Source organism: Rhinoderma darwinii, chromosome 4 (assembly GCF_050947455.1).
Source record: "Rhinoderma darwinii isolate aRhiDar2 chromosome 4, aRhiDar2.hap1, whole genome shotgun sequence".
Classification (NCBI taxonomy): domain Eukaryota; kingdom Metazoa; phylum Chordata; class Amphibia; order Anura; family Rhinodermatidae; genus Rhinoderma; species Rhinoderma darwinii.
Genome location: NC_134690.1, coordinates 10,017,767 through 10,089,855, shown reverse-complemented (window position 1 = coordinate 10,089,855; position 72,089 = coordinate 10,017,767).

The window sequence follows — 72,089 nt, the reverse complement described above, 5'->3', positions numbered from 1 at the left end:
GGGCAGTGTGTGGTATTATCTACAGTGGACAGTGTGTGGTAATATCTACAGAGGACAGTGTGTGGTATTATCTACAGAGGGCAGTGTGTGGTATTATCTACAGGGAGCAGTGTGTGCTATTATCTACAGGGAGCAGTGTGTGGTATTATCTACAGAGGGCAGTGTGTGGTAATATCTGCAGGGAGCAGTGTGTGGTAATATCTACAGGGAGCAGTGTGTGGTAATATCTACAGGGAGCAGTGTGTGGCACTATCTACAGAGGGCAATGTGTGGCATTAACTACAGGGAGCAGTGAGTGGCATTATCTACAGAGGGCAGTGTGTGGTAATATCTACAGAGGACAGTGTGTGGCATTATATACAGGGAGAAGTCTGTGGCATTATCTACAGAGGACAGTGTGTGGTATTATCTACAGAGGACCGTGTGTGGCATTATCTACAGGGAGCAGTAAGTGGCATTATCTACAGGGGGCAGTGTGTGGCATTATCTACAGAGGGCAGTGTGTAGCATTATCTACATAGGGCAGTGTGTGTCATTATCTACAGATGGCTGTGTGTGGCATTATCCACAGGGGGCAGTGTGTGGTAATATCTACAGTGGGTAGTGTGTGGCATTATCTACCGAGGGAAGTGTGTGGCATTATCTACAGGGAGCAGTGTGTGGCATTATCTACAGAGGACAGTGTGTGGCATTATTTACAGAGAGCAGTGTGTGGCATTATCTACAGAGGGCAGTGTGTGGTATTATCTACAGAGGGCAGTGTGTGGCAATATCTACAGAGGGCAGTGTGTGGCATTATCTACAGAGGGCAGTGTGTGGCATTATCTACAGAGGGCAGTGTGTGGCATTATCTACAGGGAGAAGTCTGTGGCCTTATCTACAGAGGGTAGTGTGTGGCATTATCTACAGGGAGCAGTGTGTGGCATTATCTACAGAGGACAGTGTGTGGCATTATCTACAGAGGACAGTGTGTGGCATTATCTACAGGGAGCAGTGTGTGGCATTATCTACAGGGAGCAGTGTGTGGCATTATCTACAGAGGGCAGTGTGTGGTATTATCTACAGTGGACAGTGTGTGGTAATATCTACAGAGGACAGTGTGTGGTATTATCTACAGAGGGCAGTGTGTGGTATTATCTACAGGGAGCAGTGTGTGCTATTATCTACAGGGAGCAGTGTGTGGTATTATCTACAGAGGGCAGTGTGTGGTAATATCTGCAGGGAGCAGTGTGTGGTAATATCTACAGGGAGCAGTGTGTGGCACTATCTACAGAGGGCAATGTGTGGCATTAACTACAGGGAGCAGTGAGTGGCATTATCTACAGAGGGCAGTGTGTGGTAATATCTACAGAGGACAGTGTGTGGCATTATATACAGGGAGAAGTCTGTGGCATTATCTACAGAGGACCGTGTGTGGCATTATCTACAGGGAGCAGTAAGTGGCATTATCTACAGGGGGCAGTGTGTGGCATTATCTACTGAGGGCAGTGTGTAGCATTATCTACATAGGGCAGTGTGTGTCATTATCTACAGATGGCTGTGTGTGGCATTATCCACAGGGGGCAGTGTGTGGTAATATCTACAGTGGGTAGTGTGTGGCATTATCTACCGAGGGAAGTGTGTGGCATTATGTACAGGGAGCAGTGTGTGGCATTATCTACAGAGGACAGTGTGTGGCATTATTTACAGAGAGCAGTGTGTGGCATTATCTACAGAGGGCAGTGTGTGGTATTATCTACAGAGGACAGTGTGTGGTATTATCTACAGAGGGCAGTGTGTGTCATTATCTACAGAGGGCAGTGTGTGTCATTATCTACAGAGGACAGTGTGTGTCATTATATACAGAGGGCAGTGTGTGGTATTATCTACAGAGGGCAGTGTGTGGCATTATCTACAGAGGGCAGTGTGTAGCATTATCTACATAGGGCAGTGTGTGGTATTATCTACAGAGGACAGTGTGTGGTATTATCTACAGAGGGCAGTGTGTGTCATTATCTACAGAGGGCAGTGTGTGTCATTATCTACAGAGGGCAGTGTGTGGCATTATCTACAGAGGGTAGTGTGTGGCATTATCTACAGGGAGCAGTGTGTGGTATTATCTACAGAGGACAGTGTGTGTCATTATATACAGAGGGCAGTGTGTGGTATTATCTACAGAGGGCAGTGTGTGTCATTATCTACAGATGGCTGTGTGTGGCATTATCCACAGGGGGCAGTGTGTGGTAATATCTACAGAGGGCAGTGTGTGGCATTAACTACAGAGGGCAGTGTGTGGCATTATTTACAGCAGGCACTGTGGCATTATCTACAGAGGACAGTGTGTGGTATAATCTACAGGGAGCAGTGTGTGGCATTATCTACAGGGAGCAGTGTGTGGCATTATTTACAGCAGGCACTGTGGCATTATCTACAGAGGACAGTGTGTGGTATTATCTACAGGGAGCAGTGTGTGGTATTATCTACAGGGAGCAGTGTGTGGCATTATCTACAGGGAGCAGTGTGTGTGGTATTATCTACAGGGAGCAGTGTGTGGTAATATCTACAGGGTGCAGTGTGTGGTAATATCTACAGGGGGCAGTGTGTGGTAATATCTACAGGGAGCAGTGTGTGGTAATATATACAGGGAGCAGTGTGTGGTAATATCTACAGGGAGCAGTGTGTGGTATTATCTACAGGGAGCAGTGTGTGGTAATATCTACAGGGAGCAGTGTGTGACATTATCTACAGGGAGAAGTCTGTGGCATTATCTACAGAGGACCGTGTGTGGCATTATCTACAGGGGGCAGTGTGTGGCATTATCTACAGAGGACAGTGTGTGGCATTATCTAAAGGGAGAAGTCTGTGGCATTATCTACAAAGGACAGTGTCTGGTATTATCTACAGAGGACAGTGTGTGGCATTATCTACAGAGGGCAGTGTGTGGCAATATCTACAGAGGGCAGTGTGTGGCATTATCTACAGAGGGCAGTGTGTGGCATTATCTATAGAGGGCAGTGTGTGGCATTATCTACAGAGGGCAGTGTATGGCATTATCTATAGAGGGCAGTGTATGGTTATTATCTACAGAGGGCAGTGTGTGGCATTATCTACAGAGGGCAGTGTGTGGCATTATCTACAGAGGGCAGTGTGTGGCATTATCTACAGAGGTCAGTGTGTGGCAATATCTACAGAGGGCAGTGTGTGGCATTATCTACAGGGAGCAGTAAGTGGCATTATCTACAGAGGGCAGTGTGTGGCATTATCTACAGAGGGCAGTGTGTGGCATTATCTACAGGGAGCAGTGTGTGGCATTATCTACAGGGAGCAGTGTGTGGTAATATCTACAGGGAGCAGTGTGTGGCATTATCTACAGAGGGCAGTGTGTGGTATTATCTACAGTGGACAGTGTGTGTCATTATCTACAGATGGCAGTGTGTGGCATTATCCACAGGGGGCAGTGTGTGGCATTAACTACCGAGGGCACTGTGGCATTATCTACAGAGGACAGTGTGTGGTATTATCTACAGAGGGCAGTGTGTGACATTATCTACAGAGGGCATTGTGTGTCATTATCTACAGAGGGCAGTGTGTAGCATTATCTACAGAGGGCAGTGTATGGCATTATCTACAGAGGACAGTGTGAGGCATTATCTACAGAGGGCAGTGTGTAGCATTATCTACAGAGGGCAGTGTATGGCATTATCTACAGAGGACAGTGTGTGGTAATATCTACAGAGGACAGTGTGTGGCATTATCTACAGAGGGCAGTGTGTGGCACTATCTACAGAGGGCAGTGTGTGGCATTATCTACAGATGGAAGTGTGTGGTAATATCTACAGGGAGCAGTGTGTGGTAATATCTACAGAGGGCAGTGTGTGTGGCATTATCTACAGAGGGCTGTGTATGGCATTATCTACAGAGGGCACTGTGTGGCATTATCTACAGAGGACGGTGTGTGTCATTATCTACAGAGGGCAGTGTGTGGCATTATCTACAGAGGGCAGTGTGTGGCATTATCTACAGAGGGCAGTGTGTGGTTTTATCTACAGTGGGCAGTGTGTGTGGCATTTTCTACAGAGGACAGTGTGAGGCATTATCTACCGAGGGCAGTGTATGGCATTATCTACAGAGGGCAGTGTGTAGTATTATCTACAGAGGACAGTGTGTGGTATTATCTACCGAGGGCAGTGTATGGCATTATCTACAGAGGACTGTGTGGCATTATATACATAGGACAGTGTGTGGCATTATATACAGAGGACAGTGTGTGGCATTATCTACAGAGGACATTGTGTGGCATTATATACAGAGGACAGTGTGTGGCATTATCTACAGGGGGCAGTGTGTGGTAATATCTACAGGGAGCAGTGTGTGTGGCATTATCTACAGGAAGCAGCGTGTGGTAATATATACAGGGAGCAGTGTGTGGTAATATCTACAGGGAGCAGTGTGTGGTAATATCTACAGAGGACAGTGTGTGGTATTATATACAGAGGACAGTGTGTGGCATTATCTACAGGGAGAAGTCTGTGGCATTATCTACAGGGAGCAGTGTGTGGCATTATCTACAGAGGACCGTGTGTGGCATTATCTACAGAGGGCAGTGTGTGGCATTATCTACAGGGGGCAGTGTGTGGCCTTATCTACAGAGGACAGTGTGTGGCATTATCTAAAGGGAGAAGTCTGTGGCATTATCTACATAGGACAGTGTCTGGTATTATCTGCAGAGGACAGTGTGTGGCATTATCTACAGAGGGCAGTGTGTGGCATTATCTACAGAGGGCAGTGTGTGGCATTATCTACAGAGGGCAGTGTGTGGCATTATCTACAGAGGGCAGTGTGTGGCAATATCTACAGAGGGCAGTGTGTGGCATTATCTACAGAGGGCAGTGTGTGGCATTATCTACAGGGAGAAGTCTGTGGCCTTATCTACAGAGGGTAGTGTGTGGCATTATCTACAGGGAGCAGTGTGTGGCATTATCTACAGAGGACAGTGTGTGGCATTATCTACAGAGGACAGTGTGTGGCATTATATACAGAGGACTGTGTGTGGCATTATTTACAGGGAGCAATGTGTGGCATTATCTACAGGGAGCAGTGTGTGGCATTATCTACAGAGGACAGTGTGTGGCATTATATACAGAGGACTGTGTGTGGCATTATTTACAGGGAGCAATGTGTGGCATTATCTACAGGGAGCAGTGTGTGGCATTATCTACAGAGGGCAGTGTGTGGTATTATCTACAGTGGACAGTGTGTGGTAATATCTACAGAGGACAGTGTGTGGTATTATCTACAGAGGGCAGTGTGTGGCAATATCTGCAGGGAGCAGTGTGTGGTAATATCTACAGGGAGCAGTGTGTGGTAATATCTACAGGGAGCAGTGTGTGTGGCATTAACTACAGGGAGCAGTGAGTGGCATTATCTACAGAGGGCAGTGTGTGGTAATATCTACAGAGGACAGTGTGTGGCATTATATACAGGGAGAAGTCTGTGGCATTATCTACAGAGGACAGTGTGTGGTATTATCTACAGAGGACCGTGTGTGGCATTATCTACAGGGAGCAGTAAGTGGCATTATCTACAGGGGGCAGTGTGTGGCATTATCTACAGAGGGCAGTGTGTGGCATTATCTACAGAGGGCAGTGTGTGGCAATATCTACAGAGGGCAGTGTGTGTGGCATTATCTACAGGGAGCAGTAAGTGGCATTATCTACAGAGGGCAGTGTGTGGCATTATCTACAGAGGGCAGTGTGTGGCATTATCTACAGAAAGAAGTCTGTGGCCTTATCTACAGAGGGTAGTGTGTGGCATTATCTACCGAGGGAAGTGTGTGGCATTATCTACAGGGAGCAGTGTGTGGCATTATCTACAGAGGACAGTGTGTGGCATTATTTACAGAGAGCAGTGTGTGGCATTATCTACAGAGGGCAGTGTGTGGTATTATCTACAGAGGACAGTGTGTGGTATTATCTACAGTGGACAGTGTGTGTCATTATCTACAGAGGGCAGTGTGTGGCATTATCTATAGAGGGCAGTGTGCGGTATTATCTACAGAGGACAGTGTGTGTCATTATATACAGAGGGCAGTGTGTGGTATTATCTACAGAGGGCAGTGTGTGGCATTATCTACAGAGGGCAGTGTGTAGCATTATCTACATAGGGCAGTGTGTGTCATTATCTACAGAGGGCAGTGTGTGGCATTAACTACAGAGGGCAGTGTGTGGCATTATTTACAGCAGGCACTGTGGCATTATCTACAGAGGACAGTGTGTGGTATTATCTACAGGGAGCAGTGTGTGGCATTATCTACAGGGAGCAGCGTGTGGTATTATCTACAGGGAGCAGTGTGTGGTAATATCTACAGGGAGCAATGTGTGGTAATATCTACAGGGAGCAGTGTGTGGTAATATCTACAGGGAGCAGTGTGTGGTAATATCTACAGGGAGCAGCGTGTGGTATTATCTACAGGGAGCTGTGTGTGGTAATATCTACAGGGGGCAGTGTGTGGTAATATCTACAGGGAGCAGTGTGTGGTAATATCTACAGGGAGCAGTGTGTGGTATTATCTACAGGGGGCAGTGTGTGGTAATATCTACAGGGAGCAGTGTGTGGTAATATCTACAGGGAGCAGTGTGTGGTAATATCTACAGGGAGCAGTGTGTGGTATTATCTACAGGGAGCAGTGTGTGGTATTATATACAGAGGACAGTGTGTGACATTATCTACAGGGAGAAGTCTGTGGCATTATCTACAGAGGACCGTGTGTGGCATTATCTACAGGGGGCAGTGTGTGGCATTATCTACAGAGGACAGTGTGTGGCATTATCTAAAGGGAGAAGTGTGTGGCATTATCTACAAAGGACAGAGTCTGGTATTATCTACAGAGGACAGTGTGTGGCATTATCTACAGAGGGCAGTGTGTGGTAATATCTACAGAGGGCAGTGTGTGGCATTATCTACAGAGGGCAGTGTGTGGCATTATCTATAGACGGCAGTGTGTGGCATTATCTACAGAGGGCAGTGTATGGCATTATCAATAGAGGGCAGTGTATGGTTATTATCTACAGAGGGCAGTGTGTGGCATTATCTACAGAGGGCAGTGTGTGCCATTATCTACAGGGAGCAGTGTGTGGCATTATCTACAGAGGGCAGTGTGTGGTATTATCTACTGTGGACAGTGTGTGGCATTATCCACAGGGGGCAGTGTGTGGCATTAACTACCGAGGGCACTGTGGCATTATCTACAGAGGACAGTGTGTGGTATTATCTACAGAGGGCAGTGTGTGACAGTATCTACAGAGGGCATTGTGTGTCATTATCTACAGAGGGCAGTGTGTAGCATTATCTACAGAGGGCAGTGTATGGCATTATCTACAGAGGACAGTGTGAGGCAATATCTACAGGGAGCAGTGTGTGGTAATATTTACAGAGTGCTGTGTATGGCATTATCTACAGATGGCAGTGTGTGGTAATATCTACAGAGAGCAGTGTGTGGTAATATCTACAGGGAGCAGTGTGTGGTAATATCTACAGAGGGCAGTGTGTGTGGCATTATCTACAGAGGGCAGTGTGTGGCATTATCTACAGAGGGCAGTAGTGTGGCACTATCTACAGAGTACAGTGTGAGGCATTATCTACAGAGGGCTGTGTATGGCATTATCTACAGAGGGAAGTGTGTGGCATTATCTACAGAGGGCACTGTGTTGCATTATCTACAGAGGACGGTGTGTGTCATTATCTACAGAGGGCAGTGTGTGGCACTATCTACAGAGGGCAGTATGTGGCATTTTCTACAGAGGGCAGTGTGTGGCATTATCTACAGAGGGCAGTGTGTGGTTTTATCTACAGTGGGAAGTGTGTGTGGCATTTTCTACAGAGGACAGTGTGAGGCATTATCTACCGAGGGCAGTGTATGGCATTATCTACAGAGGGCAGTGTGTAGTATTATCTACAGAGGACAGTGTGTGATATTATCTACCGAGGGCAGTGTATGGCATTATCTACAGAGGGCAGTGTGTAGTATTATCTACAGAGGACAGTGTGTGGTAATATCTACAGAGGGCAGTGTGTGGTAATATCTACAGGGAGCAGTGTGTGGCATTATCTACAGGGAGCAGTGTGTGGTAATATCTACAGGGAACAGTGTGTGGTAAAATCTACAGAGGGCAGTGTCTGTGGCATTATCTGCAGAGGGCAGTGTGTGGAATTATCAACAGTGGACAGTGTGTGGCATTATCTACAGAGGGCAGTGTGTGGCATTATCTACAGAGGACAGTGTGTGGCATTATCTACAGAGGGCAGTGTGTGGCATTATCTACAGGGAGAAGTCTGTGGAATTATCTACAGAGGACAGTGTGTGGCATTATCTACAGAGGGCAGTGTGTGGCATTATCTACAGAGGGCAGTGTGTGGCATTATATACAGAGGACAGTGTGTGGCATTATCTAAAGGGAGACGTCTGTGGCATTATCTACAGAGGACAGTGTGTGGCATTATCTACAGAGGACAGTGTGTGGCATTATCTACAGAGGGCAGTGTGTGGCATTATCTACAGAGGACAGTGTGTGGCATTATCTACAGAGGACAGTGTGTGGTAATATCTACAGGGAGCAGTGTGTGTGTGGTATTATCTACAGGGAGCAGTGTGTGGCATTATCTACAGGGAGCAGTGTGTGTGGTATTATCTACAGGGAGCAGTGTGTGGCATTATCTACAGGGAGAAGTCTGTGGCATTATCCACAGAGGACAGTGTGTGGCATTATCTACAGGGGGCAGTGTGTGGTAATATCTACAGGGGGCAGTGTGTGTGGTATTATCTACAGGGAGCAGCGTGTGGTAATATCTACAGAGAGCAGTGTGTGGTAATATCTACAGGGAGCAGTGTGTGGCATTATCTACAGGGAGCAGTGTGTGGTAATATCTACAGGGAGCAGTGTGTGGCATTATCTACAGGGAGCAGTGTGTGGTAATATCTACAGGGAGCAGTGTGTGTGGTAATATCTACAGGGAGCAGTGTGTGTGGTAATATCTACAGGGAGCAGTGTGTGTGGTAATATCTACAGGGAGCAGTGTGTGGTAATATCTACAGGGAGCAGTGTGTGGTAATATCTACAGGGAGCAGTGTGTGGCATTATCTACAGGGAGCAGTGTGTGGTAATATCTACAGGGAGCAGTGTGTGGCATTATCTACAGGGAGCAGTGTGTGGTAATATCTACAGGGAGCAGTGTGTGTGGTAATATCTACAGGGAGCAGTGTGTGTGGTGATATCTACAGGGAGCAGTGTGTGTGGTAATATCTACAGGGAGCAGTGTGTGGTAATATCTACAGGGGGCTGTGTGTGGTATTATCTACAGGGAGCAGTGTGTGGTAATATCTACAGGGAGCAGTGTGTGGCATTATCTACAGAGGACAGTGTGAGGCATTATCTAAAGGGAGAAGTCTGTGGCATTATCTACAGAGGGCAGTGTGTGGCATTATATACAGAGGGCAGTGTGTGGCATTATCTACAGAGAGCAGTGTGTGTCATTATCTACAGAGGACAGTGTGTGGCATTATCTACAGAGGGCAGTGTGTGGCATTATCTACAGAGGGCAGTGTGTGGCATTATCTACAGAGGACAGTGTGTGGCATTATCTACAGAGGGCAGTGTGTGGCATTATCTACAGAGGACAGTGTGTGGTAATATCTACAGGGAGCAGTGTGTGGTAATATCTAAAGGGAAAAGTCTGTGGCATTATCTACAGAGGACAGTGTGTGGTATTATCTACATGGGGAAGTCTGTGGCATTATCTACAGAGGACAGTGTGTTGCCTTATCTACAGAGGACAGTGTATGGCATTATCTACAGAGGGCAGTGTGTGGTAATATATACAGGGAGCAGTGTGTGGTAATATCTACAGAGGGCAGTGTGTGGTATTATCTACAGGGGGCAGTGTGTGGCATTATCTACAGAGAACAGTGTGTGGCATTATCTAAAGGGAGAAGTCTGTGGCATTATCTACAGGGGGCAGTGTGTGGCATTATCTACAGGGAGCAGTGTGTGGTATTATCTACAGAGGACAGTGTGTGGCATTATCTACAGAGGGCAGTGTGTGGCAATATCTGCAGAGGGTAGTGTATGGCATTATCTACAGGGAGCAGTGAGTGGCATTATCTACAGAGGACAGTGTGTGGTAATATCTCCAGGGGGCAGTGTGTGGTAATATCTACAGGGGCAGTGTGTGGTAATATCTACAGGGAGCAGTGTGTGGTATTATCTACAGAGGGCAGTGTGTGGTATTATCTACAGAGGGCAGTGTGTGGTAATATATACAGGGAGCAGTGTGTGGTAATATCTACAGAGGGCAGTGTGTGGCATTATCTACAGGGGGCAGTGTGTGGCATTATCTACAGAGAACAGTGTGTGGCATTATCTAAAGGGAGAAGTCTGTGGCATTATCTACAGGGGGCAGTGTGTGGCATTATCTACAGGGGGCAGTGTGTGGCATTATCTACAGAGAACAGTGTGTGGCATTATCTAAAGGGAGAAGTCTGTGGCATTATCTACAGGGGGCAGTGTGTGGCATTATCTACAGGGAGAAGTATGTGGCATTTTCTACAGAGGACAGTATGTGGTATTATCTACAGAGGGCAGTGTGTGGCATTATCTACAGAGGGCAGTGTGTGGCATTATCTACAGAGGGCAGTGTGTGGTATTATCTACAGGGGGCAGTGTGTGGCATTATCTACAGAGAACAGTGTGTGGCATTATCTAAAGGGAGAAGTCTGTGGCATTATCTACAGGGGGCAGTGTGTGGCATTATCTACAGGGAGCAGTGTGTGGTATTATCTACAGAGGACAGTGTGTGGCATTATCTACAGAGGGCAGTGTGTGGCAATATCTGCAGAGGGTAGTGTATGGCATTATCTACAGGGAGCAGTGAGTGGCATTATCTACAGAGGACAGTGTGTGGTAATATCTCCAGGGGGCAGTGTGTGGTAATATCTACAGGGGCAGTGTGTGGTAATATCTACAGGGAGCAGTGTGTGGTATTATCTACAGAGGGCAGTGTGTGGTATTATCTACAGAGGGCAGTGTGTGGTAATATATACAGGGAGCAGTGTGTGGTAATATCTACAGAGGGCAGTGTGTGGCATTATCTACAGGGGGCAGTGTGTGGCATTATCTACAGAGAACAGTGTGTGGCATTATCTAAAGGGAGAAGTCTGTGGCATTATCTACAGGGGGCAGTGTGTGGCATTATCTACAGGGGGCAGTGTGTGGCATTATCTACAGAGAACAGTGTGTGGCATTATCTAAAGGGAGAAGTCTGTGGCATTATCTACAGGGGGCAGTGTGTGGCATTATCTACAGGGAGAAGTATGTGGCATTTTCTACAGAGGACAGTATGTGGTATTATCTACAGAGGGCAGTGTGTGGCATTATCTACAGAGGGCAGTGTGTGGCATTATCTACAGAGGGCAGTGTGTGGCATTATCTACAGGGGGCAGTGTGTGGAATTATCTACAGAGGGCAGTGTGTGGCATTATCTACAGAAGGCAGTTTGTGGCATTATCTACAGAGGACAGTGTGTGGCATTATCTAAAGGGAGAAGTCTGTGGACTTATCTACAGGGAGCAATGTGTGGTAATATCTACAGGGAGCAGTGTGTGGCATTATCTAAAGGGAGAAGTCTGTGGCATTATCTACAGAGGACAGTGTGTGGTAATATCTACAGGGAGCAGTGTGTGGCATTATCTAAAGGGAGTAGTCTGTGGCATTATCTACAGAGGGCAGTGTGTGGTAATATCTACAGGGAGCAGTGTGTGTGGTAATATCTATAGGGAGCAGTGTGTGGTAATATCTACAGGGAGCAGTGTGTGGCATTATCTACAGGGAGAAGTCTGTGGCATTATCTACAGAGGACAGTGTGTGGCATTATTTACAGAGGAGAGTGTGTGGCATTATCTAAAGGGAGAAGTCTGTGGCATTATCTACAGAGGACAGTGTGTGGTATTATCTACTGAGGACAGTGTGTGGCATTGTCTACAGAGAGCAGTGTGTGGCATTATCTACAGAGGGCAGTGTGTGGCATTATATACAGAGGACAGTGTGTGGCATTATCTACAGAGAGCAGTGTGTGGCATTATCTACAGAGGGCAGTGTGTGGCATTATCTACAGAGGGCAGTGTGTGGCATTATCTACAGAGGGCAGTGTGTGGCATTATCTACAGAGGGCAGTGTGTGGCATTATCTAAAGGGAGAAGTCTGTGGCATTATCTACAGAGGACAGTGTGTGGTATTATCTGCAGAGAACAGTGTGTGGCATTATCTACAGAGGGCAGTGTGTGGTATTATCTACAGAGGGCAGTGTGTGGCAATATACACAGAGGGCAGTGTGTGGCATTATCTACAGGGAGCAGTGAGTGGCATTATCTACAGAGGGCAGAGTGTGGTAATATCTACAGAGGACAGTGTGTGGCATTATCTACAGGGGGCAGTGTGTGGCAAAATCTACAGAAGGCAGTGTGTGGCATTATCTACGGGGATCAGTGTGCGACATTATCTACAGAGGATAGTATGTGGTATTATCTAGAGAGGACAGTGTGTGGCATTATCTACAGAGGACAGTGTGTGGCATTATCTACAGGGGGCAGTGTGTGGCACTATCTACAGAAGGCAGTTTGTGGCATTATCTACGGGGATCAGTGTGCGGCATTATCTACAGAGGGCAGTGTGTGGCATTATCTACAGAGGGCAGTGTGTGGCATTATCTACAGAGGACAGTGTGTGGCATTATCTACAGGGAGAAGTATGTGGTATTATCTAGAGAGTACAGTGTGTGGCATTATCTACAGAGGGCAGTGTGTGGTATTATCTACAGAGGGCAGTGTGTGGCATTATCTACAGAGGACAGTGTGTGGCATTATCTACAGAGGACAGTGTGTGGTAATATCGACAGGGAGCAGTGTGTGTGTGGTATTATCTACAGGGAGCAGTGTGTGGCATTATCTACAGGGAGCAGTGTGTGTGGTATTATCTACAGGGAGCAGTGTGTGGCATTATCTACAGGGAGAAGTCTGTGGCATTATCTACAGAGGACAGTGTGTGGCATTATCTACAGGGGGCAGTGTGTGGTAATATCTACAGGGAGCAGTGTGTGTGTGGTATTATCTACAGGGAGCAGCGTGTGGTAATATCTACAGAGAGCAGTGTGTGGTAATATCTACAGGGAGCAGTGTGTGGCATTATCTACAGGGAGCAGTGTGTGGTAATATCTACAGGGAGCAGTGTGTGGCATTATCTACAGGGAGCAGTGTGTGGTAATATCTACAGGGAGCAGTGTGTGTGGTAATATCTACAGGGAGCAGTGTGTGTGGTAATATCTACAGGGAGCAGTGTGTGTGGTAATATCTACAGGGAGCAGTGTGTGGTAATATCTACAGGGAGCAGTGTGTGGTAATATCTACAGGGAGCAGTGTGTGGCATTATCTACAGGGAGCAGTGTGTGGTAATATCTACAGGGAGCAGTGTGTGTTAATATCTACAGGGGGCAGTGTGTGGTAATATATACAGGGAGCAGTGTGTGTGTGGTATTATCTACAGGGAGCAGTGTGTGGTAATATCTACAGGGGGCAGTGTGTGTGGTAATATCTACAGAGGGCAGTGTGTGGCATTATCTACAGGGAGCAGTGTGTGGTAATATCTACAGGGAGCAGTGTGTGTGGTAATATCTACAGGGAGCAGTGTGTGTGGTAATATCTACAGGGAGCAGTGTGTGTGGTAATATCTACAGGGAGCAGTGTGTGGTAATATCTACAGGGGGCTGTGTGTGGCATTATCTACAGAGGACAGTGTGTGGCATTATCTAAAGGGAGAAGTCTGTGGCATTATCTACAGAGGGCAGTGTGTGGCATTATATACAGAGGGCAGTGTGTGGCATTATCTACAGAGAGCAGTGTGTGTCATTATCTACAGAGGACAGTGTGTGGCATTATCTACAGAGGGCAGCGTGTGGCATTATCTACAGAGGGCAGTGTGTGGCATTGTCTACAGAGAGCAGTGTGTGGCATTATCTACAGAGGGCAGTGTGTGGCATTATATACAGAGGACAGTGTGTGGCATTATCTACAGAGAGCAGTGTGTGGCATTATCTACAGAGGGCAGTGTGTGGCATTATCTACAGAGGGCAGTGTGTGGCATTATCTACAGAGGGCAGTGTGTGGCATTATCTACAGAGGGCAGTGTGTGGCATTATCTAAAGGGAGAAGTGTGTGGCATTATCTACAGGGAGCAGCGTGTGGTAATATCTACAGAGAGCAGTGTGTGGTAATATCTACAGGGAGCAGTGTGTGGTATTATCTACAGGGAGCAGTGTGCGGTAATATCTACAGGGAGCAGTGTGTGGTAATATCTACAGGGAGCAGTGTGTGGTAATATCTACAGGGAGCAGTGTGTGGCATTATCTACAGGGAGCAGTGTGTGGCATTATCTACAGGGAGCAGTGTGTGGTAATATCTACAGGGAGCAGTGTGTGTGGTAATATCTACAGGGAGCAGTGTGTGGTAATATCTACAGGGAGCAGTGTGTGTGGTAATATCTACAGGGAGCAGTGTGTGGTAATATCTACAGGGAGCAGTGTGTGGTAATATCTACAGGGAGCAGTGTGTGGCATTATCTACAGGGAGCAGTGTGTGGTAATATCTACAGGGAGCAGTGTGTGTTAATATCTACAGGGGGCAGTGTGTGGTAATATATACAGGGAGCAGTGTGTGTGTGGTATTATCTAGAGGGAGCAGTGTGTGGTAATATCTACAGGGGGCAGTGTGTGTGGTAATATCTACAGAGGGTAGTGTGTGGCATTATCTACAGGGAGCAGTGTGTGGTAATATCTACAGGGAGCAGTGTGTGTGGTAATATCTACAGGGAGCAGTGTGTGTGGTAATATCTACAGGGAGCAGTGTGTGTGGTAATATCTACAGGGAGCAGTGTGTGGTAATATCTACAGGGGGCTGTGTGTGGCATTATCTACAGAGGACAGTGTGTGGCATTATCTAAAGGGAGAAGTCTGTGGCATTATCTACAGAGGGCAGTGTGTGGCATTATATACAGAGGGCAGTGTGTGGCATTATCTACAGAGAGCAGTGTGTGTCATTATCTACAGAGGACAGTGTGTGGCATTATCTACAGAGGGCAGTGTGTGGCATTATCTACAGAGGGCAGTGTGTGGCATTATCTACAGAGGACAGTGTGTGGCATTATCTACAGAGGGCAGTGTGTGGCATTATCTACAGAGGACAGTGTGTGGTAATATCTACAGGGAGCAGTGTGTGGTAATATCTAAAGGGAAAAGTCTGTGGCATTATCTACAGAGGACAGTGTGTGGTATTATCTACATGGAGAAGTCTGTGGCATTATCTACAGAGGACAGTGTGTTGCCTTATCTACAGAGGACAGTGTATGGCAATATCTACAGAGGGTAGTGTATGGCATTATCTACAGGGAGCAGTGAGTGGCATTATCTACAGAGGACAGTGTGTGGTAATATCTCCAGGGGGCAGTGTGTGGTAATATCTACAGGGGCAGTGTGTGGTAATATCTACAGGGAGCAGTGTGTGGTATTATCTACAGAGGGCAGTGTGTGGTATTATCTACAGAGGGCAGTGTGTGGTAATATATACAGGGAGCAGTGTGTGGTAATATCTACAGAGGGCAGTGTGTGGCATTATCTACAGGGGGCAGTGTGTGGCATTATCTACAGAGAACAGTGTGTGGCATTATCTAAAGGGAGAAGTCTGTGGCATTATCTACAGGGGGCAGTGTGTGGCATTATCTACAGGGAGAAGTATGTGGCATTTTCTACAGAGGACAGTATGTGGTATTTACAGAGGGCAGTGTGTGGCATTATCTACAGAGGGCAGTGTGTGGCATTATCTACAGAGGGCAGTGTGTGGCATTATCTACAGAGGGCAGTGTGTGGAATTATCTACAGAGGGCAGTGTGTGGCATTATCTACAGAGGACAGTGTGTGGCATTATCTAAAGGGAGAAGTCTGTGGCATTATCTACAGAGGGCAGTGTGTGGTAATATCTACAGGGAGCAGTGTGTGTGGTAATATCTACAGGGAGCAGTGTGTGGTAATATCTACAGGGAGCAGTGTGTGGTAATATCTACAGGGAGCAGTGCGTGGCATTATCTACAGGGAGCAGTGTGTGGTAATATCTACAGGGAGCAGTGTGTGTTAATATCTACAGGGGGCAGTGTGTGGTAATATATACAGGGAGCAGTGTGTGTGTGGTATTATCTACAGGGAGCAGTGTGTGGTAATATCTACAGGGGGCAGTGTGTGTGGTAATATCTACAGAGGGCAGTGTGTGGCATTATCTACAGGGAGCAGTGTGTGGTAATATCTACAGGGAGCAGTGTGTGTGGTAATATCTACAGGGAGCAGTGTGTGTGGTAATATCTACAGGGAGCAGTGTGTGTGGTAATATCTACAGGGAGCAGTGTGTGGTAATATCTACAGGGGGCTGTGTGTGGCATTATCTACAGAGGACAGTGTGTGGCATTATCTAAAGGGAGAAGTCTGTGGCATTATCTACAGAGGGCAGTGTGTGGCATTATATACAGAGGGCAGTGTGTGGCATTATCTACAGAGAGCAGTGTGTGTCATTATCTACAGAGGACAGTGTGTGGCATTATCTACAGAGGGCAGCGTGTGGCATTATCTACAGAGGGCAGTGTGTGGCATTGTCTACAGAGAGCAGTGTGTGGCATTATCTACAGAGGGCAGTGTGTGGCATTATATACAGAGGACAGTGTGTGGCATTATCTACAGAGAGCAGTGTGTGGCATTATCTACAGAGGGCAGTGTGTGGCATTATCTACAGAGGGCAGTGTGTGGCATTATCTACAGAGGGCAGTGTGTGGCATTATCTACAGAGGGCAGTGTGTGACATTATCTAAAGGGAGAAGTCTGTGGCATTATCTACAGAGGACAGTGTGTGGTATTATCTGCAGAGAACAGTGTGTGGCATTATCTACAGAGGGCAGTGTGTGGTATTATCTACAGAGGGCAGTGTGTGGCAATATACACAGAGGGCAGTGTGTGGCATTATCTACAGGGAGCAGTGAGTGGCATTATCTACAGAGGGCAGTGTGTGGTAATATCTACAGAGGACAGTGTGTGGCATTATCTACAGGGGGCAGTGTGTGGCAAAATCTACAGAAGGCAGTGTGTGGCATTATCTACGGGGATCAGTGTGCGACATTATCTACAGAGGATAGTATGTGGTATTATCTAGAGAGGACAGTGTGTGGCATTATCTACAGAGGACAGTGTGTGGCATTATCTACAGGGAGCAGTGTGTGGCATTATCTACAGAGGGCAGTGTGTGGCATTATCTACAGAGGACAGTGTGTGGCATTATCTACAGGGAGAAGTATGTGGTATTATCTAGAGAGTACAGTGTGTGGCATTATCTACAGAGGGCAGTGTGTGACAGTATCTACAGAGGGCATTGTGTGTCATTATCTACAGAGGGCAGTGTGTAGCATTATCTACAGAGGGCAGTGTATGGCATTATCTACAGAGGACAGTGTGAGGCAATATCTACAGGGAGCAGTGTGTGGTAATATTTACAGAGTGCTGTGTATGGCATTATCTACAGATGGCAGTGTGTGGTAATATCTACAGAGAGCAGTGTGTGGTAATATCTACAGGGAGCAGTGTGTGGTAATATCTACAGAGGGCAGTGTGTGTGGCATTATCTACAGAGGGCAGTGTGTGGCATTATCTACAGAGGGCAGTAGTGTGGCACTATCTACAGAGTACAGTGTGAGGCATTATCTACAGAGGGCTGTGTATGGCATTATCTACAGAGGGAAGTGTGTGGCATTATCTACAGAGGGCACTGTGTGGCATTATCTACAGAGGACGGTGTGTGTCATTATCTACAGAGGGCAGTGTGTGGCACTATCTACAGAGGGCAGTATGTGGCATTTTCTACAGAGGGCAGTGTGTGGCATTATCTACAGAGGGCAGTGTGTGGTTTTATCTACAGTGGGAAGTGTGTGTGGCATTTTCTACAGAGGACAGTGTGAGGCATTATCTACCGAGGGCAGTGTATGGCATTATCTACAGAGGGCAGTGTGTAGTATTATCTACAGAGGACAGTGTGTGATATTATCTACCGAGGGCAGTGTATGGCATTATCTACAGAGGGCAGTGTGTAGTATTATCTACAGAGGACAGTGTGTGGTAATATCTACAGAGGGCAGTGTGTGGTAATATCTACAGAGGGCAGTGTGTGGCATTATCTACAGAGGGCAGTGTGTGGCATTATCTACAGAGGGCAGTGTGTGACATTATCTAAAGGGAGAAGTCTGTGGCATTATCTACAGAGGACAGTGTGTGGTATTATCTGCAGAGAACAGTGTGTGGCATTATCTACAGAGGGCAGTGTGTGGTATTATCTACAGAGGGCAGTGTGTGGCAATATACACAGAGGGCAGTGTGTGGCATTATCTACAGGGAGCAGTGAGTGGCATTATCTACAGAGGGCAGTGTGTGGTAATATCTACAGAGGACAGTGTGTGGCATTATCTACAGGGGGCAGTGTGTGGCAAAATCTACAGAAGGCAGTGTGTGGCATTATCTACGGGGATCAGTGTGCGACATTATCTACAGAGGATAGTATGTGGTATTATCTAGAGAGGACAGTGTGTGGCATTATCTACAGAGGACAGTGTGTGGCATTATCTACAGGGAGCAGTGTGTGGCATTATCTACAGAGGGCAGTGTGTGGCATTATCTACAGAGGACAGTGTGTGGCATTATCTACAGGGAGAAGTATGTGGTATTATCTAGAGAGTACAGTGTGTGGCATTATCTACAGAGGGCAGTGTGTGACAGTATCTACAGAGGGCATTGTGTGTCATTATCTACAGAGGGCAGTGTGTAGCATTATCTACAGAGGGCAGTGTATGGCATTATCTACAGAGGACAGTGTGAGGCAATATCTACAGGGAGCAGTGTGTGGTAATATTTACAGAGTGCTGTGTATGGCATTATCTACAGATGGCAGTGTGTGGTAATATCTACAGAGAGCAGTGTGTGGTAATATCTACAGGGAGCAGTGTGTGGTAATATCTACAGAGGGCAGTGTGTGTGGCATTATCTACAGAGGGCAGTGTGTGGCATTATCTACAGAGGGCAGTAGTGTGGCACTATCTACAGAGTACAGTGTGAGGCATTATCTACAGAGGGCTGTGTATGGCATTATCTACAGAGGGAAGTGTGTGGCATTATCTACAGAGGGCACTGTGTGGCATTATCTACAGAGGACGGTGTGTGTCATTATCTACAGAGGGCAGTGTGTGGCACTATCTACAGAGGGCAGTATGTGGCATTTTCTACAGAGGGCAGTGTGTGGCATTATCTACAGAGGGCAGTGTGTGGTTTTATCTACAGTGGGAAGTGTGTGTGGCATTTTCTACCGAGGGCAGTGTATGGCATTATCTACAGAGGGCAGTGTGTAGTATTATCTACAGAGGACAGTGTGTGATATTATCTACCGAGGGCAGTGTATGGCATTATCTACAGAGGGCAGTGTGTAGTATTATCTACAGAGGACAGTGTGTGGTAATATCTACAGAGGGCAGTGTGTGGTAATATCTACAGGGAGCAGTGTGTGGCATTATCTACAGGGAGCAGTGTGTGGTAATATCTACAGGGAACAGTGTGTGGTAAAATCTACAGAGGGCAGTGTCTGTGGCATTATCTGCAGAGGGCAGTGTGTGGAATTATCAACAGTGGACAGTGTGTGGCATTATCTACAGAGGGCAGTGTGTGGCATTATCTACAGAGGACAGTGTGTGGCATTATCTACAGAGGGCAGTGTGTGGCATTATCTACAGGGAGAAGTCTGTGGAATTATCTACAGAGGACAGTGTGTGGCATTATCTACAGAGGGCAGTGTGTGGCATTATCTACAGAGGGCAGTGTGTGGCATTATCTACAGAGGGCAGTGTGTGGCATTATATACAGAGGACAGTGTGTGGCATTATCTAAAGGGAGACGTCTGTGGCATTATCTACAGAGGACAGTGTGTGGCATTATCTACAGAGGACAGTGTGTGGCATTATCTACAGAGGGCAGTGTGTGGCATTATCTACAGAGGACAGTGTGTGGCATTATCTACAGAGGACAGTGTGTGGTAATATCTACAGGGAGCAGTGTGTGTGTGGTATTATCTACAGGGAGCAGTGTGTGGCATTATCTACAGGGAGCAGTGTGTGTGGTATTATCTACAGGGAGCAGTGTGTGGCATTATCTACAGGGAGAAGTCTGTGGCATTATCCACAGAGGACAGTGTGTGGCATTATCTACAGGGGGCAGTGTGTGGTAATATCTACAGGGAGCAGTGTGTGTGTGGTATTATCTACAGGGAGCAGCGTGTGGTAATATCTACAGAGAGCAGTGTGTGGTAATATCTACAGGGAGCAGTGTGTGGCATTATCTACAGGGAGCAGTGTGTGGTAATATCTACAGGGAGCAGTGTGTGGCATTATCTACAGGGAGCAGTGTGTGGTAATATCTACAGGGAGCAGTGTGTGTGGTAATATCTACAGGGAGCAGTGTGTGTGGTAATATCTACAGGGAGCAGTGTGTGTGGTAATATCTACAGGGAGCAGTGTGTGGTAATATCTACAGGGAGCAGTGTGTGGTAATATCTACAGGGAGCAGTGTGTGGTAATATCTACAGAGGGCAGTGTGTGGCAATATACACAGAGGGCAGTGTGTGGCATTATCTACAGGGAGCAGTGAGTGGCATTATCTACAGAGGGCAGTGTGTGGTAATATCTACAGAGGACAGTGTGTGGCATTATCTACAGGGGGCAGTGTGTGGCAAAATCTACAGAAGGCAGTGTGTGGCATTATCTACGGGGATCAGTGTGCGACATTATCTACAGAGGATAGTATGTGGTATTATCTAGAGAGGACAGTGTGTGGCATTATCTACAGAGGACAGTGTGTGGCATTATCTACAGGGAGCAGTGTGTGGCATTATCTACAGAGGGCAGTGTGTGGCATTATCTACAGAGGACAGTGTGTGGCATTATCTACAGGGAGAAGTATGTGGTATTATCTAGAGAGTACAGTGTGTGGCATTATCTACAGAGGGCAGTGTGTGGTATTATCTACAGAGGGCAGTGTGTGGCATTATCTACAGAGGACAGTGTGTGGCATTATCTACAGAGGACAGTGTGTGGTAATATCTACAGGGAGCAGTGTGTGTGTGGTATTATCTACAGGGAGCAGTGTGTGGCATTATCTACAGGGAGCAGTGTGTGTGGTATTATCTACAGGGAGCAGTGTGTGGCATTATCTACAGGGAGAAGTCTGTGGCATTATCTACAGAGGACAGTGTGTGGCATTATCTACAGGGGGCAGTGTGTGGTAATATCTACAGGGAGCAGTGTGTGTGTGGTATTATCTACAGGGAGCAGCGTGTGGTAATATCTACAGAGAGCAGTGTGTGGTAATATCTACAGGGAGCAGTGTGTGGCATTATCTACAGGGAGCAGTGTGTGGTAATATCTACAGGGAGCAGTGTGTGGCATTATCTACAGGGAGCAGCGTGTGGTAATATCTACAGAGAGCAGTGTGTGGTAATATCTACAGGGAGCAGTGTGTGGTATTATCTACAGGGAGCAGTGTGCGGTAATATCTACAGGGAGCAGTGTGTGGTAATATCTACAGGGAGCAGTGTGTGGCATTATCTACAGGGAGCAGTGTGTGGTAATATCTACAGGGAGCAGTGTGTGTGGTAATATCTACAGGGAGCAGTGTGTGGTAATATCTACAGGGAGCAGTGTGTGTGGTAATATCTACAGGGAGCAGTGTGTGGTAATATCTACAGGGAGCAGTGTGTGGTAATATCTACAGGGAGCAGTGTGTGGCATTATCTACAGGGAGCAGTGTGTGGTAATATCTACAGGGAGCAGTGTGTGTTAATATCTACAGGGGGCAGTGTGTGGTAATATATACAGGGAGCAGTGTGTGTGTGGTATTATCTAGAGGGAGCAGTGTGTGGTAATATCTACAGGGGGCAGTGTGTGTGGTAATATCTACAGAGGGCAGTGTGTGGCATTATCTACAGGGAGCAGTGTGTGGTAATATCTACAGGGAGCAGTGTGTGTGGTAATATCTACAGGGAGCAGTGTGTGTGGTAATATCTACAGGGAGCAGTGTGTGTGGTAATATCTACAGGGAGCAGTGTGTGGTAATATCTACAGGGGGCTGTGTGTGGCATTATCTACAGAGGACAGTGTGTGGCATTATCTAAAGGGAGAAGTCTGTGGCATTATCTACAGAGGGCAGTGTGTGGCATTATATACAGAGGGCAGTGTGTGGCATTATCTACAGAGAGCAGTGTGTGTCATTATCTACAGAGGACAGTGTGTGGCATTATCTACAGAGGGCAGTGTGTGGCATTATCTACAGAGGGCAGTGTGTGGCATTATCTACAGAGGACAGTGTGTGGCATTATCTACAGAGGACAGTGTGTGGCATTATCTACAGAGGGCAGTGTGTGGCATTATCTACAGAGGACAGTGTGTGGTAATATCTACAGGGAGCAGTGTGTGGTAATATCTAAAGGGAAAAGTCTGTGGCATTATCTACAGAGGACAGTGTGTGGTATTATCTACATGGAGAAGTCTGTGGCATTATCTACAGAGGACAGTGTGTTGCCTTATCTACAGAGGACAGTGTATGGCAATATCTACAGAGGGTAGTGTATGGCATTATCTACAGGGAGCAGTGAGTGGCATTATCTACAGAGGACAGTGTGTGGTAATATCTCCAGGGGGCAGTGTGTGGTAATATCTACAGGGGCAGTGTGTGGTAATATCTACAGGGAGCAGTGTGTGGTATTATCTACAGAGGGCAGTGTGTGGTATTATCTACAGAGGGCAGTGTGTGGTAATATATACAGGGAGCAGTGTGTGGTAATATCTACAGAGGGCAGTGTGTGGCATTATCTACAGGGGGCAGTGTGTGGCATTATCTACAGAGAACAGTGTGTGGCATTATCTAAAGGGAGAAGTCTGTGGCATTATCTACAGGGGGCAGTGTGTGGCATTATCTACAGGTAGAAGTATGTGGCATTTTCTACAGAGGACAGTATGTGGTATTATCTACAGAGGGCAGTGTGTGGCATTATCTACAGAGGGCAGTGTGTGGCATTATCTACAGAGGGCAGTGTGTGGCATTATCTACAGAGGGCAGTGTGTGGAATTATCTACAGAGGGCAGTGTGTGGCATTATCTACAGAAGGCAGTGTGTGGCATTATCTACAGAGGACAGTGTGTGGCATTATCTAAAGGGAGAAGTCTGTGGCATTATCTACAGAGGACAGTGTGTGGTAATATCTACAGGGAGCAGTGTGTGGCATTATCTAAAGGGAGTAGTCTGTGGCATTATCTACAGAGGGCAGTGTGTGGTAATATCTACAGGGAGCAGTGTGTGTGGTAATATCTATAGGGAGCAGTGTGTGGTAATATCTACAGGGAGCAGTGTGTGGCATTATCTACAGGGAGAAGTCTGTGGCATTATCTACAGAGGACAGTGTGTGGCATTATTTACAGAGGACAGTGTGTGGCATTATCTAAAGGGAGAAGTCTGTGGCATTATCTACAGAGGACAGTGTGTGGTATTATCTACAGAGGACAGTGTGTGGCATTGTCTACAGAGAGCAGTGTGTGGCATTATCTACAGAGGGCAGTGTATGGCATTATATACAGAGGACAGTGTGTGGCATTATCTACAGAGAGCAGTGTGTGGCATTATCTACAGAGGGCAGTGTGTGGCATTATCTACAGAGGGCAGTGTGTGGCATTATCTACAGAGGGCAGTGTGTGGCATTATCTACAGAGGGCAGTGTGTGGCATTATCTAAAGGGAGAAGTCTGTGGCATTATCTACAGAGGACAGTGTGTGGTATTATCTGCAGAGAACAGTGTGTGGCATTATCTACAGAGGGCAGTGTGTGGCAATATACACAGAGGGCAGTGTGTGGCATTATCTACAGGGAGCAGTGAGTGGCATTATCTACAGAGGGCAGTGTGTGGTAATATCTACAGAGGACAGTGTGTGGAATTATCTACAGGGGGCAGTGTGTGGCACTATCTACAGAAGGCAGTGTGTGGCATTATCTACGGGGATCAGTGTGCGACATTATCTACAGAGGATAGTATGTGGTATTATCTAGAGAGGACAGTGTGTGGCATTATCTACAGAGGACAGTGTGTGGCATTATCTACAGGGGGCAGTGTGTGGCACTATCTACAGAAGGCAGTTTGTGGCATTATCTACGGGGATCAGTGTGCGGCATTATCTACAGAGGGCAGTGTGTGGCATTATCTACAGAGGGCAGTGTGTGGCATTATCTACAGAGGACAGTGTGTGGCATTATCTACAGGGAGAAGTATGTGGTATTATCTAGAGAGTACAGTGTGTGGCATTATCTACAGAGGGCAGTGTGTGGCATTATCTACAGAGGGCAGTGTGTGGTATTATCTACAGAGGGCAGTGTGTGGTATTATCTACAGAGGGCAGTGTGTGGCATTATCTACAGAGGGAAGTGTGTGGCATTATCTACAGAGGGCAGTGTGTGGCATTATCTACAGGAAGCAGTGTGTGGTAATATCTACAGGGGGCAGTGTGTGGTATTATCTACAGGAAGCAGTGTGTGGTAATATCTACAGGGGGCAGTGTGTGGTATTATCTACAGGGAGCAGTGTGTGGCACTATCTACAGAGGGCAGTGTGTGGCATTATCTACAGAGGGCAGTGTGTGGTATTATCTACAGAGAACAGTGTGTGTCATTATCTACAGAGGGCAGTGTGGGCCATTATCTACAGGGAGAAGTATGTGGCATTTTCTACAGAGGACAGTATGTGGTATTATCTAGAGAGTACAGTTTGTGGCATTATCTACAGAGGGCAGTGTGTGGCATTATCTACAGAGGGCAGTGTGTGGCATTATGTACAGAGGGCAGTGCATGGCATTATCTACAGAGGGCAGTGTGTGACATTATCTACAGAGGGAAGTGTGTGGCATTATCTACAGGGGGCAGTGTGTGGCACTATCTACAGAGGGCAGTGTGTGGCATTATCTACAGAGGGCAGTGTGTGGTATTATCTACAGAGAACAGTGTGTGTCATTATCTACAGAGGGCAGTGTGTGGCATTATCTACAGGGAGAAGTATGTGGCATTTTCTACAGAGGACAGTATGTGGTATTATCTAGAGAGGACAGTGTGTGGCATTATCTACAGAGGGCAGTGTGTGGTAATATCTACAGAGGGCAGTGTGTGGTATTATCTACAGAGAACAGTGTGTGTCATTATCTACAGAGGGCAGTGTGTGGCATTATCTACAGGGAGAAGTATGTGGCATTTTCTACAGAGGACAGTATGTGGTATTATCTACAGAGGGCAGTGTGTGGCATTATCTACAGAGGGCAGTGTGTGGCATTATGTACAGAGGGCAGTGCGTGGCATTATCTACAGAGGGCAGTGTGTGGCTTAATCTACAGAGGGCAGTGTATGGTATTATCTACAGAGGACAGTGTGTGGCATTATCTACAGAGGGCAGTGTATGGTATTATCTACACAGGACAGTGTGTGGCATTATCTACAGAGGGCAGTGTGTGGCATTATCTACAGGGGGCAGTGTGTGGCATTATCTACAGAGGGCAGTGTGTGGTATTATCTACAGAGGGCAGTGTGTGGCATTATCTACAGGGGGCAGTGTGTGGCATTATCTACAGAGGGCAGTGTGTGGTATTATCTACAGGGAGCAGTGTGTGGTATTATCTACAGGGGGCAGTGTGTGGTAATATCTACAGGGAGCAGTGTGTGTGGTAATATCTACAGGGAGCAGTGTGTGGTAATATCTACAGGGAGCAGTGTGTGGTAATATCTACAGGGAGCAGTGTGTGGCATTATCTACAGGGAGCAGTGTGTGGCATTATCTACAGAGGGCAGTGTGTGGTATTATCTACAGAGGGCAGTGTGTGGCATTATCTACAGAGGGCAGTGTGTGGTATTATCTACAGGGAGCAGTGTGTGGCATTATCTACAGGGAGCAGTGTGTGGTAATATCTACAGGGAGCAGTGTGTGGCATTATCTACAGGGAGAAGTATGTGGCATTTTCTACAGAGGACAATATGTGGTATTATCTAGAGAGGGCAGTGTGTGGCATTATCTACAGAGGGCAGTGTGTGGTATTATCTACAGAGGGCAGTGTGTGGTATTATCTACAGGGAGCAGTGTGTGGCATTATCTACAGAGGGCAGTGTGTGGCATTATCTACAGAGGGCAGTGTGTGGCATTATCTACAGAGGGCAGTGTGTGGCATTATCTACAGAGGGCAGTGTGTGGTATTATCTACAGAGGGCAGTGTGTGGCATTATCTAGAGAGGGAAGTGTGTGGCATTATCTACAGAGTACAGTGTGTGTCATTATATACAGAGGGCAGTGTGTGGCATTATCTAGAGAGGGAAGTGTGTGGCATTATCTACAGAGTACAGTGTGTGGCATTATCTACAGAGGGCAGTGTGTGGTATTATCTACAGAGGGCAGTGTGTGGTATTATCTACAGGGAGCAGTGTGTGGCATTATCTACAGAGGGCAGTGTGTGGCATTATCTACAGAGGGCAGTGTGTGGCATTATCTACAGAGGGCAGTGTGTGGCATTATCTACAGAGGGCAGTGTGTGGTATTATCTACAGAGGGCAGTGTGTGGCATTATCTACAGAGGGCAGTGTGTGGTATTATCTACAGGGAGCAGTGTGTGGCATTATCTACAGAGGTCAGTGTGTGGTATTATCTACAGGGAGCAGTGTGTGGCCTTATCTACAGAGGGCAGTGCGTGGCATTATCTACAGAGGGCAGTGTGTGGCATTATCTACAGACGGCAGTGTGTGGCATTATCTACAGAGGGCAGTCAGGGCTCCGTTCCGACAGAAAGCTCAGACGGAACGTCGGAACGGAGCCCTGACGCAGATGTGAACGAAGCCTTAGAAGGCTACGGTCCTGTGTAACATCAGTGTTATCTTATCAGCCTCTAGTCTCCAAAGTACATTAGTCAACGGGGGAAAAGGAGTATAATAACACAAATGCATCCACAAGACGAGCTCTTCACTGCACGCTTCTCAAAAATGTCAAACAAATCTATAGTCCAGTCTCATGTAAATAATCATTGTATAAGGAAAAGTTCAGCAACTTTTTGTATCAAGATCTCTGTTTGCTGTCAGTGAAAGGGAACATTCGTTTAATATACAGAGGCTGTACAGGCCTAGTACTTCTCACAGCTGATGATTTGATACAATTGTATTCAGTTTAGACAATACACAGTGATCTTAACAGACTGCACTTCGAAATGATACATTTTGCCTGCACTGATACATTGTAGCAAACCATATACACAGTGCAGCCAGATACATCACGTACTGTAGCAAAATAAGGAGCTGCAATATTGCAAAAAATAACTGTGCAGAATCTGATTAATAAAATCCAAAACAGCTTCATGTACAGGACTGTAGAACATTTACATATAAACATTTATTTTTATTTTTAGTAAAATTCATAAAAGTTACATTTTATTCGGGGACGAGAGATGATTTTTGTGCCTTCTGGAAACTAGAAATATGAGTGCTACTAATCAGAGCACAACCCAAAAGTATTTCAGAAACTAGACCCCTTCATTTTTTCAGACACCAGACCCCAAAATGTATTCAGACACCAGAATCCAAAAAATTTTCAGACACCACACCCCTACAGTAATTCAGACACCAGACCGGCAGACCCCTTCTTTTTTTTACAGCGCAGACAAGAGCCCTAAATACATTTAGAACCCCATACCAGACTCTTAAATGTATTTAGACCCCTGTGTACTTACCACTCCCTGGTATCACCTCAGCCTTGTGAGCAAGACACTAGCGGTAGGTATTTTTGAGAAAGGTATGAGCCCAATTACATTGCATGGTCCATTCCTTACTCCAAAGTAACAACCACTTGGCCCTACTGACAAGGTCTTCAGTTATTAACGTACCATGTGGTGGCGTGTGGGAACTTTTTCTTATCTTTGTTGCCAGGCCCCTGAGGTAGAGTAGCTTGGAGCGGCAGGTTGAGCATCTGTGGGATGCATGTGGTCTGTTGCCCACTAGTTGCCCGTCACTGTTCTAGAATAATATATATTGTTATTGTTAAGGGAGAACTCAAAGTTTCAAGTTAACTACAACTTATCAGAATGATTTATATTTGTATTATTTATAATGCACTGACTTACCTACACGGGAGGTTTTTTTTCTTTTTGCTTTTGACTTTGATGACATATTAAAAGGAAAGAAGGTTTAGGGGGCGCGGAGGTAGCAGTGACACCTGGCCTCTGACGCCTGAAGTCATATGGTAGGTGGGGGCCTTGTTACAGATTTTGCATTTTGGATCAAAAGCTTCAAGTTACAGCTCTGCATGAGGGGCGCATTAAAGAGGGTTTCCTAGTACCAGAACTGCTCTACCATCTGCACAATTTAAATGATAAAATGCTTTCTGCCACCACTAGGGGGAGCTCACTGCATATGTGTTTATTATAGAGTTCAGTGAGAGTATATAAATCTATATGCAGTGAGCTCCCCCTAGTGGTGGTTGCAGGCAGCAGAATGTTATCATGTAACTCTATGGGAGCTGTAAAAAGCTGTATGTAGTGAGCTCCCCCTAGTGGTGGCTGCAGGCAGCAGAATATTATCATGTAACTCTATGGGAGCTGCATATATCTGTATGTAGTGAGCTCCCCCTAGTGGTGGCTGCAGGCAGCAGAATGTTATCATGTAACTCTATGGGAGCTGTATATATCTGTATGTAGTGAGCTCCCCCTAGTGGTGGTTGCAGGCAGCAGAATGTTATCATGTAACTCTATCGGAGATGTATATATCTGTATGTAGTGAGCTTACCCTAGTGGTGGCTGCAGGCAGCAGAATGTTACCATGTAACTCTATGGGAGCTGTAAAAAGCTGTATGTAGTGAGCTCCCCCTAGTGGTGACTGCAGGCAGCAGAATATTATCATGTAACTCTATGGGAGCTCTATATACCTGTATGTAGTGAGCTCAGCAAGTGGTGGCTGCAGGCAGCAGAATATTATCATGTAACTCTATGGGAGTTCTATATACCTGTATGTAGTGAGCTCCCCCAAGTGGTGGATGCAGGCAGCAGAATATTATCATGTAAATCTATGGGAGCTGTATATATCTGTATGTATTGAGCTCCCCCTAGTGGTGACTGCCGACAGTAGAATATTATCATGTAACTCTATGGGAGTTGTATATATCTGTATGTAGTGATCTACCTCTATTGGTGGTTGTATATAACTATGTTCTGAGCTCCCTCTAGTGGAGGCTGCAGGCAGCAGAATGTTATCATGTAACTCTATGGGAGCTGTATATATCTGTATGTAGTGAGCTACCTCTAGTTGCGGCTGCAGGCAGCAGGATGTTATCATGTAACAATATAAGGGCTGTATAAATCTGTATGCTGTGAGCTTCCCCTAGTTGTGGCTGCACGCAAACATAATTTTATCATGTAACTCTATGGGAGTTCTATATACCTGTATGTAGTGAGCTCCCCCAAGTGGTGGATGCAGGCAGCAGAATATTATCATGTAATTCTATGGGAGCTGTATATATCTGTATGTATTGAGCTCCCCCTAGTGGTGACTGCCGACAGCAGAATATTATCATGTAACTCTATGGGAGCTGTATATATCTGTATGTAGTGATCTACCTCTAGTGGTGGTTGTATATAACTGTATGTTCTGAGCTCCCTCTAGTGGAAGCTGCAGGCAGCAGAATGTTATCATGTAACTCTATGGGAGCTGTAAATATCTGTATGTAGTGAGCTACCTGTAGTGGCGGCTGCAGGCAGCAGGATTTTATCATGTAACTCTATGGGAGCTGTATATATCTGTATGTAGTGAGCTACCTCTAGTGGCGGCTACACACAGCAGAATGTTATCATGTAACTCTATGGGAGCTGTATATATCTGTATGTAGTGAGCACCCTCTAGTGGCGGCTTCAGGCAGCAGAATGTAATCATGTAACAATATAAGGGCTGTCTAAATCTGTATGCTGTGAGCTTCCCCTAGTTGTGGCTGCAGGCAAACATAATTTTATCATGTAACTCTATGGCTAAGAATTTGGAGCTCTGTATCAGTAAAACAGAGCTCTGACCTCTATAAAGTATTCTTTACCTGTTTAGATTAAAAAGGGTTAAAATATAGGTACATTTTCCTGCCTTAAACTACCTCTACTAACCCCTTCACCATCCCAAATCATCAGGAATATTGGATGTTATCCAGGTTCACCAATTGTCCGTCAATCCTCAGAATTTCAGCATAATGGGGAGGGGAATTTTGCCATCTCCAGTATGAACCTAAACATGCTTTTAAATCCCCCACCCCTTAAAAATGATTTGCCTTTGTAAATATCAGTGAGTAATCAATGGGGATCCTCCTGTTGGGACCCCTTCAAAGAGAACATAGAGGCTGCAATGCTCCGTAGAAATCTGCAGCACCTTGATGAGTGAGTAGAGCGGAGCTGAAACAGGATTCACAGTGCTTGGACATAAGTGGTGACGTGTCAAAGAAAAGTCAAAGGAGTCACAGTGCTTCCCTCATCATAGCGGCCCCTTTTTTCTGATGATTGGTGTCACGTAGCAGGTTAGTGGACCACTAGGCCATACCGCCGTAGCGGGGAGGCAGCTGGCCAAACAACAGGAAACCCCAGCAATACATTATCTCGCACAAGTGTACCTGTAAAGTCCAGACAGTGGCCGCAGCTCTGGCACTGATGGAGATGGGTGCAGCAGACAACGCCAAACGCAAACGTGGCCACAGGTTGCGCCAGACGTGGGGGATTGCTCCGGACGTGGTAGATGACACAGGACATGGCGGATTCCTCCAGACGTGGCAGATGACACAGGACATGGCAGATGACACAGGACGTGGCGGATTCCGCCAGACGTGGCACGACTCGACACTATAGGTACAGTACGGGATACAGGAACAGGCAACAAGGCACGGGTAACAACTGGAACGTGAAACACTAAGGGACCATTTGCAAGACAGACTGGGACAACTAACAACTCTCATGCAAGGATTATAAGGCCCTTCAATAGCCCTTTAAGGCCTTGCACGAGCGTGCGCGCGCACCCTTCAGGACACAGAAGACCAGAGCGGAAGTGAGCGCGGGCGTCTCCTAGGAAGAAGATGGGGACAAGCGCTCATGGATCCATGGCTGCGGGCGTCGGGAGGTGAGCAAACCCGAGGGCCCGCGGCCATGGACGCTACAGTATCCCCCCTTTTACGCCCCCTCTTCTTGGGACCAGAGCGAGAGAGGAATTTATTAATAAGCGCAGGGGCACTAAGGTTCTCTTCTGGCTCCCAGGACCTCTCCTCAGGACCAAACTCACTCCAGTCCAGCAAATAGAAAATCCTTCCTCCTACCCTCTTGCAGTCCAGGATCTCCCTCACCTCGAATATATCAGAAGAACCGCTGGGAGAAACTGTGTAACTAGAAGTCTTGCTGTAGCGGTTCAAGACCACTGGCTTCAGGAGAGACACATGAAAGGAGTTGGGGATTCTGAGGGTAGGAGGCAGCCACAGCTTATAGGAGACAGGGTTTATCTGTTGCAGAATCTCGAAAGGGCTAAGGAACCTGGGAGCAAACTTGTATGAGGGTACCTTCAAGCAAATGTTCTGAGAGGACAGCCAGACTTTAGTTCAAGGAAGATACTGAGGTGGCTCTGTTCTCCTACTATATGCTTTTCGCTTCATGTGATCAACTGCCAGTAAAATAGAGGACCGGCTCTGTTGCCAGATTTGCAAAAAGTCCCCATAAGCAGAGTCAGCAGCGGGTACTTGAGATGTGGTCGCCACTGGAAGAGGGACTCTAGGATGTTGACTGTACTCAATGTGAAATGGAGTGAAAGTGGTGGACTCACTTGTGTGGTTGTTGTATGAGAACTCGGCCCATGGAAGAAGCTGTACCCAGTTATCGTGCTGTGAAGAGATTAAGTGGCGGAGATAATTCTCCAAGATCTGGTTGATCCTCTCAACTTGCCCATTGGACTGGGGGTGATAAGCTGAGGAAAAGTCCAATCTCACATCCAGGAGTTTATAGAGGGCTCTCCAGAACTTTGAAATAAACTGAACCCCCCGGTCGGACACAATGTGTAGAGGCAAGCCATGCAAGCGAAAGATGTGTAGAATGAAGAGACTCGCCAGTCGAGGAGCAGAAGGTAGGCCGGTCAGCGGGATAAAATGTGCCATCTTAGAGAACCGGTCCACCACCACTCAGATGGTGTTGCATCCTGCTGAGGGGGGAAGGTCTGTGAAAAAGTCCATCGCAATGTGCTGAGGTATCTCGGCAGTTCTCACTGGAAGTAGACGCTTCCTCTGTTGGTGCAGGTGCACTTCTGTTCTAGAAGAGCTCCAAAGGAAAGGCAGTAGTATGTGGCTACTACTCAAGACTGTTTTCTTCTGCTGAGCGCAATTACTCCATTGGAGATAGGGAGCTACTGGCCATCAAATTGGCCCTGGAGGAGTAGAGACATCTTCTAGAGGGCGCTGCTCACCCCATCCTGATCTTCACCGACCACAAGAACCTTACTTACCTTCAGTCTGCACAACGACTGAATCCCCGTCACGCCAGGTGGTCACTGTTCTTCACCCGTTTTCAGTTTGTGCTCCACTACCGTCCCGCGGAAAAGAATGTGAGGGCCGATGCCCTGTCCAGATTGTTTGAGACGGAAGACACGGTGGAGTCCCTTCAGACTATCATAGACCCGTCCTGCATTGTCACTGCTAATCCTCTGCAGGTTAGAGACATCCCTCCTGGGAGGACTTTTGTTCGGTTGGCAGACAGGAGAAGAATTCTCCGCTGGGGACACAGTTCTAAACTTGCTGGACACGCTGGTGTCCGTATAACCCGAGACCTGATTGCCCGTCACTTTTGGTGGCCCACGCTACCTAAGGATGTTCTGGACTTTGTTTCTTCTTGCACGATGTGTGCCTCTAACAAAGTGACTCACTCCAAGCCTGCCGGCCTTCTTCAACCTCTTCCTGTACCCAGTGCCCCCTTGCAGCACATTGCGATGGACTTCGTCACAGACCTTCCTCTCTCAGCAGGATGCAACACTATCTGGGTGGTGGTGGACCGGTTCTCTAAGATGGCTCATTTTATTCCGCTGACCGGCCTACCTTCTGCTCCTCGTCTGGCGAGTCTCTTCATTCTACACATCTTTCGCTTGCATGGCTTGCCTCTACACATCGTGTCAGATCGGGGTGTTCAGTTTACCTCTAAGTTCTGGAGAGCCCTCTGTAAACTCCTGGATGTGAGTTTGGACTTTTCCTCAGCCTATCACCCCCAGTCCAACGGGCAAGTTGAAAGAATCAACCAGATCATGGAAAATTATCTCCGCCACTTCATCTCTTCACAGCACGATAACTGGGTACAGCTTCTTCCATGGGACAAGTTCTCATACAACAACCACACAAGTGAGTCCACCACTTCCACTCCGTTTCACATCGTGTACAGTCAACATCCCAGAGTCCCGCTTCCTGTGTCGACTTCATCTCAGGTACCCGCTGCTAACAAATCTGGCAACAGACCCGGTCCTCTATTTTGCTGGCGGTAGATCGCATGAAGCGAAAGACTGATACTAGGAGAAGGGAGCCGCCTCAGTATCTACCGGGGACTAAAGTCTGGCTGTCCTCTCGGAACATTCGCTTGAGGGTGCCTTCATACAAGTTTGCTCCCAGGTTCCTTGGTCCTTTCGAGATCCTGCAACAAATCAACCCTGTCTCTTATAAGCTGCAGCTGCCTCCTACCCTCATAATCCCTAACTCCTTCCATGTGTCCCTCCTGAAACCAGTGGTCCTGAACCGCTACAGCAAGACTTCTAGTTCCACAGTTGCTCCCAGCGATCCTTCTGATGTATTCGAGGTAAAGGAGATCCTGGACTGCAAAAGGGTAGAAGGAAGGACTTTCTATTTGGTAGACTGGAGAGGGTTTGGCCCTGAGGAGAGGTCCTGGGAACCAGAAGAGAACCTCAGTGCTCCTGCTCTTATTAAAAAGTTCCTCTCTCGCTCTGGCCCCAAGAAGAGGGGGAGTAAGAGGGGGGATACTGTAGCGTCCATGGCCGCAGGCCATCGGATTTACTCACCTCCCGACGCCCGCAGCCATGGATCTGTGAGCGCTGGCCCCATCTCCTTCCTAGGAGACGCCAGCGCTCACTTCCGCTCCGTTCGGCTGTGTCCCGTAGGGTGCACGCTCACGCTCGTGCCCGACCTTAAAGGGCAAACGCGTGCAAACAGGAGGAAGTCATCATCATCAACTGCCACGATTTCCTGGTCTATAAGAAGGCCCCTGGCCTTCTAATCCTTGCCTGAGTGTTGTTAGTTTTCCCAGTCTGTCTTGCAAATGGTCCCTTAATGTTTCCCGTTCCCGCTGTGACCCGTGCCTTGTTCCCCATTCCTGTTTCCCGTGCTGTTCCTTAGTATCAAGTCGTGCCACGTCCTGTGTCATCTGCCACGTCCAGAGGAATCCGCCACATCCTGTGTCATCTGCCATATCCGGAGGAATCCGCCACGTTCTGTGTCATCTGCCACGTCCGGAGGAATCCGCCACATCTGGCGCAACTTGCGGCTCCTGTGTCATCCCCATCTCCATCTGTGCCAGAGCTGCGGCCACCGTCTGGACTATCCAGGAACCCTTGTGCGGGACATTGTATTTCTGGGGTGTCCTGTTGTTTGGCCAGCTGCCTCCCCGCTACGGCGGTACGGCCTAGTGCGTCCACTACCCGCTTCGTGACATCACCCAGGCGAATCCGGACTAGGTTATAAGCACCCTGTAGGTCTAGCTTAGACATTTTTTTGGCTCCTCGTGTGCGCAAACAGCTCAGTGGCAACGGGTATTTGTTCTTGACCATGATCTGGTTGAGACCACGGTAGTTAATGCAGGGTCGAAGGGATCCGTCCTTCTTTTTAATGACGAAGAATCCTGTCCCGGCCGGGGAGGAAGACTTTCATATGAAACCCCTCTCCAGATTCTCCTTGATATAGGCTGACATGGATAGAGACTCTGGCAAGGAGAGAGGATATACTCGACCACAGGGGAGAGAGGCATTAGGAACCAGTTCAATGGGGCAGTCATAAGTCCGATGTGGAGGCATCGTCTTAGCCTCTCTTTTGCTGAATACATCTGCAAACTGAGCGAACTGGGGGGGCAGTCCCGCCAATGACTAAGGCAGAGGAGGCTGGACAGGAAGAATCTGTGACAGACAACAACCAAAGCACTTGGAGCCCCATGGAGAACCTCTCCAGAATTCCAGTCCAGGACTGGGGCATGCAGTCGAAGCCAAGGCAAGCCCAGCAGAACAGGATTGATGGCCTTGGGCAAAACAAGGAAAGAAATTAGTTCAAAATGAAGGACTCCAACCTGGAGCTTCAACGGCTTGATTTTAGAAACGATGGGATCAGGCAGAGGCAGTCCATTAACTGAGGGAACAGCCAAAGACATCTCTAGGGGAACTGTGGGCAACTGAAGATGATCCACAAGCTCTTTCTGGATGAAGGCTGCAGCAGAACCAGAGTCAGGATAGGCAGAAGCTTGATACGTCCTCTCGCCGGATACTAGGGTCACAGGAATAGTTAGCTTGGAACAGAATGCTTTATTAGGTACCATTCCATCTAGGGTTGTCTCTCCAACCAATCCTAGGCAATGGGGTCTCTCTTGTCTCTGGGGACAAAGACGCACAATATGGCCTCCGGGGCTGCAATACAGACAAAGTCCAGAAGTGCGTCTGCGTTGTTTCTCCTGGGTAGACAATTTGACATAGTTACTCTGCATAGGATCCTCTGGTGGGATGACTGAGGAGGATTGCTGAAAAGTAGAATCCAGCCTAGGAAGTTCTCGCTCCCGGAGAACCTCTTGGGAACGCTCCCGGATCCTCATTTCAACCCGGGAGGTGAGTAAGATAACATCGTCCAGGGTAGATGGCAGATCGCGAGCAGCCAGCTCGTCCTTAATCCCTGAAGACAGTCCCTGCCAGAATATGGCCACCAAAGCCTCATTGTTCCAGGTAAATTCAGCAGCCGGGATACGGAACTGAATGGCATACTCGCCCATGGAGAGGTCTCCCTGATGTAAGGTCAGCAAGGATGCAGCAGCCGTAGAAACTCTCCCAGGTTCCTCAAAGATCAAGCGGAAGGTCTGTAAAGCACTGAGCACTGCAAGTCACTGGTCTCTGGTCCCTGATGTTCCCACAAAGGATTAGCCCATGCCAGGCCTTTGCCAGTAAGGAGAGAGATGATGAAGGCGATCCTGACATCATCCGAAGAGAAGGACCTGGCATGTAGTCTGAAGTTGATCAGGCACTGATTCAAAAATCCCCTGCAGGTCCTCAGGTCTCCATCATAGCGTGGAGGTAGTGGCAAGAAGCACAGGGGATTGGTACCGGCACAGACAGGAAGTGTAGCAGGAGGAACAGCAGGAATGGGAGCGGTGACGACTGTGGTAGGATCAAGCAGCCGATGGGCTATGGTGTTCACCGACAGGAGGAGTTGGTCTTGTCGTGACTGGAGATCCTCCATCTCGGCCAGCATGGCTTGTGTCGTCAAGGTCTTAGGTTGACCAGCGGGGTCCATGGCCTGAGCGTACTGTCACATAGCGGGTTAGTGGACCCACTAGGCCGAACCGCCGTAGCGGGGAGGCAGCTGGCCAAACAACAGGAAACCCCAGCAATACAATCTTTCGCACAAGGGTACCTGGAAAGTCCGGACAGTGGCCGCAGCTCTGGCACTGATGGAGATGGGTGCAGCAGATAACGCCAAACGTGGCGGATGACACAGGTGCCGCAGGTTGTGCCAGACGTGGTGGATTCCTCCAGACGGGCAGGTGACACAGGACGTGGCGTATTCCTCCGAACGTGGCAGATGACACAGGACATGTCAGATGACACAGGACGTGGCAGATTCCTCAGGATGTGGCAGATGACACAGGATGTGGCACGACTTGACACTATAGGCACAGCACGGGATACAGGAACAGGTAACAAGGCACGGGTAACAACTGGAACGGGAAACACTAAGGGACCATTTGCAAGACGGACTGGGAAAACTTACAACGCTCAGGCGAGGATCAGAAGGCCTGGGGCCTTCTTATAGACCTGGAAATCATGACAGTTGATGATGATGACGATTTCCTTTGCGCACCTTACGGGACACAGCAGACCGGAGCGGAAGTGAGCACTGGTGTCTTCTAAGAAGGAGATGGGGACCAGCGCTCACGGATACATGGCTGCGGGCGTCGGGAGGTGAGTAAACCTGATGGATGCTACAATTGGTCTACAAAAAATTGAGAGAGTCCCTGACTACGACAACGTGCTCCAGTCTTGTGCCCCTGAGAACTGTCTTTGCCAGACTGTTCCTGCTGGTCCTTTCTGAAACTCTTTTCCTATCCGCCTTCTCCGCTCTGTATTTCTTCTAAGGACCTCTACATATTCAACCCAGAAACTTGAGGCTAGACTTATGTAACGTTTCAATCAGCGAAAATGCCATATGTCAAGGTACAAAATCAAGCTCCTCCTCACTGAACCATGTTTCAAGGATCCTTAAGGTGTCGGATGTTCCCTTATTGGGTAGGTAGCTATAGCTGGTACTGAAAATACATTTTCTATAGCTGTTTAGTAAGCCCAACGTAACGTAGGCGCAGCTGTAATGGAGAGAGCGCATGACAAGGTGGTTTGGGGTTTTAGGCTATGTGTAAGGGAGTTAAATGGTTAAGTGCAGGGGGTTGGTGTGCAAATGTATCTATATGTTGTGTGAGGATTATAGTGTATATAAGTCCATGCGTGATAGAGGCAGCCCTCTTTCCCGCTGGGCAACAGGAGAAAAGATTTGTGTGTGATACTGATTTAAAAAACAAACAAAAAAAAAACCAGTTTCTTCACCTACCTTATCATGGATGCTTCACTGGAGTCCATGATGGCCAGGATCAGAGACGCAGCGCTGCAGCACGATCCTGGATCGCTGGAGCAGCTGTTCTCTGGGGCTCTTCCTCCGGATCCAGCGGCGGGAGTGGAGAGCGTGGAGGGACGCAGCAGCATGCGTTCCAGGCCTCCGGAGAGGCCTTCACCCGAGGTAACGCCTCAGTCCCGTCGGCGCCGTGGGAGCCCCTCCAGGGACCCACCTCCTCCAGGTCCTGAGCTATCGCCAGGCGCAGGGCCGCGGAGGTCCGGGAGGAATCCCGGCAGGCGGGCGGGATTGGAGGTGACAGGAGGGGTGGGCCGCGGCCATCTTCCCTCCTCCTGTCTTCAACGACAAGGCCGAAAGCGAGGGCGAGACCGGTAGCGACGGTTCTCTCCGGCGCCGAGGTTCCGGGTGCCGGAGGAGCTCATCAGAAAGACGAGCAGACGCCAGGCCCGACCCGCAGGAAAAGGCGGGCGGGCTCCAACTGGAGGATGCGGTCGCCTCCTGCTGGAGCAGGGAGGCGTGCGGCGGGGACTGGAAGTACCTGGTCCAGGTCTGTCAGTGACGTCGTGCCCCTTCCGGTCGGGAGGGGCAGCGGCCATCTTGCTCTACTGTGAGGGGTGACGAGGAAGATTATGACAGCCCTTCAGAAGGACTTGGCAGCCAGTTCTGTCTCTCTATCTATACCACGCCAGTAGCGGGTGGCAGGGCATTGGACGGGCCGGTGTCTGCTGGGCCTAGGGCGTCATCGGCCGGGATGTTGGTTAGCTACGGGGAGCGAGGGGTGCATGAGCACCGATCCCCTGGAACGGCAGGATCGACACCGGGATCGTCTGGATCTGTGGATACGGCCGTTGGGAGGTCACATCAGGGACGGCCGGGTGAGTCTACCACTGATGTGGTGCCCGGGATGGGTGGGGAGATGTGGGGGGATGTTTTCTGTGTTTCAAATGCAACTGTTTTTTAGGGGTATGCAGGAATATTTTACTAGAGGTTTGGGGGGTGTAGAGCAGTCTCCAGCGAGGGTGTGGGGTGCTATTAGTGAGGCGGGTGGTAGTGCGGCTGCGGCAGGAGTTACGGTGGCTAGCGAGGTGGCGCCGGCTGCGGGCGTCGTGGTGGAGGTGGATAAGGCTGTTGATGCGGGGGCTAGTACTTCCAAAAAAGTGGACGTGCGTTTGGCTGACGCTACGAAGTGCGAGGTGTATGTGTGTTTTGAGGGCCCGCTGGGGGTGCATTTGAAGGCGGAAATTAGGGAGAAGATATGGAGGGATGAATATGTGGAGATTTTTGCTTTATTGCCGTTAGAAAAGTTTAACCTGGACAGGTGGAAACCGGATAAGAGTAAGAAGGAGGAAAAGGAGCGGCGTCGTTATCGCTTGATTCCTCGGACGTTTGCGAATTGGCTGCAGGCCTTCGCTATTTTGGCTAGCGTGGTGGGTGAAAAGGTGCCGGAGAATTGTTTGGCGTTGTTTTGCTACATGGATTCAGTGGGGGAGGCGTACTGGGTATACGGCGGTAATACCTGGGTGCGGTATGACGAGCAGTTTCGTCAACGGAAGTCGGTGCACCCTTCGTTGCGATGGGATCACAAGGACATTAGTTTGTGGATGCGCTTAATGTCGGCTCCAAAACAGGGGCATAAGGCCGGGATTTCGGGATGCAGCCGGCGGGTAGGGGTCAGCAACGGGTCGGTCAGCTTCCTCGGGAAGGGATGTTGCTGGCAGTTCAACGAGGGGCATTGTAAGTTTGGGCCAGACTGTCGGTACAAGCACGAGTGCTCCGGTTGCGGAGGCGCCCATGGTTTGTCCAGATGCTTCAAGAAGCATAAGGACAGGCAGGGAGATGCTGAGCAGAAGAGGGGCGACGCCGGTGAGGGTGGAAAGGATGCTTCCGTTTTTAAGGGAGTATCCAAATAAAAAGTGGCAGAGTTGTTGTTTTTGGTTTCTCTGAGGGTTTTCAGATTCCTTGTACGTCGGCTGGACGTGATGGGGTGGTCCGTAATTTGTCGTCTGCGTTGGCGCGGCCTGATCTGGTTACTGATAAGTTGTTGAGGGAGGTGGCATTGGGTCACATGGCTGGCCCATTTGCTTTTCCGCCGGTGCCTATTTTGCGGGTTTCCCCGTTGGGTTTGGTTCCTAAAAAGGAAGTTAATAAGTTCCGCCTTATTCATCACTTATCTTATCTGGAAGGGGAGTCGGTGAATGACGGCATTGATCTGGCCTTGTGCGCGGTCTGTTACACTTCCTTTGATGCGGCGGTTGTTTGGGTTCGCAAGTATGGGAAGGGCTCACTGTTAGCGAAAACTGACATTGAGGCCGCGTTTCGTTTATTGCCGGTACACCAGGACAGTTTTTGTTTGTTAGGTTGTTATTGGCAGGAAGGATATTTTGTGGATTGTGTCCTCCCGATGGGCTGCTCTATCTCCTGCGCCTATTTTGAAATGTTTAGCACATTTCTGGAGTGGGTGGTTCGTCGTGAGGCGCAGGTGCCATCAGCACTGCATTATTTGGATGATTTTCTGTTTATTGGTCCGCCGGCTACCTATGTGTGTGCAGGATTGCTACATACTATGGAACGAGTGGCAAAGGAGTTTGGGGTACCTCTGGCGCCCGAGAAAACTGAAGGTCCCACAACGGTAATCAAGTTTTTGGGGATAATGATTGATTCGGACAAAATGGAGTGTCGCTTGCCAGAGAATAAATTGCTGGAGTTGCGAGAGTTGGTGGCGAGTGCGCTGCACAGTAAGAAGATCCAGTTGCGGGACTTGCAGTCGTTGTTGGGACATTTGAATTTCGCATGTCGAATTATGCCCATGGGGCGGGTGTTTTGTCAGCGTTTGGCTAGTGTTACCGCAGTGGTTCATTCTCCCCATCATTTTATTAGGTTTTCGGGGGAGTTGAAAGCGGATTTGTTGGTGTGGGGGGAGTTTTTGCAGACCTACAATGGGCGGTTTGCTCTCATGTTTCGGCCAGTGTCCAGTGTGGACTTGGAGCTATTTACAGATGCCTCAGGTGCTTGTGGCTTTTGGGCGTATTTCCAAGGACAGTGGTGTGCGGGGGTTTGGCCCAGTGCATGGCATGAATGTGGTTTCGTCCGAAACTTGGCTTTGTTGGAACTGTTCCCGATTGTGGTGGCGGCGGAGTTGTGGGGGGATTGTCTGCGGGACCGGAAAGTGTGTTTCGTATGTGACAACTTGGGTGTGGTTCAGGCCGTTAATGCGCAGATGGCTAATTCTCCGCCGGTCGTGAGACTATTGAGACATTTAGTTTTGAAAGGATTGGTTTTGAATTCGCATTTTGTGGCAGTTCATGTTCCTGGGCTGCTTTATTCAGTGGCTGATTCTCTTTCTCGTCAACAGTGCGACAGGTTTCGTCTGCTGGCGCCGGGGGCAGAGATTCATGGCCTGGCTTGCCCAGAGCACCTTTGGAAGGTGGTCTGACGATGGCGATGTCGCTCGTTGGAAAGTCAGTTAGCGCTGTTACGTGGAAAAGGTATGGTGCGGTATGGCAGGTTTGGGAGGCTTTATTGGCGGATGCGCAGGTGGGTGTTTCGGATCGGCCGGCGTGCTTGTTATATTATATAGGAAATGCTTACAGTGAGGGGGTGTCTGCGGCAGCGGTCGCTCGAAGTTTGTCTGCATTGGCGTTTTGGTTTAAAATCAGAGGAGAAGAGGACGTGACTAAGTCCTTCCTGGTCCGTCAGGCAATGAAGGGTTTCAGGAGGGGTTCCGCAGTTAGGGATCATAGGAAGCCGGTATCCTTTGAGATCTTGGAAGCGTTTTGTGAGCTCTTGCAGTCTGTTTGTGTGTCAGGGTTCGAAGTGCGTTTATTTACGTTGGCCTTTTCTTTGACTTTCTTTGGGGCTTTCAGGATATCGGAGTTGGTGTCGGCCAGCAAGCGTGTAGCTGGGGGCTTATTGTACGAGGACGTTGAATTAGATGGCTTCTGCTTATCTTGCTTGCTTCGTAGCTCAAAGACAGATCAAGAGGGAAGAGGTTTTTTGGTGCGCTTGTATGAGTTACCAGGATCCAAGGTGTGCCCGGTTCACTGTTTTCAGGAGTTCGTTGCAGTGAGGCCGGAGGGTCCGGCATCATTGTTGGTTCATGCAGATGGTCTGCCTTTGTTGAAATTTCAGTTTTCACAGGTTTTCAAAAAACTTATCCTCTTGTCGGGTAGGGGCGGAGCAGGGTTTAGCTCTCACTCTTTTAGGATTGGCGCGGCTACTGAAGCAGCTAGGTGGGGTTTATCCCCAGTGATGGTCAAGAAGATAGGAAGGTTGGAGTCAGACAGATACATACTTTATGTGCGGCCTCATTTGCTTTGAGGGGTGGGGATAAGTTGTGCTGGAGGTGCTACATGAAGTTATTACCTTACTGTTTTTGTTTTAGGTGCGGGCCCCTGCTTGGTCTGGATCATGGGGCATTCCTACGTGCACTGGGGAGGTGTACGGGCTGATGTTCGTCCGGCGGGACGTCAGTTGGGCTTGGACCAGTCCGAGGTTCAGGTCAGATCGTTGGGTCTGAGGGGCATGCTGTGGTGCAGGTTGTTGCCAGAGCTCCAGTTCTACGCAGGGTTGTATAGAGCGCCTGATATTTTGGTCGTGCATCTGGGAGGCAATGACTTGGGTATAAGGTCGTCTAGGGATTTGATGCGGGACGTTAAGCAGGATTTGTTGCGGTTATGGTCATCATTTCCAGGATTGATTATTTATTATATTTATTATATTGATTATATATTATTGGTTATTTGGTCAGATATTGTTGCTCGTAGGGTGTGGCGTCAGGCCCGTTTGGTTCACAGTTTGAATAAGGCCAGAGCAAAGGTGAACAAAGTGGTTGGTAAATTTGTGGCGCTCAATGGCGGTGTTGTGGTGCGGCATAGAGAGTTGGAGAGAGATGAGCTTGGTTTTCTGTGAGCAGATGGCGTTCATTTGAATGACGTCGGGTTGGATATGTGGACACTGGGCATCAAGGACGGGCTGGAAAAAGCCCTGTGGTTGTGGAGGGACGTTCATGTGTAAGGTGTCACACATGAATGTCGTGGCGGCAGGAGGAGGGGTCTTTGAAGGCCCGCAATGGGAAGAAGGAGAACAACATAGAAGATTGTTGGAAAAGAACTCTGGGCGTTTAACCCTGGGTAGTATTGGTGGGCTGGGGAGTGGTTACCCAGCTGGTTTTGCATACATTCCTGATGGACAGGGTCCCCAGGAAGGGAGGTCTTGGAGATGGTTGGTGCCCTCGGGTCAGGTGCAGTACGACTGTAGGGCAATAAGTCCAGACCTGACAAGGAAAGGATGGAGTTTTTTTTATATAATGCCTGAAGTGCCTTCAAGGATCCTTTAGCTGGGGAATGCTTGAAGAATAGTGCAGGAGGTTAATTTATGGAGTGTTTTTTATGATGTGTTATGATTATGCTATTGTATTGCATAAAAAGATGTATATTTAATAAATGGCTGCTGTGGCCTTTACACCAATTGCAAGTTGTGGTCTCTTATTGGTATTGGGTGGTGGGAGGTCATAGATAGCAAAGGCATCAAACATACCTTAAGTCATGAATAATACTAAGAAGAAGAAATGTGTTTTTCACAATTTTTTTTTTTTTTTGTTTTGAGGCAAAGTTCCATATAAACTCTATATTATTTGTACTTTGAAGTAATTATATCTATTAAAAATTCATCAGAAATTCCCACGTTTGTTTTGGTTCCCCCGGAGCTCGTTTGTGCCAGAAGAAAATAACTAAATCTCTTGTGTTTTGTAGTCAAGAGCTCAGCACCGGGTGGTGCCTCATGTTCAACAGTATATAAAAGATCCCCGTTGTGTAGGCACAAGCTCTTCATGGCACCCACTACACTTTATAGTGTTTATTGTATTTCAGTACCAGGATTCTTAGGTTTAGTTTTGATTCGTTGTCATGTTTTATATGTACATTTATTAATGATTTGCCGTGTAGCCATGTAGATCATATTTATTTTGGAAAAGTCGATGAAATTGAAGTCTAAAGATCTCCTAAATGGAGTTACGTTACTCAACAACGACATAGACCTACTTGCCACTTTATATAGTAAGTGTAGGATCTAGAAAATCTCGAAATCCTTCGATTCCAACTCTTGGTGACCATAATAATATTTTGGGAGTTTCAGGCTCCTTGGATTATCTCCAACCTGTCTGCTGTTCATCAACTTTTTGCTTTCTTTCTGCTCTTCAGGACGTAAGTGCTTTTTCCAGTGAACTTGGTTTTCGAGGTTCACTCTTCATATTTGTGTAAAATTTGGCATGATTTGGTCAAGGATCTTTGGCTTGATTTGTTTGATTGTTATCATCTATTCAACTCTTGGTGATCATAAGAATACGGTTCCTTCGTAATGTCCTGTCTTGTTTTCGGGCATTTAGTGATGTGCTCAGGACTTTTTGACCTGTCTTCAACCATCTTGCTGTTTGTCACCAAGTTTTCTTTTTCCATCACTTCTCTATTCTCCATTAAATTCGGTCTATTCATGATCCAAAATAAAGTACAATTTCCTTCTAGATGTTTCTGTAATTTTGACTTGACTTGGCCAAGGTTCCTTAGTTTGTTTGATTTCATATTGGTCCATTACATCCATATTTTTTGTTTAAATTCTTCTTCCACATTCATAAAAACACCACCGTAGTCTTGAAGAACCGTTTTATAGACACGTCAACACATTTAGTAACTTATCCCCAGCACCTCCATCTTGTACAATGGAGACCTACAACAAGACGCTTGCCACTGAAGTAATTCTGTTAGGTTTTTCGAAAGACTTCCGAATAAATATTGTTCTATTTTTCTTCTTTTTTATCATCTATTTCGTCACTGTGGTCGGAAATGTTTTTATGATTGTTCTCATCCTAATCAGCCCTCAACTACACATCCCAATGTACTTCTTCCTTTGCAATTTATCCATTATTGATCTTTGTTATTCTTCAGCAGCTTTGCCTAAGCTACTGGTGGACCTCTTTTCTACCAAGAGAATAATTTCTGTTGGAGGTTGTGGTATCCAAGTCTACGTCAGTATTTTTCTTGGTGATACAGAGTGTTTATTACTTGCCCTCATGGCTTATGACCGATACATTGCCATCTGCCACCCACTTTACTACCCCACGTTGATGAGATGGAACATGTGTTGCCGGCTGGCCGCCTTTGTATGGATCATGAGCTTTTTCATCTCCGTGGTCCCTTCACTTCTAATGCCTATGAAGCTCTGTAATCCGAACAGGGTTAACCACTTCATGTGTGAGATAATAGCCGTCATAAAGCTGTCATGTGACAATATCTATTTGAATGAACTTGTAATATTTTCTATAAGTTTCTTCACTCTTCTTCTCCCGTTCATGTTTATCATTATGACCTACATTTGCATCATATCTTCTGTGTTAAAGATTCAATCGGTGGAGAGGTCCAAGGCATTTTCCACGTGCACCTCACACATCATAGTGGTGGTTCTATTCTATTGGACAGCCATGATTATGTACTTTGGGCCATCTTCTCAGCACTCGACAGACCAGGAAAAATATATTTCTGTGTTTTATGTTATTATAATTCCAATGTTAAATCCACTGATCTACAGCCTAAAAAACAAAGAGGTCAAGAAAACTTTTTTATCACACACGGTTTCTCGCTCATTGAGTTACTGAGTACCTGCAAATTCTTCAGACGTGTTCTTGGACTAATATAGTCATCACCCTACAGAGCATGGTCTCCAAATAATTCTCCTAAACTCATAAAAACCAACAATTGGATAAGACTTTGTATAGAGCTCGGAGGCTGATAACGGGTCTCTGGACACTCTACTGACTGGTATTACAAAGGACGGGCTGCTGCCTCGATGTTGGATGATGAACTGCTTTATATTGTTATATTGATGTTCATTTTTATGAAAAATTAAAATAAATTAAATAAAGCTTCCAATATTTTACTGAATCTGTAAATTGAATTTTACGGAATTCATTTATATGCTATCAAACTAGGGCAAGCTTAACGCTTTATGGGGTTTTGGACATTTTGTACCATCGGTAGCCTGGACAATTTTCACAGTTTTATTTTGTCTATTAACCCCCTTCCCGCCGCAGCATGTTCAATTTAGTTTTTTCCTCCCCACCTTACAAAAGCCATATCTTTTTTTTATTTTTCCATCGATATAGTACTATGAGGGCTTGATTTTTGCAGGACAAGTTGTAATTTTTCGTAGCGCCATTTATTGTGCCTTATAATGTTGTAGGAAACGGGAAAAAATTATTTGTTGGGTAGAAAATGAAAAAAACAGCGATTCTTCCATTTTTTTTGCGCTTCGTTTTTACGGAATTCACTTTGCAATTAAAACAACATGTTAACTTTATTCTGCGGGTCAATACGATTACGGCGATACCAAATATATATAGTTTTTACTATATTTTACTACTTTTACAAGTAAAAAACTAAGTGTAAAAAATCCAAAAAATAGCGATTCTGTCGTTTACAAGTTTTTTTTATGGCGTTCACCGTGCAGATTAAATAATGTTATATTGTAATAGTTCAGACTTTTACGGACGCGGCAATACCAATTATGTTTATTTATTATTTTTTTTACTATGCTCTAGGGTGGAAATGGGAAAAGGTATTTTTTTTAAACTTTTAATATATATATTTTTTTGACATAAAAAAACAACTTTATTTTACTAATTTTAACTTTTTATATTAGTCCCCCTAGGGGACTTCAACCAGCGATCGCTTGCACTATATACTGCAATACTAATGTATTGCAGTATATATTGATTCTGACAGGCCAGAGGCAAGGCTTAGTGGCAGCACAAAGATGGCGGACCTGGGGGCCATCATTAGGCCCCAGGCAGCCATATCAACCATCGCCACACTGGGATTGCATTGCGAGGGGGGATGATGAGCTGTTAGAGGGGGTCGCCCCCTCTTTCTAACGATTTAAATGCTGCGGTCGCTATTGACCGCGGCATTTAACGGGTTAAACGAGCGGGATCGCGTTCAAACTCGATCCTGCTCGTTACTGTGAAGTGTTGGCTGTAACATACAGCCAACACCCACATCGTATGGAGCGGGTTCCCTTTGTGAGCCCGTTCCATACATCCCCTAACCGGCTATGACGTATGGATACGTAAAATGTCGGGAAAGGGTTAAAACCTAATTTACAACATATAAAACCATTCCTATATATTTTCTGAAAGTAGAAAGTCAAAATGTCACCAAGCTCTTTAAGTACACTTACACCGTCATACAATTTTGTGTCAAAGTGTAATTTTTTCAAAATAATTTACATACACATATCTTTATTAAATCACCAGAATTGTAGAGACGAAAAAAATATGGTTTTAAGATGGAAATGTAAAAAAAACAAACTATAAAATACATTACAGGGACTACACACCTTGAAAGTGAGTGCACCCCGAACCCCATATATTTCCCATAAGCAGACAACCTGAGCATTCTGATGTGCTGTTGGCAGCCATGGCCACCTTCACCTTTGTGACAAACACAATTATTATTTTTTAAAAATGCATTAAAACATACAGCACTTTTGTGCCTAAAACTCACATGCAAAGGTTTACATACAAAACAATGCAAATCCTATTTATGTTGATGGTGTGGTTTACATATTTAAGTGATCAGCAAGCTAAATGACCATAGAAAGCAAAATTAGTTCCAATTTTTCCTTAGGATTCAATCCCGGATCCACCCCCGCTCAAATGATGTCTCACTTTCACCTCCAATTTTTTTCACTGGTCAGAGCTAATGTGAGCCCAAATGCTGGAAACGTTTCATGTTGCAGATTTCACTTTAAATTTATGACAAATCTAGTCAGATGTCAGAGTCAGATGTCAGAGTCAGATGTCAGAGTCAGGAGTCAGATGTCAGAGTCAGGAGTCAGATTTCAGAAGTCAGAGTCAGGAGTCAGAGTCAGGAGTCAGATGTCAGAGTCAGGAGTCAGATTTCAGAAGTCAGAGTCAGGAGTCAGAGTCAGGAGTCAGATTTCAGAAGTCAGAGTCAGGAGTCAGAGTCAGGAGTCAGATGTCAGAAGTCAGAGTCAGAGTCAGGAGTCAGATGTCAGAGTCAGGAGTCAGATGTCAGAGTCAGATGTCAGAGTCAGATGTCAGAGTCAGATGTCAGATGTCAGAGTCAGGAGTCAGATGTCAGTCAGAAGTCAGATGTCAGAGTCAGATGTCAGGAGTTAGATGTCAGAGTCATATGTCAGAGTCAGATGTCAGAGTCAGGAGTCAGATGTCAGGAGTCAGATGTCAGATGTCAGAGTCAGGAGTCAGGAGTCAGGAGTCAGATGTCAGAGTCAGGAGTCAGATGTCAGGAGTTAGATGTCAGAGTCAGATGTCAGAGTCAGAGTCAGATGTCAGGAGTCAGATGTCAGGAGTTAGATTTCAGGAGTTAAATGTCAGAGTCATATGTCAGAGTCATATGTCAGAGTCAGGAGTCAGGAGTCAGGAGTCAGGAGTCAGGAGTCAGATGTCAGAGTCAGGAGTCAGATGTCAGAGTCAGATGTCAGAGTCAGGAGTCAGATGTCAAATTCAGAGTCAGATGTCAGAGTCAGATGTCAGAGTCAGATGTCAGAGTCAGGAGTCAGATGTCAGATGTCAGAGTCAGGAGTCAGATGTCAGGAGTCAGATGTCAGAGTCAGGAGTCAGATGTCAGAAGTCAGAGTCAGATGTCAGAGTCAGATGTCAGTCAGGAGTCAGACGTCAGATGTCAGAATCAGTTGTCAGAGACAAATTTCAGAGTCAGTTGTCAGTGTCAGATGTCAGGCAGTTGTCAGACTCAGATGTCAGAGTCATTGTCAGATGTCAGAGTCAGATGTCAGAGTCAGTGTCAGATGTCAGAGTCAGATGTCAGTTGTCAGAGTCAGATGTCAGAGTCAGTGTCAGAGTCAAATGTCAGATGTCAGAGTGAGATGTCAGTCAGTTGTCAGAGTCAAATGTCAGATGTCAGAGTCAGATGTCAGAGTTAGATGTCAGAGTCAGATGTCAGAGTCAGATGTCAGAGTCAGATGTCAGAGTCAGATGTCAGAGTCAGTTGTCAGAGTCAGATGTCAGAGTCTGATGTCAGAGTCTGATGTCAGAGTCAGATGTCAGAGTCTGATGTCAGAGTCAGGAGTCAGATGTCAGGAGTCAGATGTCAGGAGTCAGATGTCAGAATCAGATGTCAGAGTCAGATGTCAGAATCAGGAGTCAGATGTCAGAGTCAGGAGTCAGATGTCAGAATCAGATGTCAGAGTCAAATGTCAGAAGTCAAAGTCAGATGTCAGAGTCATATGTCAAATGTTAGAGTCAGATGTCAGAATCAGATGTCAGAGTCACATGTCAGAAGTCAGAGTCATGAGTCAGAGTCAGATGTCAGAGTCAGATGTCAGTTGTCAGAGTGAGATGTCAGAGTGAGATGTCAGAGTGAGATGTCAGAGTCAGTTGTCAGAGGTCAGATATCAGATGTCAGAGTGAGATGTCAGTTGTCAGAGTCAGATGTCAGAGTCAGATGTCAGATGTCAGATGTCAGAGTCAGATGTCAGAGTCAGATGTCAGATGTCAGAATCAGAAGTCAGATGTCAAAGTCAGATGTCAGAGTCAGATGTCAGAGTCAGTGTCAGATGTCAGAGTCAGATATCAGGTTCAGATGTCAGAGTCAGATGTCAAAGTCAGTTGTCAGAGTCAGATGTCAGAGTCAGATGTCAGAGTCAGTTGTCAGAGTCAGTTGTCAGATGTCAGAGTCAGATGTCAGAGTAAGATGTCAGATGTCAGAGTCAGATGTCAGAGTCAGATGTCAGGAGTCAGATGTCAGAATCAGATGTCAGAGTCAGATGTCAGAATCAGATGTCAGAGTCAGATGTCAGAATCAGATGTCAGAATCAGATGTCAGAGTCAGATGTCAGAGTCAAATGTCAGATGTCAGAGTCAATGTCAGAGTCAGTTGTCAGAGGTCAGATGTCAGAGTCAGATGTCAGAGTCAGATGTCAGAGTCAGATGTCAGAGTAAGATGTCAGAGTAAGATGTCAGAGTAAGATGTCAGAGTAAGATGTCAGAGTCAGATGTCAGAGTCAAATGTCATAGTCAAATATCAGAGTCAAATGTTAGAGTCAGAGTCAAATGTCATAGTCAAATATCAGAGTCAAATGTTAGAGTCAGATGTCAGAAGTCAGAGTCAGATGTCAGAGTCATGAGTCAGATGTCAAAGTCAGAGTAAGATGTCAGAGTCAGAGTCAGATGTCAGAGTCAAATGTCATAGTCAAATATCAGAGTCAAATGTCATAGTCAAATGTCAGAGTCAGAGTCAAATGTCATAGTCAAATATCAGAGTCAAATGTTAGAGTCAGATGTCAGAAGTCAGAGTCAGATGTCAGAGTCAGAGTCAGATGTCAGAGTCAGATGTCAGAGTCAAATGTCAGTGAGTTGTCAGAGTCAGATGTCAGAGTCATTGTCAGCTGTCAGAGTCAGATGTCAGAGTCAGATGTCAGAGTCAAATATCAGATGTCAGAGTGAGATGTCAGAGTGAGATGTCAGAGTCAGTTGTCAGAGGTCAGATATCAGATGTCAGATGTCAGTCAGATGTCAGAGTCAGATGTCAGAGTCAGATGTCAGAGTCAGATGTCAGAGTCTGATGTCAGAGTCTGATGTCAGAGTCTGATGTCAGAGTCAGATGTCAGATGTCAGAGTCAGATGTCAGAGTCAGATGTCAGAGTCAGATGTCAGAGTCATAGTCAGAGTCAGTTGTCAGTCAGGAGTCAGACGTCAGATGTCAGAATCAGTTGTCAGAGTCAGATGTCAGAGTCAAATGTCAGTCAGTTGTCAGAGTCAGATGTCAGAGTAATTGTCAGATGTCAGAGTCAGATGTCAGAGTCAGTGTCAGATGTCAGAATCAGAAGTCAGAGTCAGATGTCAGAAGTCAGAGTCAAATGTCAGAGTCAAATGTCAGAGTCAAATGTCAGAGTCAGATGTCAAAGTCAGAGTCAGTGTCAGATGTCAGAGTCAATTGTCAGAGGTCAGATGTCAGAGGTCAGATGTCAGAGTCAGATGTCAGAGTCAGATGTCAGAGTCAGATGTCAGAGTCAGATGTCAGAGTCAGATGTCAGAGTCAGATGTCAGAGTCAGATGTCAGAGTCAGATGTCAGAGTCAGATGTCAGAGTCAGATGTCAGAGTCAGATGTCAGAGTAAGATGTCAGAGTCAGATGTCAGAGTAAGATGTCAGAGTAAGATGTCAGAGTCAGATGTCAGAGTCAAATGTCATAGTCAAATATCAGAGTCAAATGTTAGAGTCAGAGTCAAATGTCATAGTTAAATGTCAAAGTCAGAGTCAAATGTCATAGTCAAATATCAGAGTCAAATGTTAGAGTCAGATGTGTAGGTAGTGCCACACAGCCCCCAGTAAATAGTGCCACACAGCCCCTTGTAGGTAGTGTCACACAGCACACTGTAGATAGTGCCACACAGCCCCTTGTAGGTAGTGTCACACAGCACCCTGTAAATAGTGCCACACAGCTACTTGTAGGTAGTGCCACACAGCCCCCTTGTAGGTAGTGCCACCCAGAAACCTGTAGGTAGTGCCACGCAGATGCTTGTAGGTAGTGCCACACAGTCCCCTTGTAGGTACTGCCACACAGTCCCCTGGTACGTAGTATCACACAGCCCCCTGGTAGGTAGTGCCAGATAGTCCCCCTGTAGGTAGTGACACACAGCCCCCTTGTAGGTACTGCCACACAGCCCCCTTGTAGGTAGTGACACACAGCAGGGGCGTAACTAGGAAAGACTGGGCCCCATAGCAAACTTTTGACTTGGGCCCCCTCTCCCCCGGGTGTCACACAACCCCCCCCTTGTAGATAGTGCCTTTTTTACAACCCCCCCCTTTTGATAACGCCATACAGCCCCCCTGTAGATAACGCCATACAGCCCTCTTTGTAGATATCTACAGAGGGGGCTGTATGGCGCTATCTACAGAGGGGGCTGTATGGCGTTATCTACGTGGGGACTGTATGGCGTTCCCTACAGGGGGGGTGTATGGCGTTCCCTACAGGGGGGGACTGTATGGCGTTCCCTACAGGGGGGACTGTATGGCATTCCCTACAGGGGGGGACTGTATAGCGTTCCCTACAGGGGGGGACTGTATGGCGTTCCCTACAGGGGGGGGCTGTATGGCGCTATCTACAGGGGGGACTGTATGCCGCTATCTACAGGGGGACTGTATGCCGCTATCTACAGGGGGCTGTATTGCGCTATATACAGGGGGCTGTATGCCGCTATCTACAGGGGGGCTGTATGGCGTTATCTACAGGGGGTCTGTATGGCGCTATCTACAGGGGGGCTGTATGCCGCTATCTACAGGGGGCTGTATGGCGTTATCTACAGGGGGTCTGTATGGCGCTATCTACAGGGGGGACTGTATGGCGCTATCTACAGAGGGGGCTGTATGGCGTTATCTAGAGGGGGGGCTGTATGGCGTTCCCTACAGAGGGGGCTGTATGGTGCTATCTACGGGGGGGGCTGTATGGCGTTCCCTACAGGGGGGTCCATACAGCGTCCCCCCCTGTAGGGAACGCCATACAGCATCCCCCCTGTAGGGAACGCCATACAGGCCCCCCCTGTAGGGAACGCCATACAGCATCCCCCCTCCCAAAAAAATGTGACCTACAGTGTGTCCTAATAAAATACATGTATCCCCTATCCACAGGATAGGGGATACATGTGTGATCGCTGGCAGCGATTGGGAGAACGGGGAACTGAAAGTCCCCCTTAAGTTCTCCATGACTAACCTCTGACTTTCGACGTCTGCGCAGCTCACTAAAAATGAAAGGAGCGCTGGTCACGCATGCGCACAAGCGGGACCGGCGCTCCATTCATTTGTCCGGAGCTGCCGGCACAGACCCCGGAAGTCCGAGGTTTGTGATGGAGAACTTCAGGGGACTTTCAGTCCCCCGTTCTCCTTATCGCTGCCAGCAATCACACATGTATCCCCTGTCCTGTGGATAGGGGATACATGTCTTTTGTTTAATGGCAGAGCGGGGAGATACCTCCCTGCTCTGCCATACTGTTCAGTGGCGTCCCGCTGTAGCAGCCATAGCGGCTGCTAGCGGAGCCTGCGGCCATGGTGGGGGCCCGTGCCGGCGGGCGACATGGGCCCCCTCATGCCGCGGGCCCAGTAGCAGCCGCTACTGCGGCTACGGCGGTAGTTACGCCACTGCCACACAGCCCACAGCCCCCTTGTAGATAGTACCCCCCTTCCTATAGATAGCGCCACTGTAGCTCCCTGAAGGAGCTGAATCTCCCTGTGGCTGGGTAATCCAATACTGGATCTCTCGGCTTGATGTCTCTGTTCATATATGAACAGTGACATCAGGGGCAAATCCTGAAGAGCAATTCCTGTCCACAGCGTTGCCGACGCTGTGACCGGGGATTCCACTGGAGGAGAAGCCCCTGTCGTCTGTGTCCATTTATGGACAGTAATGTCACTGGCTTCTACTGAAGTGGAATCCCCGGTCACCGAGTCGGCAACACTGTGATCGGGGATTCCACTTCAGGAATTGCCTCTGATGTCACTGTCTATATATGGATAGAGACATCAAGCTCTCCATCCAGGAGCAGAATCCCCCGCCACACGGGGATTCCGCTCCTTCAGGGAGCTACAGTGGCGCTAGTAGATAGCAGTGCAGGAAGATACCTCCCTGATCTGCTATAGTGGCGTTGCTGCCACTGTAGCAGCTGCAACGACTGTTTGCGGCACTGCCCGCCATGGGGGAGCCGTCCCCTGTCCCAATAGACGGGACAGGCACCCTCATGCCCGATGTCGCCTCTAGCAGCCGCTATGGCTGCTACAGCTGTAGCGACGTCACTGAGTGAAGAAGCGCACAGGGCGGAAAGGCGGATACTGAGTCGCCGGGCCCGGGTGCTTCAGAAACAAGCAGGGAAAGGGAGCCGGCGCAACGCCCCCTTCCACCAGTGATGCACCTTGTGCAATGTCACAGGTGGCACACCCCTAAGGCTGGCCCTGCACTAAAGTATGTATAAATGAAATGTGAGTCATTTTAGTGCATTTTTATGACGCCCTTAGTATCTAATTGCTGAGTGGTCGTATCCCCTTTGCTGCTGGGCAGCAAGAACATGTGCAAGACTCCCCTCCCTAGAGTGACTGCATTGTTAGCAAATAAGAGGGTGCAGAATTGGCTTAAGGGTCATGGAAAACAAATATTAAGTCAGGAAAGGCTTCAACCTTTGAATGTCAGGGGTGAGTCTAATGTTCAAAAAGTTTGTAGGATGTTTGCAACATAAGAGTGCTACCGGGGGGCAAAAACTTCAGCAGGACTTCCCTCTCCCAGGGAACTACATTGTTAACAAAAAATGTGCGGAATTGGCTCAAGAATCAGGGAAGGGATGTAGAAGGGCAAACAAACATCAGGCCCTTCTGTCCTGGGGGGGGGGGGGGGGCTGTATCTGGCACCATAAAAAGAAGGATCATTTTGATATTTTCTCTTCTTTATACGCATCTGAGTAAGAGTCATGCAAGGGAGGATATAACGCTTGGTCACTGACGGGCATAAATGGTTTGGAAAACAGAGATGAGAGTGGGAAGTAAAGATGGTGGAGAGCCTTATAGACTAGTAAGAGAGTAACCAGTGTAATGGCCGTGACAGAGCAGAGGAGAGAGATTGTACAGTGAAGCCTCTCCACCTCTTCGAGAAGACCAACCCTTTATCCCATTCCATCAGGTACTATACACTGTCAATCTACTTTGAGAGGACCACTCCGCTACAAGACCATTTTTTATGGAATTATGGGTAGTCGTCTCCAAGACTGTATTTAGGAATTACTTGAGACATGGTCAGTGGTAATTTTGTGTGAGTGAATTGTTCTCCTCTATGGTCACTGCTTACTGGTCTGATTTCTAAGCCAAATTTTTGGATCAAAAACAAAGTCGTTACTAAATGTCACAGAAGAGGAAAATCCCATGTGTCCCAGACTGACAAAATTGTCTGCTCTATCCTGAAGAAAGTAATTAATCTCACAAGGTTTCAGCAATTCTGATATTATTGGCTTCATCGGGGAGCAATCATTGGGGGATTCCGTAAAATGTAACATTTTGTTTCCCTCTTTGTCGACAGTTATTATAATTATTTTGTTTTTAGAATTTAATTGATTTAATATAATCAAATATTTTACTTCTCTCTACCAAGAAATCCATAAATGCATTTTAGACCAATTTCTTTTAAAGTTTTAATTTTGATTAATAAATAATTCTCTTTTCTTTGCTGGGTTCGAGAGGGGCTCAACCTACACTATCTGGCCAAAACTATGTGGACTCCAATCGCACCTATATGAGCTTGTTAGACATCTCATTCCAAAAGCATGGCTGTTAATATGGAGTTGGGCCGCCTTTTCAGCTACAACATTAACTTTCCACAAGGTTTTGGGGTGTAACTGAGAATTTGTGCCCAATTGTGAGGTGAGGCACTAAGGTTGGGCAGAAACGTAGGTCGTAGGCCTGGCTCACAATCGCCATTCCAATTCATCCCAATGTTGTTGGATGGTGTTGAGGTCCAGACTCTGAGTGCAGCCACTCGAGTTCCCCCACGCCAAACTTCTCACCTCACGTCTTTGTGAATCTCACATTGTGCACAGGGACCAACACCAAACTTCTCACCTCACATCTTTGTGAATCTCACTGTGTGCACAGGGACCAACACCAAACTTCTCACCTCACGTCTTTGTGAATCTCACTGTGTGTACACGGACACAGTCATGCTGAAGCAGGAAAGGCCCGGGCCCCAAACTCTAACCACAAAGTTAGAATCTACAATTGTTTCCTCGCATGCTCTTACATTACCATTACCCTTTACGGGAAATAAGGGACCAAGCCCCCAAAAATAACCCCAGACCATTACACCTCCACCACAAAATGTTACAGTAGTCATTATGCATTCTGGTAGGTCGTATCCTCCGGACCTTCGCCAAAGTCAGATTCCTTTATTATTCTGCCAGATATTGAGACGTGATTCATACCTCCAGGGAATATGTTGCTCCAGAGTCCAGTGACTTTACACCACAGTAGCTGCTGCTTGGCATTGTGCACTTAGGCTTGTATGTATCTACCATGGAAACCCATTTCATGAAGCTCCAGATGAACCGTTCTGGTGCTAAAGTCACTTCTAAAGGCAGTGTGGATCTCTGTAGTGAGTGATACCACAGAGGATAGGTGATTTTTACACGCCATGCACTGAAGCCTATACTCTGAGAAAGCTGCATTTTGATAAAATACCACTGACCCAAAAAAGAGTTACAAAATCGCCCCTACCAAAATGCTGTGTTGTAGACATTTTATATTTCACTTTAGACTTTAAGCTGGAAAATTTTTTAGCCTTGACAATTTAAAATCTTTGGCTAAAACTCACAGGCTCCGGCGGGAAGGTAACGATAGCGGTCACTGCGCCGAACAGATTCCAGAAGCTAAAACAAAGGGAGACATACTGGATATAGAAATGATCAACCTGTGTGTTTCTCGCTTCTCTGCGAACAGTTCCGGAGAGCGGTAGTGGTAGCCTGCCGCTACCCCTCGCCGCTCTGCCTGACGTGACTCACCGTTAGCAGGAGCCGAGGAGGTCGTGTGGCGCAGCGGCGGAGTTCCACTTCTGACTATGGTCGGTGACGGCCCAGGAGTGGACCAGACCAGTCACCTGACCTCATGTCGGCGACGTGAGGTCAGATGACAGGTCGAGCGGAATCTGAAAATATGCCCGGCCGCGGCCTACTCTACCTTTGCGCCGCGCATGTACATTTTGGCGCATGCGCAGTGCAAAGTTCCGGGAGAATAAGGAAAAATCCAGAACGGTGCTTTTCTCTGACAGATGCTAAGGACGGCAGAAAAAACACCCATTTTTGTGGACTGTCCGTAAATTTACGGACGGTTGGCAACCCTGCTTGTACTCCATCACAATTATTTTACATTTGACAATGATTTATGTCTGCAGTGTATAGGAAGCAAAACCTCACCACAGTATGTTAACCTGTTCATGACCAAACTACAGGAGGAGGTTTTATCAACTTGCGCAACTAAACCACTAGCATATTTCCGGTACATTGATGACCTGCTGCTAATCTGGACAGGCACTGAACATGACCTACTGATAATCTGGACAGGCACTGAAGATGATATGCTGATAATCTGGATAGGCACTGAACATGACCTACTGATAATCTGGACAGGCACTGAACATGATCTGCTGATAATCTGGACAGGCACTGAACATGATCTGCTGATAATCTGGACAGGCACTGAACATGATCTGCTGATAATCTGGACAAGCACTGAACATGACCTGCTGATAATCTGGACAGGCATTGAACATGACCTGCTGATTATCTGGACAGGCTGTGAATATGAACAATTGATAATCTGGACAGGCACTGAACATGACCTGCTGATTATCTGGACAGGCACTGAACATGACCTGCTGATAATCTGGACAGGCTGTGAATATGAACAGTTGATAATCTGGACAGGCACTGAACATGACCTTCTGATAATCTGGACAGACACAACATGAACTTCTGATAATCTGGAAAGGCTCTGAACATGACCTGCTGATAATCTTGACAGGCACTGAACATAAACTGCTGATAATATGGACAGGCACTGAACATGATCTTCTGATAATCTTAACAGGCTCTGAACATGAACTGTCAATAATCTGGATAGGCTCTGAACATGACCCGTTGATAATCTGGACAGGCTCCGAACATGACCTGCTGATAAACTGGACAGGCTCTGAACATAACCTGCTGTTAATCTGGTCAGGCTCTGAACATGACCTGCTGATAATCTGGACAGGCACTGAACATGAATTGATGATAATCTGGACAGGTTTTGAACAAAAACTGCTGATAATCTGGACAAGCTCTGAACATGACCTGTTGATAATCTGGACAGGCACTGAACATGACCTGCTGATAATCTTGACAGGCTCTGAACATGACCTGCTGATAATCTGGACAGGCATTGAACATGACCTGCTGATAATCTGGACAGGCTGTGAATATGAACAGTTGATAATCTGGACAGGCACTGAACATGACCTGCTGATTATCTGGACAGGCACTGAACATGACCTGCTGATAATCTGGACAGACACAACATGAATTTCTGATAATCTGGAAAGGCTCTGAACATGACCTGCTGATAATCTTGACAGGCATTGAACATAAACTGCTGATAATATGGACAGGCTCCGAACATGAACTGCTGATAATCTGGACAGGCACTGAACATGAACTGCTGATAATCTGGACAGGCACTTAACATGAACTGCTGATACTCTGGACTGGCTCTGAACAAGATCTGCTGATAATCTGTACAGACACTGAACATGAACTGCTGATAATATTGACAGGCTCTAAACATGAACTGCTGATAATCTGGACAGGCACTGAACATGAACTGCTGATAATCTGGACAGGCTCTAAACATGAACTGCTGATAATCTGGACAGGCACTGAACATGAACTGCTGATAATCTGGAAAGGCTCTGAACATGACCTGCTGATAAACTGGACAGGCTCTGAACATGACCTGCTGTTAATCTGGACAGGCTCTGAACATGACCTGCTGATAATCTGGACAGGCACTGAACATGAACTGATGATAATCTGGAGAGGCTTTGAACAAAAACTGCTGATCATCTGGACAGGCTCTGAACATGACCTGCTGATACACTGGACAGGCTCTGAACATGACCTGCTGATACACTGGACAGGCTCGGAACATGAACTGCTGATAATCTGGACAGGCTCTGAACATCACCTGTTGATAATCTGCACAGGCACTGAATATGACCTGCTGATAATCTGCACTGAACATGATCTACTGCTAATCTGGACAGGCTCTGAACATGAACTGCTGATAATCTGGACAGGCACTGAACATGACCTGCTGATACACTGGACAGGCTCCAAACATGACCTGCTGATAATATGGACAGGCTCTAAACATGATCTGTTGATAATCTGGACAGGCCCTAAACATGAACTGCTGATAAAACTACAAACCAGGGAGAATCTCGACAGACACACAATAAAACAGGAGGTGAATACACCTGTCGGAAAACACTTCTCTGGACCAGACCGCAGTACGACAGATTTGAAGGTCCTAATACTGAAGGGTCATTTCAAGAACGACAGAGAAGGAAAATTTGGGAATTCATGGTGATAAAATTAATTGACACGTAGGCCTCAATGTAACACCCGGATTTATGAGCCACTACATGGACACACGTCACATCCCCCATTAGACTGCCTCCAGATCCCTTATCTCCTAAATTATCACCCCCTATAACCTCAGTTTTATGGACCCGGCTGATGTATCACCTCATGTACTAATTGCCTTTGTGTAACAACATCTTAAATGTTGAGCTTTTTTCTTAGTCATTCATTTGTAAACTTGCCTGAAGAAGGAGCCTGTGTGCTCTGAAAGCTTCATATGTATTTTATGGTCAGCCAATACAGGTCTCATACACAGTGGCGGATTATCATAAGGGCGGTTCGGGCGGCCACCCGGGGCCCACGGCTCCCAGGGGGCCCATGGCCAGCCAAGCTGCACATAATTTAAAAAAAACTACATTGCAGCGCGCTATATGTGGGGCACTATCTACAGGGGTCTTTATGGGGGCACTATCTATGGGAGCGCTATCTACAGGGGGCTCTATGCGGGCACTATCTACATGGGGCTTTATGGGGGCACTATCTACAGGGAGCACTATGTGTGTGGGACACAGTGTATGGTGCTATTATAATCAGGGACACAATGTATGGTGTTATTATGATTAGAGGTGCAGTGTTGCGGCACCATGATAACGTTATCTTTGTTTATAGATTCAGAAATGCTTGAAAAGTGAGAAGCCCAAGACATCTGAGTGGAAAACTGCAGAAATGGGTCGTGGCCGGGAGAAGTAATAGAGGTCTGGACCGGATGGAGAAGAAAACAGAAAAATAAGAACTAGAATCTGAAATGAAGTCATCGGTAAGTCACTTAATGTAAATTTTTATTCTGCCTCTAATCAGTACTGTAGCCACTGTATGATCTGCAGCGAGATGATGGATGATATGATATTTTTTGGGGAGAAATAGCAACTCCCAGCATATCCTTACCATTGTTCGGGCCATGCTAGCAGCTGTAGTTTTATCCATACAAACCTATACGGAAGGGGTTGCACTAAATTGTGCTGTATTTGTGCTGGTGCTGTATTTATGTACTGAGCTTTGTTATGGTGCTGTATTTATGTACTGAGCTTGGTTCTGGTGTTGTATATATGTACTGAGCTTGGTTCTGGGGCTGTATTTATGTACTGAGCTTGGTTCTCGGGCTGTATTTATGTACTGAGCTTGGTTCTGGTGTTGCATATATATAGTGAGCTTTGTTCTAGTACTGTATATATGTGCTGAGCTTGGTTCTAGGACACTGTTTCTGTAAGTCCCATAGAACTGAATGGTAGTTACGGGAACAGCGTAGCTCGCATTGCTATGCTGCTTCCGTAACTGCCATTCACTACTATGAGTTACGTAGATAGTGTCACAGACAGCCCCCAGTAGATAGCTCCACTCACAGCCCCCTGTAGATAGCGCCACACACAGCCCCCTGTAGATAGCTCCACACACAGCCCCCCTGTAGATAGCGCCACACACAGTCCCCCTCGTAGATAGATCCACACACAGCCCCCTGTAGATATTGTCACACACAGCCCCCTGTAGATAGTGCCACACATAGCCCCCTGTAAATAGCTACACACAGCCCCCTGTAGATAGTGCCACACACAGCCCCCTGTAGATAGCACCACACGCAGCCTCCCTTGTAGATAGTGCCACACACAGCCCCCTTTGAAGATAGCGCCACACACAGCCCCCTGTAGATAGTGCCACACACAGCCCCCTCTAGATAGCTCCACACACAGCCCCCTGTAGATAGCGCTACACACAGCCCCCTGTAGATAGTGCCACACACAGTTCCCCTGTAGATAGCACAAGACAGAGCCCCCTTGTAGATAGCGCCACAGACAGCCCCGCTGTAGATAACGCCAGACACAGCCCCTTGTAGATAGATCCATACACAGCCCCCTGTAGATAGTGCTACACACATCCCCCTGTAGATAGCGCCACATAGCCCCCCTTGTAGATATATCCACACCCAGCCCCCTGTAGATTGTGCCACACCCAGCCCCCTGTATATAGTATCACACCCAGCCCCCTTTAGATAGCGCCACACAGCCTCCCTTGTAGATACATCCACACACAGCCCCCTTTAGATAGCTACACACAGCCCCCCTGTAGATAGCTACACATAGTCCCCCCTGTAGATAGCACCACACAGCCCCCCTGTAGATAGCACCACACACACAGCTCCCCTGTAGATAGCTACACACAGCCCCCTGTAGATAGTGCCAAGCACAGCCCCTTGAAGATAGCGCCACACAAAAACCCCCTGTAGATAGCACCCCACACAGACCCCCTGTAGATAGCACTACCCAAAGCCCCCTGTAGATAGCGCCACACATAGCCCCCTATAGATAGCGCCACACAGCCCCCTTGTAGATAGCGGCACATACCCCCCTGTAGATAGCGTCACACAGCCTCCCTTGTAGATACATCCACACACAGCCCCCTTTAGATAGCTACACACAGCCCCCCTGTAGATAGCTACACATAGTCCCCCCTGTAGATAGCACCACACAGCCCCCTTGTAGATAGCGGCACATACCCAACTGTAGATAGCGCCAGACACAGCCCCCCTTTGTAGCTACCACCACACACAGCCCCCTGTAGATAGTACCACACACAGCCCCCTTGTAGGTAGCACCACAAAACCCCCTCCCCCTTGTACATAGCACCACACAACCCCTCTCCCTTCTTGTACATAGCGCCACACAACCCCTCCCCACATTTTACATAGCGCCACACAAACCCCCTCTCCATTGTACTTTGTGCCACACTGCCGCCAGAGGGGAGAGTGGTAGACCTAGCCTACTGCTACCACTCTCCGCTCTGCCTGACGTCACTCACCGTTAGGAGAAGGCAGGAAGTCTTGCAGCGGCGTTCTAACTGTGGTTGGTGACAGCCCGGGAATGAACCAGTCCTGTCACCTGAACTGCCACCTGACCGGTGAGGTCAGATGACAGGTCAGGTGACTGGACTAGTCCAGTCCCGGGCCGGCATCAACACCAGTCAGAATGCCGCCGCAAGACCTCCTGCCTCAACCTGACGCTGATCGCTGCTGCAATCGTCCGGCATGCAGGGCACCGGTCAGCATCAATCAGCTGTTTTAATACAGCTGTTCTGTGGCACCCCCCTCTATCCTACCCCCGAGTTGCGCCTGGGGCACTGCGGCGCCCAGTGGGACATTTTTCAGACCCCTCAGGACGGTGGGACAGCGATGAGAAACTGGGTCTTTCCCGCCGGATCCAGGATGGTTGGGAGCTATGCTTTTGTCTTTTTTGACACAAAAGTATTTGACATTGCATATTGTTTTTGGCTAACACGGTACACTATTTTTTACTATACTATTTTTTAATATACAGAGATCCAAATCCAATGCTTCCCTTCATGCAGACATAGAGTTAAAATGTTAAATGCAAAAGTTATGTCTGTCTACTACCGCCACTTAGGGTCCTCTTCATGGCCCGACGTGGGCCGTTTAAACGACCGCCGATCAACAAGACAGCTCGTTGATCAGCACTCGTTTGCTCCTGTCACACGGAGCTATGTATGGGGACTCCGATAGCTCGTCCCCATTAATTTCTATCATGTCGGCAGCACATCGTTATTTACACAGAAAGATGTGCCGCCGACAATGATAATATTTTCGGCTGCATAAACTATATGATCAGCCAATGATCGAGTGTTTGCTCGTTCATCGGTTTATTGTTGCCCTGTTTGATTGTTTCTGTGAACGATCCTTTTCCCGGTAAATGGCTCGTGTAAAAGGGCCCTAAGGGAATCTTACTTCAAATGACTGCAGTGAGCTCCCCCTCGTAGTGAATTTCTGAACCCCCCCCCCCCAATAAAGATAAAGGGTGTAGCTTCAAAGCTAAACATTGTGAACTTCCTGTTGCCCAGGACCTTTAGTTAGTAAATGATTGCCCCAAGACCAGTCCATTCCTGATGTAAATGTATAAGGTATATGTATTCCTAATAATGGTATCTTACATGGGCACAAACTATAGGCTTGTTTACTAAAAAAAAGTGTTAGCAGGAACGATATGTAAGAATTAGACAGCAAACCGCCCTGACACTACAGGCATAGGTTCAGCCAAAGATATATCTGTGTACAATGAGAGATGTAGAGGAGACAAGGTCTCACATGATTGGTTTTAGCCAGAGAGCTGAGAGAGGGTGGGAGGAGGTTGAGCTGAGAGTTAATATGGCTTACAGGAAGTAGCTATCTCCTGACCCACTATCTAAAGACAGGAGAAGTCTGGAGCACAATCAGCTGAGACTATGAGAGAAAGAGACGGCACCTAGGTTGTAGTAAGGACAACCCTCAACCCCGCTAGTGTCTCCCTCAGCATGTGTTGTCTCCTCCTGTGGCCGGTCATAGAGGAAGCGGTTGAACTCTGGAGAGGAGTGTGTGTGGCAGCGCCAGGTAGGTAGGCTAGGAAACCTGCAGCTGAGAGCAGAGAAGACCTTAGGCCCCATGGCCTTCTATGGTGGGGGTGGGGACAGTTTGCCTCCGTATTGAGATACTCAGCCAGAAAAGAATAATGGTTGAGAATTGCCTGCCACGGGAAGCGGCTGAACTGCCACTGTTTGTTTTTATTTACTCATAATTTTGCGACTTTTTTATGCATAATTGCGTTACTCCCTCAATGGTGCGCTATGCAGCTGCCTACTCTGCTTCCACACATCCCGGCCCCTTTACATGTGCTGCTGGACAGGGTCCATGCCGAGTCCTATTACCTCATAACATTCATGTCAAAATGTCAATTATTTGTCAATATTTTAGTATTGATGGGTCCCTTTTTTGCAGGTTATTGTTGCTGACGCTGTCGGATGGCAAAAAGTATAATACATTATATCAGACCCTTCACGTAAACAAAAATTATTTTAGAATTTCTTGTTTCTATTTTAATCTTCAGAGAAAAATGTTGAATCCAATTGTAGATAATTATTTCCATCATGCAGGGAACAATTTAATCTCAGGAGCTCATGTGTTGTAAATAAATTCTGAACACTTGTTCTGTAAGTGTATATATATATGTAGGGATCAGACCAGGAGAGGTTACCAGAAAACCCATGTAATATATTTACTGTGCTTCATAGTCCCTCAAATTTTTTTCTTCATACTCATATAGAATTAACATTTATCACTGAAGACTTTTTAATATTTAATATGGAATTTCAACAAAAAATATCCATTGTTGTCGAAATTGGAATTGTAAGATGATAGAATGAAAAAATTGAACTGACAAAAGTCACAAGTTCCCTCGATTACTGGTCATTTTTTTTTTCCAACAAAAATTTTGTTCAGAAATTGTCATTATGGTCCTAAACAGGACGATTGTCACTGAGATAATACTTTTGGGTTTTTCATGTGATCACACCATAAATACAGTCCTCTTTTTTCTGTTCTTTGTGATCTACATAATTACTGTCGTTGGAAATTCTCTTCTGATATTGGTTGTTCTTATCAACTCTCGTTTACACACCCCCATGTATTTTTTTCTTTGTCAGCTATCCTTCCTGGACTTATGTAATTCGACATCAGTTGTGGCCAGGTTGTTGTGGGACCTCTTCTCAATTCAGAGATCGATATCGATCGGGAGTTGTGTTGTGCAGTTCTACACTGTACTCTTTATGGGAGGTACTGAATGTTTTCTTCTTACTCTTATGGCTTATGACCGATATGTGGCCATCTGCCGACCTCTTCACTACCCGGTTCTGATGAGGTGGACCATCTGTTATCGGCTGACAGCCATTGTATTGATATTGAGCTTCTTCACATTTATATTCCCATGCATTTTAATGCCTGTTGATCTATGTTATCCAAATGAGATCAATCACTTTATGTGTGAGGTTCTAGCGATGACAAAACTGACTTGTACTCATGTCTACTATCGTGATCTCATGATATTTTGGAATAGTTTTAGCGCTATTTTACTTCCCTTCGTCTTTATCCTTGTTTCTTATGCTTTTATTATATCCTCTGTATTAAAGATTCAGTCTGCAGGAAGATCTAAGGCATTCTCCACATGTACGTCCCATGTCATAGTGGTGACTTTATTCTTCGGGACTGGATTAACTTTGTACTTTGGAAAATTAGCAGATTACTCCACCAACCAAGGGAAATATCTCACTGCCTTTTATAATATTATTTGTCCCATGTTGAACCCTTTTATTTACTGTATGAATAATATCAAAGAGCAGCTTAAAAGAATGTGTCAGTTTTGTAATTCTCCAAATAAACATCTATTGAACATACATGTAAATTAGGTCAATGTATTATACAGGCTTCCAACCATTAAATATTGTAAATAATTCTTACGTGTACTTCTAAGAATTCTTCCTTCCCCCTCATTCCCTTTATTCCGTCCATCCATCCTTCCTTTCTTTCTTCCTTCCTTCCTCTCTCTCCCTTCAATCCTTCCTTATTTTCTTTCTTCCGGCATCCGTTTCTTTTTGCGTCAAAATTCGAACTGACGAAATGGTGAGTCTACTATCCAGTTCTCATAAATACTGCAAGTGCAGAACATCCATTGCTCAAAGAAGAACCCTTTGAGAAACTTAGTAGAACTTTATTAACTGGACCTACTGCCAAGGCTCAACAAGCTGGGACCTCAATGTCCATAAATAAACCCCAATATTTGGACACCATTTATGTGTCTCCAGAAATTTGATAATTTAGACCACACTTTGTGTTCATCAAAGGATGACTCTATTTTACTAAATAACTTTGCAATTGACTGGCTTATCATTTTTGTCCTATTGGTATGACATGTCAATGAAAATGTTGTATCCCGGTATTTTTTCTATCACTAATCTTTCTTTTTTTTCTTTGTCTCAATCAAGGGGGTAAGTTTCCCAGGCTGCATTTTTTAGCGAATACAGGGTGAGGGTTTGTGTTTATTTCTATTTCTTATGGCATGTCAATATTGGAGGGGTCTCGCATGAGACCAAAAACATTCCAAGTTTTCCGGAAGGAGCTTCGGCTACCTCCTGCCACTGCAGTAAGCTTCTCAATTATCATTTAATAGTTAATCTGGGATCTAAATTCGGAAAAGTGAAGGATAGACTTGCAATGGTTTTGTATCGCATTCAAAATAGGAAACTAATAAGCTTGCGCTTGGCACGGGGAATCCCTCCCACTGAGATTTATTTAGGTTTTAGCCACATGACTGTGGGTGTAGACTCTCGACCAAAAGTTATCTAACTTAGAGCAAGAATACCATGAATGCAATACGTCACCAGTAGAGGCGCAACCTCTAAAACATGTAGGAGGATAGCCAGGGACACTAGACACTACATTCATGTTAAAATTTAGACAGAGATAGAGAGGGGGGGGTGATTTCGAGAAGAGTGGTCGCAAAATTCTTAATTTGTAATTAGCGGAGGAGCTCCTTTGAGGGGAAGTTATATTTGTCTTGCAAAGTAGGTGAGAGAATTACACCTTCAATCAATAGAAAGTGGTATATTGTGGTCATACCAGCAGCTCGCCATCGCAAGGTGAGGAGCAGATTGTGCTGTAGGAAATGTAGGGGATCCAAATATAGGTACAGTGTGAACAGAACCTTAGCGTGGTGTGATGCAGTACCTATAACAGTACTCACTGCAATGCTGACCACCTGACCTTAACCAATTTCCTGGTTTAGGGTGGATAAACTCACTCACTCACTCACTCACTCACTCACTCACTCACTCACTCACTCACTCACTCAATCACTCACTCACTCACTCACTCACTCACTCACTCAATCACTCACTCACTCACTCACTCACCCACATGTGCAGCCTGAACAAAAGACCTCTCGTTTTCGGGATCTGTGAGAATTCCAGCAGCAAGACTTCTGCTTATCACACTTTTTTGCATGTGTGGATACTATGAGGGATACTTTATAAAAACCCTGGTCAGCATGATGTATATTAGAAGACGTCTCTTTTTGTGCAAGAGCGAGAGTTTGAGAGTCCAGATAATTTAAGGGTTTGGAAAAGACTCTATGTGTTCCCATAGAAAACATAAAATTTAGATAAATTTCAGGTACTTGCTCGACAAAAATTTTGACAAAACGAACTAGAAATGATTTGTCACTCACCAGCGGCACCATAGCAGTTGAATGGACTGCCAATGTAGTTTGCGCGCCCCTGCTGATTGCTTGCTGAATAACTTGATTTAGGAAGTCTGTGAGACCACAAATGGAAGTGTTCTGGAAAAAAAAAATTACGTATATTAAACTATATTACTGTTGCTGAGGGCAGCCAAAGTGTCACAGGTGGAAAAAAAATGCATTTTGTGAACATAGCACACCAGAATTACACAAATCTAAAAACAGTTTATATATATATATATATATATATATATATATATATATATATGGCAGTGCACTGTTCCTATTGAAAATGAGACCCTTGAATGCTGCATATACACCACTACCATATTACCCTAATTTTTATTTAATAGTGCCCACTGGCTATGTCACAGAAGAAAAAAAAACTGTAAAGTTGCTAGTACATAATGCTAAAAATAACTATTGTGTGAGTATTACAAAGTTTAGGAAATACATAAAATAAATAGTAATCTTAGAGAGCACACTAGGAGGGTGAAAATTCAGACCAGTAAATACTTCCAAAAAACAATGTAGTAAATAGTAAGATAACTATAATAATAGTTTGTATGTGCAGAAAACCTTCTCTATCTAATAATATCCAAGCAGAGAGGTTCTTGCTCACTAAGACTCAGACAACCCAGATACCGAGACATGCCACAGCCTTCCCGGGGCAGCGGTACAAAGCCCGAAATCCAAGACTGTCCCGCAGGACGGTTAGGAGGCATGCCAATGAGTGTTTGTCATATTATAGAGGTATTCTTCTCAAGAGGCATTGCTTCGAGAAGAGAATATAGTGCCTCAAGATAAAACCACACAGCTACATACTACATACCACAGACCAGTTGTTTAGTCCATCAAAGTGTGGCTCCATGCACACATAATTGCTGTGTGAATGAGCCCTAAAGCTTCCAATCTAAGAGGAATGTTAACAGTTATCGTTCCCGATAATTGCCCTGTGTAAACGAATCGGCTGATCGTATCGTTTATGCAGCAAAAAATATTATCGTTGTCGGCAGCACATCTCCCTGTGAAAACAACGACGTGCTGCCAACATGATAGAAATGTATGGGGACGAGCGATTGTGAAAGTAGCAAACGAGCGCCTCGAAGATCAGCGCTCGTTTACACGGCACACATCGGGGCCGTGTAAAAGTACCTTTAGTCAGATTGACTAATTGTGTGATTGATTGACTGATTGATTGATTGATTGATTGATTCAAGAAGAGCATTCCAGAGCACTGGGCCAATATGAGAGAAATCTCTGAGACGTCAGTGGGAGTTTTTGATAAGGTAAAATGTATGACCTGCTTAAGTAGAGTCGTGTGATATTGAACCTTCTTACCTTTTTTTCCATCCCCCCAACCCAAGAAGGGCACGTGACAACCAAGGTTGGATGTGAAATGGCCACAGCAGCCGTTTATTGATTTACAACATTTATAAAATGCTATTTAATCCGAAACATTCGGATAAACACAAGACATTCTCCCAAAGAATTCCTTCTATAATTCACATGACCCAACATGGGTCAGTAATAAAATAACATAAAGTACGCCTGGGGAAGTCCTTGAAGTTATTTTTCCAGTTTACCTTGCCATCTGCAACCACCACCATCTTTTTACCTCCAGCTATAAAGCAGCTCGGAGGCACCGATCACCTCTGCAAATGGCTCCAACCAGAAGGGCACTTCAAAGAGATAACACCCTATGAAGTCTTCCAAATATTATACCTTTGTGGGGGACGCATACCCCCAATGCGACCCCTCACCAGTTCGTACTGACCAACCTCAAGGACTCCCCCCGCCAGCTGTCATGACACCTAAAATGTAAAACACAAATTAACACTCATACCAAATACACCGTTACTAGTGCTATCCAACTCTGACTGTGCAATGTCCAAACAAAACAAACACACACAACAAAAAGACCCGATAGATCAAACAAAATAAGGGCGGGAGGGTGGGAGCTGTTATTTCTTGTTGTTCTTCCCGCTGCTACCCGCTCAATGCCAAAAAACAGAGGGAAGAAGGCTATACCCAACCCCTTACTCCTCCTTCCTCTAGCTCCTCCTGCCATTCCCTGCACTGACCCCTACATGACCTAAAGTATTAACTCCCTCCCTCCTATATCGGTCATGGAGACTTCCCCTTATTTCTTTTGAGCTGCAGTCCAGCCTCTTCCGGATGATTAACCGTTTTCCGCATTTATTATGTACATGTAAGTGGGGGTAACTATATATTACCAGATCTCCACAAACATGATAGTGGGCTCCATGAGCCCAGCTATGGAAGAGTCTGTGATTGACAACCACTATCTAACGGCAATGAACGGGATTGGAGATAACTCTGATCCCATCGGTTTAAAGAGGATCCGGTTTGGTAAAGAAAAGACTGATTACAAGGGGATCACAATTTTTGAGAGACAATGAAGACATAAACATGTAATTTATTATTGTAAATAGTCTTATGGTGGAGGCAGCATTACTTATTAAGTAATTGAATGTAGGAGTTGACGGTCAAGTATGAACTTATCATAACTACAAGACAATTGAGGGAGTAATGGAAGAACAGAACACAATGATGGACACCTTAGGTTTTGGAATGTTTTTAGAAGGGTCAGGAAAGGTTAAGTTCAGTTAAAGTAAAGACGTAGATGAGACGGCTGAATGTGAGATTCTGCTGAAGTATGTGGACAGTTATATGTCATCAGCATAGAGTTGGCAATGAAAGGTAAATCTGCTGAAAGTCTTTCCAAACAGCGCACATTGAAATTTTAGACCTAGAGAAGGCGCGTCTTATAACTATTTTTGAGCTTTCTGCTGCCCATGAGGAACAATGGTTTATTATAAGTGGATAACTAACAGCAGAATCGTTCAGACTAGACCATTGTTTCATGAATTCTTATGAATTCTTATAAATGATAACCCCTTCATTCCAGACCCCCAAGACCCAGACCCCAGAGTCCATAATTCAGACCCCAGACCAGACCCTATAATTCAGACCATAGACCAGACACCAGAATTCAGACCCCAGACCAAACCCCATAATTTAGACATCTAACCAGACCCCATGATAAAGACACCAGACCAGAATATAGAATTCAGACACCAGATCCTCATCACCTCCCCTAAATCTGTGCCTGCAGCTGAGACAAATATCTATAAATAGAGAAAATTCGGCAACTATGTGACAGAGTTTATGGGTTCAAAAAGTTTATCACATATCAGCATGAACAAAACAGAAATATTCAGGAAGCTACAACAATAATCCAAGTCTTACCACATCTAACCTGTCATATTTCTAACATCCGTGGTCGCTGACCACGAACTCCTTCCATCAGGTCAACGCCCTTCTCTCCAGAGTCTGCACATGCGGCCATTCTGTTCCACAGTGACCACCAGGGTGCGCTCGCGAGCTCAGTTAAGCCTTGGAGCCAGAGCACACACAGGTGTGAGATTGAGCTGATTGCTCCCAGAGCACCCTGGACTATAAGAAGGGCTCTGCCCCTTCCTGCTTTGCCTGAGCTTTGTTGTTGTTTCCCTAGTCTGTCTATGCAAATGATCTCTAAGTGTTTTCCAGTTCCCAGTGTTTCCCGTTCCTGCTACCTCTAACCTGTATCCCGTGCTATCCTGGTCAAGTGCCATATTGAGTCGGAGCCGTCCTGCGCTGAGTACCACGCCTGTCCAGCTACACCATGCCTGATGCCTGCCTGCTGCATAGTCCCAGCCGAACCTGTCTTGCTACTGAGCTACCACAGGTACACTATATGAACTATAGACAGTGACCTGTGTCCTGTTGGCCAGCTGCCATACAATCAAGACGGTACAGCGCAGTGGGTCCACATACCCCACATGACAATATTATACTTGATTTAGATTCATTACCATCCTACTATCACCTATTTTCTGTAAATACATCTCTTAATTAGAGATAAACAAGACAATTCGAGAGTAATTGAATTCGGGCTGAATTTCCCAAAATGTTCCGATTTCGAGTCTGAAACTTTTGAGGTTTGCGGCAAAATGGTGTCCGCCAAGGAACGCTGGCCGCCATTTTACTAATCAGAAAAAGGATCAAATGACCTCAGGCAGGCTGCCCCATAATGCCTTGCAGACAGTCTTTCCAAAATGCACTGCGGTTATATCTCCCTCTAGCACAGCCAATCATGAGGGGTTTAGGTGGATGAAATTACTAATGCTTGCCTGGCATACAAGACTTTGAAAGGGGTTGTACGCAGTCTTAAGAGACATCAGAGAGCTAGACATTGTGCATTGCAGCAAATTTATTTGGAGCAAATCAAATCGGACCAAAATTTTGGGAAATTAGCTCAACTCTGCCCTTAACTAAAACCTGGACATTAGGAGCCTTGAGTGTTTAGTGTGCTAATATCATATCAATAATATTATCAGAATACTGTCTAAGGCTGGGTTCACACGACCCATTTTCAGGCGTAAACGAGGCGTATTATGCCTCGTTTTACGCCTGAAAATAGGGCTACAATACGTCGGCAAACATCTGCCCATTCATTTGAATGGGTTTGCCGACTTACTGTGCCGACGACCTGTAATTTACGCGTCGTCGTTTGACAGCTGTCAAACGATGACGCGTAAATGAACTGCCTCGGCAAAGAAGTGCAGGACACTGCTTTGCCACGTCATTTGAGCTGTTCTTCATTGAACTCAATGAAGCACAGCTCAAGATTTACGAGCTTCTCAGAGCGTCTCAGACACCTCGTAA